This window comes from Pseudophryne corroboree, chromosome 2, assembly GCF_028390025.1.
Source record: "Pseudophryne corroboree isolate aPseCor3 chromosome 2, aPseCor3.hap2, whole genome shotgun sequence".
Classification (NCBI taxonomy): Eukaryota; Metazoa; Chordata; class Amphibia; order Anura; family Myobatrachidae; genus Pseudophryne; species Pseudophryne corroboree.
Window position 1 is genome coordinate 817,799,308 of NC_086445.1, and position 72,089 is coordinate 817,871,396.

Genomic DNA, 72,089 nt, shown 5'->3' on the forward strand with positions numbered 1-72,089 from the left:
TTTCCATGCTTGACCACAAGCCCTGGAAATTTCTTCCCTGTGTGACTGCTCCCCAGCCCCTCAGGCTGGCATCCGTGGTCACCAGGACCCAATCCTGAATGCCGAATCTGCGGCCCTCTAGGAGATGAGCACTCTGTAACCACCACAGGAGAGACACCCTTGTCCTTGGAGACAGGGTTATCCGCTGATGCATTTGAAGATGTGATCCGGACCATTTGTCCAGCAGATCCCACTGAAAAGTTCTTGCGTGGAATCTGCCGAATGGAATCGCTTCGTAAGAAGCCACCATCTTTCCCAGGACCCTTGTGCATTGATGTACTGACACTTGGCCTGGTCTTAGGAGGTTCCTGACTAGGTCGGATAACTCCCTGGCTTTCTCTTCCGGGAGAAACACCTTTTTCTGTACTGTGTCCAGAATCATTCCTAGGAACAGCAGACGTGTCGTCGGAATTAGCTGCGATTTTGGAATATTTAGAATCCATCCGTGCTGTCGTAGTACTACTTGAGATAGTGCTACTCCGACCTCTAACTGTTCTCTGGACCTTGCCCTTATCAGGAGATCGTCCAAGTAAGGGATAATTAAGACGCCTTTTCTTCGAAGAAGAATCATCATTTCGGCCATTACCTTGGTAAAGACCCGGGGTGCCGTGGACAATCCAAACGGCAGCGTCTGAAACTGATAGTGACAGTTCTGTACCACAAACCTGAGGTACCCTTGGTGAGAAGGGCAAATTGGGACATGGAGGTAAGCATCCTTGATGTCCAGAGACACCATATAGTCCCCTTCTTCCAGGTTCGCTATCACTGCTCTGAGTGACTCCATCTTGAACTTGAACCTTTTTATGTAAGTGTTCAAGGATTTCAGATTTAAAATGGGTCTCACCGAGCCGTCCGGCTTCGGTACCACAAACAGCGTGGAATAATACCCCTTTCCCTGTTGTAGGAGGGGTACCTTGATTATCACTTTCTGGGAATACAGCTTGTGAATGGCTTCCAATACCGCCTCCCTGTCGGGGGGAGACGTTGGTAAAGCAGACTTCAGGAACCGGCGAGGGGGAGACGTCTCGAATTCCAATTTGTACCCCTGAGATACTACCTGCAGGATCCAGGGGTCCACTTGCGAGTGAGCCCACTGCGCGCTGAAATTCTTGAGACGGGCCCCCACCGTCTTGCCTGAGTCCGCTTGTAAGGCCCCAGCGTCATGCTGAGGACTTGGCAGAAGCGGGGGAGGGCTTCTGTTCGTGGGAAGAGGCTGTCTGCTGCAGTCTTTTTCCCCTTCCTCTGCCCCTGGGCAGATATGAGTGGCCTTTTGCCCGCTTGCCCTTATGGGGACGAAAGGACTGAGCCTGAAAAGACGGTATCTTTTTCTGCTGTGAGGTGACTTGGGGTAAAAAGGTGGATTTCCCAGCCGTTGCCGTGGCCACCAGGTCCGATAGACCGACCCCAAATAACTCCTCCCCTTTATACGGCAATACTTCCATATGCCGTTTGGAATCCGCATCACCTGACCACTGTCGCGTCCATAACCCTCTTCTGGCAGAAATGGACATCGCACTTACTCTTGATGCCAGAGTGCAAATATCCCTCTGTGCATCACGCATATATAGAAATGCATCCTTTAAATGCTCTATAGTCAATAATATATTGTCCCTGTCCAGGGTATCAATATTTTCAGTCAGGGAATCCGACCAAGCCACCCCAGCACTGCACATCCAGGCTGAGGCGATTGCTGGTCGCAGTATAATACCAGTATGTGTGTATATACTTTTTAGGATATTTTCCAGCTTCCTATCAGCTGGTTCCTTGAGGGCGGCCGTATCAGGAGACGGTAACGCCACTTGTTTTGATAAGCGTGTGAGCGCCTTATCCACTTTAGGGGGTGTTTCCCAACGCACCCTAACCTCTGGCGGGAAAGGGTATAATGCCAATAATTTTTTAGAAATTAGCAGTTTTTTATCGGGGGAAACCCACGCTTCATCACACACCTCATTTAATTCATCTGATTCAGGAAAAACTACGGGTAGTTTTTTCACACCCCACATAATACCCTTTTTTGTGGTACTTGTAGTATCAGAAATGTTCAAAACCTCCTTCATTGCCGTGATCATGTAACGTGTGGCCCTACTGGAAAATACGTTTGTTTCCTCACCGTCGACACTGGAGTCAGTGTCCGTGTCAGTGTCTGTATCGACCTGAGGTAACGGGCGTTTTATAGCCCCTGACGGTGTTTGAGACGCCTGTACAGGTATTAACTGATTTGCCGGCTGTCTCATGTCGTCAACAGTCTTTTGTAAAGTGCGGACACTATCACGTAATTCTTTCCATAAGACCATCCAGTCAGGTGTCGACTCCCTAGGGGGTGACATCACTAACACAGGCAATTGCTCCGCCTCCACACCATTTTCCTCCTCATACATGTCGACACAGCGTACCAACACACAGCACACACACAGGGAATGCTCTGATAGAGGACAGGACCCCACTAGCCCTTTGGGGAGACAGAGGGAGAGTTTGCCAGCACACACCAGAGCGCTATATATATACAGGGATAACCTTATATAAGTGTTTTTCCCTAATATAGCTGCTGTATATATTAATATGCCAATTTAGTGCCCCCCCTCTCTTGTTTTACCCTGTTTCTGTAGTGCAGGACTGCAGGGGAGAGTCAGGGAGCCTTCCTCCAACGGAGCTGTGAGGAAAAAATGGCGCCAGTGTGCTGAGGAGATAGGCTCCGCCCCCTTCACTGCGGCCTTTCTCCTGCTTTTTAATGGAAAAATTGGCAGGGGTTAAATGCATCCATATAGCCCAGGAGCTATATGTGATGTATTTTTTGCCAAAAAAAGGTTTTTTATTGCGTCTCAGGGCGCCCCCCCCCCAGCGCCCTGCACCCTCAGTGACCGGAGTGTGAAGTGTGCTGAGAGCAATGGCGCACAGCTGCGGTGCTGTGCGCTACCTTATTGAAGACAGGACGTCTTCTGCCGCCGATTTTCCGGACCTCTTCACTCTTCTGGCTCTGTAAGGGGGCCGGCGGCGCGGCTCCGGGACCCATCCATGGCTGGGCCTGTGATCGTCCCTCTGGAGCTAATGTCCAGTAGCCTAAGAAGCCCAATCCACTCTGCACGCAGGTGAGTTCGCTTCTTCTCCCCTTAGTCCCTCGGGCAGTGAGCCTGTTGCCAGCAGGTCTCACTGAAAATAAAAAACCTACTTTAAACTTTTACACTAAGCAGCTCAGGAGAGCCCCTTAGTATGCACCCTTCTCGTTCGGGCACAAAAATCTAACTGAGGCTTGGAGGAGGGTCATGGGGGGAGGAGCCAGTGCACACCAGCTAGTCCTAAAGCTTTTACTTTTGTGCCCAGTCTCCTGCGGAGCCGCTATTCCCCATGGTCCTTTCGGAGTCCCCAGCATCCACTAGGACGTTAGAGAAAAGTCCTTTATTGGAATCCTACGTTTTGGGGCACAACCCCCGTCGTCAGGGACAGCATGACTAAAAATCAGTACACATATACAGATATTTATACCAACACCAATAAGCCAACAGTGGCCAAGTTACTCACTTGGTGACCACCGCCTGCGCCATCACCGGAGCCTGCGTCTGAACTCAGTGTCGTGGGATTCGTGATGCTATCGGTCTGAGCTACATCCTGTTAACGGTCACTAAGCAACAGTATAACAATAACAAATACAAATACAGAAGCAATGACACAAATTGTGGAGCGAAGACAGTATCAATTAATACAACATACAGAATATATATACATAGTAGTATTTAAGTAATGTATCATTCATTATACAGCGTAAAAAATACATAATATAATAGGTTTATCAGGCTATTAAGAAATTCAAATAAGCAAATACATAGATCAAAGACCATCCATCCATCCACTACAGGTTGAGTATCCCTGTATATAAAAGAGAAAATGTGTCCTTCTGTCTGTATTTCTATACAAATCCACAGTTTACAAGCGAAGATAGTGAAATTTTACATATGAGCGTATTAAAACATGGCGGAGGCAACTAAAAAAATTAGAAATACCTAGCACCGCTAGGGGGGGAGACAGCAGCACAGAGTATATCAGGAGACAGCATAACTCCGGAATTGCTGGAGCAATGTACTCAGAAATTAGTACACACATGCCTTACAATCTGGGAACAATCACTGTGGGGGTCAGACACCCCTAGCACCCCTAGGGGTGGGACAGCAGCACAGAGTATGTCAGCAGACAGCATAACTGTGGAAGGGCTGGAGCAATTTACAACAAACTTGGTACACATATTACTTACAATCTGGGAACAAACTCTGTGGGGGTTAGACACCCCTAGCACCCCTAGTGGTGGGACAGCAGCACAGAGTATTTCAGGAGAAAGCATAACTCCCGAATGCCTGGACCAATTTACAACAAACTTGGTACACATATGACTTGCAATCTGGGAACAAACACTGTGGGGGTAAGACACCCCTAGGGGTGAGGCAGCAGCACAGAGTTTTTCAGCAGACAGCATGACTTTGGAATGCCTGGAGATATTTACACCAAACTTGATACACAAATGACTTACACTCTGGGAACAAACACTGTGGGAGTAACACACCACTAGCACCCCTAGGGGTGGCCCAGCAGCACAGAGTATTTCAGGAGAGAGCATAACTCCCAAATGCCTGGACCTATTTACAACAAACTTGGTACACATATGACTTACAGGCTGGGAACAAACACTGTGGGGGTAAGACACCCCTAGCACCACTACGGGTGAGGCAGCAGCACAGAGTTTTTCAGCAGACCCCATAACTCTGGAATGCCTGGAACAATTTACACCAAACTTGCTACACAAATGACTTACACTCTGGGAACAAACACTGTGGGGGTAACACACCCCTAGCACCCCTAGGGGGGTGGACCAGCAGCACAGACTATATCAGGACATGCATGATATGTCAGTGACGACAGGTCTGCATGTGACAGGGCAAGTGACATGGTGTCAGGAGGGGAATACAGGTAGCACAAACCCACACACTGAGAGTTATATAGTGGAAGTAGCATGGTCCCCCAGCAGCACAGATTATATCAGGAGATACATAATGTGCTGCGCTATTTAAGAAACTGTGAAAAAATCGATAATTTCACAGGGGCACTGACATGATGGTTGGTTCTAAATTGGAGTGGGGTAAGGGACCTCTGATGTCACCAGGGGGTGGAGCCACATCGCAAGGGGGAGGAGCCATGGCCAAACAGGGTACCCGAAATGTACCCACACGGGCTCGCTTTGCTCGCCATGCTTCGGGTCACTAAAGGTAATAGTTGGTGGCGTGGATAGTAGTATAGTATAGTATCCCGCTGGCCTAGCTCCTCCCCCTTGTGTCATGGCTCCTCACCCTGATGTAAAAGGTCCCTTAGGCCACTTGAATCTAGCATCTACCCTGACATGATGTGAGGAGGGGATGGAGGCAGCAGAAAGCCACATTCTGAGGGTTCTATAGTGGGAAGAGCAGGGTACCTTGGGGGACCAAAATGGGGTCCGACCACAAGGCACAACACAAAGTGCGTCAGGGAAGCAAGATCATACCCTCCAACATCTTACACAGAAAAATCGGTACAAATCCGAAAAAGGGGCATGGCCACGTGTAAAGGGGGCGTGGCCACGTCCCTTTTCCTATACTTTCAATGGAAGTTTGGAGAGCCAAAAATCAGTACAGACCATAAAAAAAAGGTACTGTACCTATTAAAAAGGTACAGTTGGAGAGTATGCAAGATATGCCTTTATACTAGATTTCCAACCAACGTAAATTAACAAACAACTATCATTCTAATTTACCATCCTCATCCCGTAGCGAAGCACGGGTATTCAGCTATCTACAATGTTATTTATACTGTGCGTTTAATATTTACATTTGTTTTTGTAAACAGACATTCTTAAAATCCCGGGCAACGCAGTGTACTCTATCTATCTATCTATCTATCTATCTACAGTATGTACATGCATATGGAAACCCCTACGAGTAAATCCTGCGTTTTGCACGTACCTATAACATACCTCCCAACATTACCCTCTCCAGGAGGGACACAATGCTCTGCTTCTGGACTTTTCTCTTAATTAATGATTGCCGGCACCTGTGTTGAACAGGTTAATGGATTAGAAAGGTGTTTCACCACAGGTGATGGCAATCATAAATTAAAAGGGAAGTCCAGGAGCAGAGCATTCTGTCCCTCCCGGAGAGGCTCATATTGGGAGGTATGCTATCTATCCATAAAGGTAACATAGTCACAACCAATCTATAATGCACGATTGGGCTTTGCCCTCACACAACATGGTAATTCTTATTGTGCGTGCTACGTCATCACGTTACATTAATTTTCAATAACGCCTAGAAGACCTACTCTATCTCTATGGAAACTACGTTTATGCAACAGGAACAAGGCTTCTGAACCGGAAGCGATTCCCGGTACTGTAGCTCCTCCTACATCCCACAGTGCATAGCGACTCGTTGCTCTTCCAGGCTATATGTGTCGGTGAGGGCTGAGATCGCTGATTGTGGAGGTAGGTTTATGGCGACAGTATATAATGGAGGCCAGGGAGGGTTCCGTAGCTCGCTGTGATACTTTGTCCGGTTACTGTATGCGGGATCTTCTGCCGGCTGTAATCTGTGCAGCTACTTATCCGGGCTCCAGACCTGCTCATTCATGCACAAGTACAGCAGGGAGAATCAGCCCTAGTAGGGTCATCCTACACAGATGTCTGAATTGATGTGAATATGTAATATGTCATCACTATGCACTCTACTATATTAATAGTGTCCACTGTAGGATTTTGTTTAGGGTAAGGTGCTGATCACTGAGGAGGGAATGTATTCATTTTGAGGGGTACATTTTACATACGCGTGTGTGCAACACAAAGGGGATGGGGGCTAGCATGGAGGTGCTATGGCCTTGCAGCACACCCCATTTCCATCATTCTGGGGTGTGTATATGGGTTGGGTATAGAATCCCGGAGGTCAGAATATTGACCCTGGAATCCCGGTCGCCAGAATGCCAGCAGTGGGGCGAGCACGAGAAAGCACCTTGCAGGCTCTGCGATTCACCACAGGTTCTCTTCCCACTCTATGTTGTCGTGGGCATAGCTTTGGCGCAGCAGTAGGGAGCCCAGCTTTGGTATTCTGACCGCCGGGATAGTAACTACATCATCTATCTATCTATCTATCTATCTATCTATCTATCTATCTATCTATCTGACCCAGTGCCGTGCAAAACTGTCCTATGAATAACCAGAGACCATTCATTATGACCAGAAACAACATACTGCTCTAAGTATAGTCAACAGTAGCTGTGCATTGCAGGGCACTTCAGAGTATGCTGGCACTATGTTGGTGCACCCAGTCTACTAGGGTCATGTGATCCGCTGGCACACTGCTGCCTGCTTATGAGTCCTCACCTTGAGCTTTTCGTTTCCTGTACTAAGGTGTCATCGGTAATGACCTGGTGGCAGATAGGCCTCCGCTGTCGCTGCCCATCTCTATCCTTCATGGTCATTAACAAAAACCTGCACTCAATACGCTACATCCCACAAGGGCCCCAGATGCAGACACAGCCAGTGGGAGGAGCTTCATAGTGTGCCACAACCAATAGGAAAACCGCTGTCAACAACACCAGCCAATGGAAACACAGGCAACAGAGAGCTTGCTTGTGACTAACTTACCCTGGGTGGTCCGATACACACCGTTCTAAGGGGATCATTCCGACCTGATCGCTCGTTGCAGTTTATCGCAGCGCAGCAATTGGGTCGGAAAGCCAGACGGCCGAAGGCCGTCGCCTAGCGATCGCATCTGCCTAATTGACAGGCAGAGGCGGTCGCTGGGCGGGAGGGGTCTGGACGGCGGCGTTAATCCGCCGTTTAGGAGGCACGCTCCGGGCCAACGCAGGTGTGGCCGGACCGCTGAGGGGGGGGGGGGGGGGGGCGGGCCGCGGGGGCTGCGCGACGTCACACACAGCCACTGCGACCCGGGCAGCGAAGAGGTTCTCCCGGCCAGCTGCAGGAGCTGCGCTGGCCGGGAGTTACTCCTCAAATGCAAAACTATCGCTGCTGTGCGATGCTTTTGCATTTTTGCGGGGAAAGTGGGGGGGGGGGCGCAGCAGCTCTGACATGCGGGGCGGACTAGAACTGTGCTGGGTGCCCCCCCACATGTCTGAGTGCCTGATCGTAGCTGTGCTAAATTTGGCACAGCTACGATCAACTCGGAATGACTCCCTAAGTGCCATGGGAGGAGGGGGGGCTAGTTTTCCACTTGCTGAGGTCAGTGTGGCACTTCCATAAGGCAGGGTGCTAAAACAGCCTAGTGGGGACACTGATTAGTAAACAGAACATGGGGTACACTAGCCTTTTATTATGTATAACATTCTTCAGTATTTGGTCACACTCTGATATACGACCAGTCCTTCAGCCTCGTGCATTGAACCACCCGAGGCGTGCGTATATTTGAGCACAACTTCGCACCTAAGAGCAGTATATCTATCATTTAAAATGGCCCCAGTTTTGGTGAGTGAAACAGATACAGAATAGGAGGAAAAAATAGTTTTGAATAGTTTGTTTAGTTTGATTTATATTATTGAATAAACATGTAACTAGATAGCAGTGTAAGTGGATTTTTGTCACAAATGTGTGTCAGTGAGGCAGGGATCTGCTGGTGAGGCAGGGCTGGGCCTCTGGCGGTGAGGCAGGGCTGGGCCTCTGGCGGTGAGGCAGAAATGTGCCGCATTTCGGTGAGTAGTGTCTCTGTGAGTGATGCTATTGTTATACACTTGTTGAGTGATAATGCTTTGACTCTTTGGTGAGGTGTTGGTGACATTTGGAAGTAGTTATGCTGGGAGGAGTGCAGCCATTAGGAAATATTGTACAGTCATTTAAACTAGCGTGTCCAATCATGTTACTGTGTTTTCTGTCATTAGAACACACACACATCACTGCATCCCTGCGCGACCATAAAGGGGGTATGGCCAGGAGGGGGCCACGGCCTGGTCATTGTCACTCTTGGAGGTGTTCCCAGCATTTATGGACATGCTGGGCCGTGCCCTCACTGTGAATAGATGCCATACGCGGTGTTTGTTAACCGCAACTTTTCTCACCCGTGGGACACTGCGGCACACAGGTGGGGAAGGCACAGGGCTGACTACTTTACTTTATCAGGGCGCTGCTAAAAGGGCTGGATGTATTTTGTCTTTTAAAAATTGGGCAGTGCGCGGCGCCCTTCTAAAACAAAATGAACACTGATGCATGTTGTGGCACATTTATGTAAATCCTAACGTGTACAGTGTGTTTGGACTTTCTTCATTCATACAAAAACATTGTAAACCGGGCTAACAAAGAAACGTACTAGTTCCAATGTTAATTATAAGTTATATAACAATGGGCCTAATTCTGAGTTGATCGCAGCAGCAATTTTGTTAGCAATTGGGCAAAACCATGTGCACTGCAGGAGGGGCAGATATAATATGTGCAGAGAGTTAGATTTGGGTGGGGTGTGTTCAAACTGAAATCTAAATTGCAATGTAAAAATAATGCAGCCAGTATTTACCCTGCACAGAAACAAAATAACCCACCCAAATCTATCTCTCCCTGCACATGTTATATCTGCCCCCCCTGCAGTGCACATGGTTTTGCCCAATTGCTAACAAACTTGCTGCTGCGATCAACTCAGAATTACCCCCATAGTGCATAGCATGTTTAATTCCTATAGTTCAGGAATTCACTGATAGTACTTTAGCTGCTACTGCTATCACCGTGAACTGGTTGGAGTAAATGTTAAGTATAAATCTGCAGACTGGGATAATGGATTTGGGTAGTATTACAGAAAATATGACTGTTCATACTGTGTTTTATTTTTACATAGGACCTTTAATACTATGGCAGCCGCTACCATAGTGCATGATACATCTGAAGCTGTTGAACTATGTCCGGTGTATGGGCTGTATCTAAAGCCCATCCTAAAGATGATCATCAGTGTGGCACTCCCACAACTGAAGCAACCAGGAAAATCCATCTCTAATTGGGAAGTAATGGAGCGTCTTAAAGGAATGGTGAATAACCACCAGTTTTCTACTTTACGGATCTCCAAAAGCACCATGGACTTCATACGCTTTGAAGGGGAAGTAGAGAACAAGAGTTTGGTTAAGGCTTTCATAGTTTCTCTGGATGGTAAGAGTATAAAGCTGAGTGGCTTTTCCGATATTTTAAAAGTCAGAGCAGCCGAGTATAAAATAGATTTCCCCACAAGACATGATTGGGACTGTTTTTTCCGTGATGCTGGAGACATGAATGAAAATCTCCCAGGAGAGAGACCGGACACAATACATTTAGAAGGCCTTCCTTGCAAGTGGTTTGCTTCAAAAGATTCAGGCTCTGAGAAGCCTAGTGAAGAAGTCCTTGTGAAGGTCTTTAGCATGTTTGGAGAGATTAGGAATGTAGACATCCCTATGCTTGATCCTTACAGAGAAGAAATGACTGGTAGGAACTTCCATACATTCAGTTTTGGTGGCCACTTGAATTTTGAAGCTTATGTGCAATACAAAGAGTATGTTGGTTTTGTGAAGGCCATGAATGCACTGCGTGGCATGAAGCTGATGCACAAAGGAGACGATGGAAAAGCTGTGGCCTGTAACATAAAGGTGAGATATTTGGGGCTTTGGCTTTAGGTATTGACTTGTTTACACCATAGCACTGTTGTTCTTTGTTTGCATTACATTTCCCATTGGATTATGTTTCCTGTTGTACAAGGGTCCCAAGAGGTGTAAACCGCAAAGCTCATTTATGATCTATAAATAAGTTACCTTCTGGAGCTGTATTACAGATGCTTAATGATTACTTTGCATTTTGTCTGTAACTTTACTATTCAGTATCTGTAATATAATAGGTGATTCTCCGTGATGCACGGGACAGCTACACAAATTCAAACGACATACCTCTCCAAAATACCAAGATTTTAGTGGGTCTTAAGTTATAGGGTAAGGTATTGCTACTAAGCAATTAAGTTTTCTTATAACAACAATTTCTTAACAGGCCAGTTTAAGGGGTATATTCAGTTGAAGTCGGATTCATTCCGACATGCATTTGTCGGAATGGATCCGACAACCCCCATTCAAATCTCATGTAAATTCGACTTTTTCAAGTCGAATTGAGATGAGTGACCCAGAAGAGGAGAGGCCGCTCTCCCCCCTCTCCTCCTCTAGGTCCGCATCTCAGTCCAACATCTTTTGATGTCGGACTGAGATGGTCGAAAAGGGGGCCAAAACCTGACGGCTTTGGCCCCGTTTTCTATTCCGCCGATCCACGTGCTTTTCGACAAGTCGAATTCATCGACTTGTCGAAAATATTGAATAGGTCGAATCATGATTCGACCTTTAAAAAGTAGAAAACTGCAGTCTTTTCGACAGACGGCAGTTTTCGACTTCAATTGAATATACCCCTAAAAGGGAGAAGAAAAATATTAAAAGCATGTGATGCACTGGACTTTATGTTCACTTTCTGGAGAATCAACCGTAAGAGAAATGTTTAAATATTTTTGTATTTTTTTGTTTTATTTTACCTTTTCTCTGACGTCCTAGTGGATGCTGGGGACTCCGTCAGGACCATGGGGATTAGCGGCTCCGCAGGAGACAGGGCACAAAAATAAAGCTTTAGGATCAGGTGGTGTGCACTGGCTCCTCCCCCTATGACCCTCCTCCAAGCCTCAGTTAGGTTTTTGTGCCCGTCCGAGCAGGGTGCAATCTAGGTGGCTCTCCTAAAGAGCTGCTTAGAAAAAGTTTTTAGGTTTTTTATTTTACAGTGAGTCCTGCTGGCAACAGGCTCACTGCAACGAGGGACTTAGGGGAGAAGAAGTGAACTCACCTGCGTGCAGGATGGATTGGCTTCTTAGGCTACTGGACACCATTAGCTCCAGAGGGATCGAATACAGGCCCAGCCATGGAGTCCGGTCCCGGAGCCGCGCCGCCGACCCCCTTGCAGATGCCGAAAAGTGAAGAGGTCCAGAAACCGGCGGCAGAAGACTTTTCAGTCTTCATGAGGTAGCGCACAGCACTGCAGCTGTGCGCCATTGTTGTCACACACTTCACACCAGCGGTCACTGAGGGTGCAGGGCGCTGTGGGGGGCGCCCTGGGCAGCAATGAAATACCTATACTGGCTAAAAGATACATCACATATAGCCCCTGGGGCTATATGGATGTATTTAACCCCTGCCAGGTCTCAGAAAAACGGGAGAAGAAGCCCGCCGAAAAGGGGGCGGGGCCTATTCTCCTCAGCACACAGCGCCATTTTCCCTCACAGAAATGCTGGTGGGAAGGCTCCCAGGCTCTCCCCTGCACTGCACTACAGAAACAGGGTTAAAACAGAGAGGGTGGGCACTTATTTGGCGATATGATTATATATATTAAGATGCTATAAGGGAAAAACACTTATATAAAGGTTGTCCCTGTATAATTATAGCGTTTTGGTGTGTGCTGGCAAACTCTCCCTCTGTCTCTCCAAAGGGCTAGTGGGGTCCTGTCCTCTATCAGAGCATTCCCTGTGTGTGTGCTGTGTGTCGGTACGTGTGTGTCGACATGTATGAGGACGATGTTGGTGAGGAGGCGGAGCAATTGCCTGTAATGGTGATGTCACTCTCTAGGGAGTCGACACCGGAATGGATGGCTTATTTAAGGAATTACGTGATAATGTCAACACGCTGCAAGGTCGGTTGACGACATGAGACGGCCGGCAAACCAATTAGTACCTGTCCAGGCGTCTCAAACACCGTCAGGGGCGTTAAAAACATCTTTTTACCTCAGTCGGTCGACACAGACACGGACACTGACTCCAGTGTCGACGGTGAAGAAACAAACGTATTTTTCTTTTAGGGACACACGTTACTTGTTAAGGACAATGAAGGAGGTGTTACATATTTCTGATACTACAAGTACCACAAAAAAGGGTATTTTGTGGAGTGTGAAAAAACTACCTGTAGTTTTTCCTGAATCAGATAAATTAAATGAAGTGTGTGATGATGCGTGGGTTTCCCCCGATAGAAAATTATTGGCGGTATACCCTTTCCCGCCAGAAGTTAGGGCGCGTTGGGAAACACCCCTTAGGGTGGATAAGGCGCTCACACGATTATCAAAACAAGTGGCGGTACCGTCTCCAGATAGGGCCGCCCTCAAGGAGCCAGCTGATAGGAGGCTGGAAACTATCCTAAAAAGTATATACACACATACTGGTGTTATACTGCGACCAGCGATCGCCTCAGCCTGGATGTGCAGCGCTGGGGTGGCTTGGTCGGATTCCCTGACTGAAAATATTGATACCCTTGACAGGGACAGTATTTTATTGACTATAGAGCATTTAAAGGATGCATTTCTATATATGCGAGATGCACAGAGGGATATTTGCACTCTGGCATCAAGAGTAAGTGCGATGTCCATATCTGCCAGAAGTTGTTTATGGACACGACAGTGGTCAGGTGATGCAGATTCCAAACGGCACATGGAAGTATTGCCGTATAAAGGAGAAAAAGACAACGTCTTTTCAGCCTCAGTCCTTTCGTCCCCATAAGGGCAAGCGGGCAAAAGGCCAGTCATATCTGCCATGGGATAGAGGAAAGGGAAGAAGACTGCAGCAGGCAGCCCATTCCCAGGAACAGAAGCCCTCCACCGCTTCTGCCAAGTCCTCAGCATGACGCTGGGGCCGTACAAGCGGACTCAGGTGCGGTGGGGGGTCGTCTCAAGAGTTTCAGCACGCAGTGGGCTCACTCGCAAGTGGACCCCTGGATCCTACAAGTAGTATCCCAGGGGTACAGATTGGAAATTCGAGACGTCTCCTCCTCGCAAGTTCCTGAAGTCTGCTTTACCAACGTCTCCCTCCGACAGGGAGGCAGTAGTGGAAACAATTCACAAGCTGTATTCCCAGCAGGTGATAATCAAAGTACCCCTCCTACAACAAGGAAAGGGGTATTATTCCACACTATATTGTGGTACTGAAGCCAGGCGGCTCGGTGAGACCTATTCTAAATCTGAAATATTTGAACACTTACATACAAAGGTTCAAATCAAGATGGAGGCACTCAGAGCAGTGATAGCGAACTAGGAAAAAGGGGACTATATGGTGTCCCGGGACAGATGCTTACCTCCATGTCCCTATTTGCCCTTCTCACCAAGGGTACCTCAGGTTCGTGGTACAGAACTGTCACTATCAGTTTCAGACGCTGCCGGTTGGATTGTCCACGGCACCCCGGGTCCTTACCAAGGTAATGGCCGAAATGATGATTCTTCTTCAAAGAAAATGGACGATCTCCTGATAAGGGCAAGGTCCAGTGAACAGTTGGAGGTCGGAGTAGCACTATCTCAAGTAGTTCTACGACAGCACGGGTGGATTCTAAATATTCCAAAACCGCAGCTGTTTCCGACGACACGTCTGCTGTTCCTAGGGATGATTCTGGACACAGTCCAGAAAAAGGTGTTTCTCCCGGAGAAGAAAGCCAGGGAGTTATCCAAGCTAGTCAGGAACCTCCTAAAACCAGGAAAAGTGTCAGTGCATCATTGCACAAGGGTCCTGGGAAAAATGGTGGCTTCTTACGAAGCGATTCCATTCGGCAGATTTCACGCAAGAACTTTTCAGTGGGATCTGCTGGACAAATGGTCCGGATCGCATCTGCAGATGCATCAGCGGATAACCTTATCGCCACGGACAAGGGTGTCTCTTCTGTGGTGGTTGCAGAGTGCTCATCTGTTAGAGGGCCGCAGATTCGGCATACAGGACTGGGTCCTGGTGACCACGGATGCCAGTCTGAGAGGCTGGGGAGCGGTCACACAGGGAAGAAACTTCCAGGGAGTATGGTCAAGCCTGGAGATGTCTCTTCACATAAATATACTGGAGCTAAGAGCGATTTACAATGCTCTAAGCCTGGCAAAACCCCTGCTTCAGGGTCAGCCGGTGTTGATCCAGTCGGACAACATCACGGCAGTCGCCCACGTAAACAGACAGGGCGGCACAAGAAGCAGGAGAGCAATGGCAGAAGCTGCAAGGATTCTTCGCTGGGCGGAAGATCATGTGATAGCACTGTCAGCAGTGTTCATTCCGGGAGTGGACAACTGGGAAGCAGACTTCCTCAGCAGACACGATCTACACCCGGGAGAGTGGGGACTTCATCCAGAAGTCTTCCACATGATTGTGAACCGTTGGGAAAAACCAAAGGTGGATATGATGGCGTCTCGCCTCAACAAAAAACTGGACAGGTATTGCGCCAAGTCAAGAGACCCTCAGGCAATAGCTGTGGACGCTCTGGTAACACCGTGGGTGTTCCAGTCAGTGTATGTGTTTCCTCCTCTGCCTCTCATACCAAAAGTACTGAGAATTATACGGCAAAGGGGAGTAAGAACGATACTCGTGGCTCCGGATTGGCCAAGAAGAACTTGGTACCCGGAACTTCAGGAGATGCTCACGGAAGATCCGTGGCCTCTACCTCTAAGACGGGTCCTGCTTCAGCAGGGACCGTGTCTATTCCAAGACTTACCGCGGCTGCGTTTGACGGTATGGCGGTTGAACGCCGAATTCTAAGGGGAAGAGGTCATTCCTACACTGGTAAAAGCCAGGAAGGAGGTGACTGCACAACATTATCACCGCATTTGGAGAAAATATGTTGCGTGGTGTGAGGCCAGGAAGGCCCCCACGGAGGAATTTCAATTGGGTCGATTCCTACATTTCCTGCAAACAGGATTGTCTATGGGCCTCAAATTGGGGTCCATTAAGGTTCAAATTTCGGCCCTGTCGATTTTCTTCCAGAAAGAATTGGCTTCAGTTCCTGAAGTCCAGACTTTTGTAAAAGGAGTACTACATATACAGCCCCCGGTTGTGCCCCAGTGGCTCCGTGGGACCTTAATGTAGTTTTGGATTTTCTCAAATCCCATTGGTTTGAGCCACTCAAATCGGTGGATTTGAAATATCTTACATGGAAAGTAACCATGCTACTGGCCCTGGCTTCAGCCAGGAGAGTGTCAGAATTGGCGGCTTTATCGTATAAAAGCCCATATCTGATTTTCCATTCGGACAGGGCAGAACTGCGGACGCGTCCTCAGTTTCTGCCTAAGGTGGTGTCAGCGTTTCACCTGAACCAGCCTATTGTGGTGCCTGCGGCTACTAGCGATTTGGAGGATTCCAAGTTGCTGGACGTTGTCAGGGCATTGAAAATATATATTTCAAGGACGGCTGGAGTCAGAAAATCTGACTCGCTGTTTATACTGTATGCACCCAATAAGCTGGGTGCTCCTGCTTCTAAGCAGACGATTGCTCGTTGGATTTGTAGCACAATTCAACTTGCACATTCTGTGGCAGGCCTGCCACAGCCTAAATCTGTCTAGGCCCATTCCACAAGGAAGGTGGGCTCATCCTGGGCGGCTGCCCGAGGGGTCTCGGCATTACAACTCTGCCGAGCAGCTACGTGGTCGGGGGAGAACACGTTTGTAAAATTCTACAAATTTGATACCCTGGCTAAAGAGGACCTGGAGTTCTCTCATTCGGTGCTGCAGAGTCATCCGCACTCTCCCGCCCGTTTGGGAGCTTTGGTATAATCCCCATGGTCCTGACGGAGTCCCCAGCATCCACTAGGACGTCAGAGAAAATAAGATTTTACTTACCGATAAATCTATTTCTCGTAGTCCGTAGTGGATGCTGGGCGCCCATCCCAAGTGCGGATTGTCTGCAATACTTGTACATAGTTATTGTTACAAAAAAATCGGGTTGTTATTGTTGTGAGCCGTCTGTTCAGAGGCTCCTGCGTTTGTCATACTGTTAACTGGGTTCAGATCACAAGTTGTACGGTGTGATTGGTGTGGCTGGTATGAGTCTTACCCGGGATTCAAAATCCTTCCTTATTGTGTACGCTCGTCCGGGCACAGTATCCTAACTGAGGCTTGGAGGAGGGTCATAGGGGGAGGAGCCAGTGCACACCACCTGATCCTAAAGCTTTATTTTTGTGCCCTGTCTCCTGCGGAGCCGCTAATCCCCATGGTCCTGACGGAGTCCCCAGCATCCACTACGGACTACGAGAAATAGATTTATCGGTAAGTAAAATCTTATTTTTTAAATTATATCAAGAAAAATGTATGAAAAAAACCCAAAACCTTTCTCCAAAAATGTGTAACCTAGTAATGTATTTAAAATGTAAATCTAGTTTAAAAAAAAACTATAGCTAGGCCACATATAAGTATGTAATTTATTTTAGATATTTTGAGCTAATTAAAAAAAAAAAAAAAGTACTTATCAAATCCGCTGCTTCTTCATTCAGTTTCTGATACTTAATTTAAAGGGGCAGTTATATTCAATACAAAAGCAGGCAGGTAAATTTAGCCATTAATGTTTTTGTTTTGATACGTCTTTACTTCCTGAAAGAATCCTGTATGCAGATGATTGATTTTTATAAATGTCCGTGGTTGCTGCATGTCAGTTAAAACATTGAAAATAGATCATTCAATGTTTTTTTTTTAAAGCTATTCAAAATGCAACATAAGGACATCATAACTTATTTCCAATTCTTTACGTTTTATTGTTCAAATGCCTTGCAGAAAGTTTGCTTGACCTTCCTAATGCTGACATAAACCGATTTCCAGTGCAATTTACTAACCGTACTGGTGGTTAACATGCTATAATATGGTTCTGAATTATTTAAGTATGAATGCTAAAAAGATGGAGATTTGTGCATTTGAGGGAATTATATTAAGTACTGCTTTGAGTAGAATATGCAAACAGATTTTTCGCACAAAATGTTTACCTACAAGTATGTCTTTTGAGTGTGAGAGAAACTCACAGGGAACATACGACACATAGAGGGCCCTGGTGAAAGTTGAACCCATATACCCCTTAGTCATTTAAGGGCCTGGTTCAGAAATTGCCGAAAATGCCATCCTGCATGCAAGCATCATTGTATTTCCGTCCGATCTCCAGGAGGGACAACATGAGTAGAAGAGATGCCTTCTGCATGTAGCTGGGATCCCAGCGATGCGACTCAGCTGACCGACGGAAGCGGGGACTGCGAGGCCAGGAAGTCTCCTGGTTCTCCCCTCCCAGAAAATGGGGGCAACACGCCCCCGTTTCTGGGAACACTGGCCTCCCCCCACCCACTCAACGCGCTGGCAAGATCACAAGTCCCGTTCTGCGCATGCACAGAACAGACTTCGCACCACCTCATGTTCCCAATTATGCAGCAGCCAACCTGTGGTCAGGTCTGAATTAGGTTCTCGGTCATTAAAAGTAGTGTTTTATTAAAAGTTCTAGCAACATCTGAACTGAAAGATTAAAACAATGTTAACTTGTGACTAATAATTATTTTATTTCGAAGGTCTCTTTTGATACCACTAAGCATTTGAGTGAGGGGTCTATTAAAAAGCGTCAACTTGAACGTCACAAACTCCAAGAACTGGAGCAGCGACGAGAAGAGCAGAAGAGAAAGGAGAAAGAAGCTGAGGAGAGACAAAAAGAGGAGGAACGGTAAGAGGATCTCAGATTAATTCTATATTTTCTTTTTGCAGGATTGAACTAAAACTAAAGCTGGGCACACACTTGTCCAATCCTCGGCAGATCAGACTGGATCGGTATGGTATCCCGCCGCACGGTCAGTATACAGACGTTGGCATCCTGAGCGGTGGAACGCCGGCAGGGGGGCAAGCACAACAAAGCCCCTTGGGCTCGCACGCTGCGGGCTCGGTGGCGATCTGTACTCGTCACAGGTTCTATTCTCCCTCTATGGGTGTCGTGGACACTCATAGAGGGGGAATCACCTACCCTGCTGGTATACCGGTGGTGGTATGGTGCCCCAGTCAGGATACCACATACTGATGAGACTGTTTATACAATCATTCTGCAGACCTGCTTGCAGATTCTACATCCAGTCTTCGCTATACATTTGTCCCGACGCCATACCCTCCTCTGAGTCCCGCAGCAGTGGATGGTGAAGAGATCCCTCCGGATCCTGTACCATGGCCACGCTTATAGTGTGCTGGGCTGCTGGGTTTGAAGATCGGTCGCCTGCTCCGGTCTCGGCAGCCTAAACACTACAGTGTCGATCGTCTGGTCGGCGGTTGGGTCTCCTAGTTTTAAAGCAGGTTTAAAAACTGGGAGACCCAACATGCACACCAGGATCGTGTGTGCGTGTCGGTCGGCGAATGGTACACTTGGGCAATCCGGTCAGTCGAGGATTGGACAAGTGTGTATCCAGCTTAAGGGCTACTTTTCATAGTATACCTTGGTATAATAGGCACAGATCTGTTAGGCTTGTTATTGGCACAGTGAATATTGTTCCGCAATAAAGGAGGGTAGTAGTGCAGTGTTCTCCCCCTGATTATTATTTTTTTGACGGGCGGCAGGGGTTGCGGGGGTTTGCGCAGACCGAACTGAGGAACCCGGTGGCTGTGCGTCCTGAAATGTATCCTGCTCACCATCTGCAGGCTCTTGGTGTCCAATAAATACGCAAAAATCCTAGTAAGACGTTTTAGGTTTTAATTAAGTTAGATGCAAGGGGGGGGTGAGTTCTCTTTGTAACAGCATCGAAAAGCAGCTGACGGCCTTGCAACTCAACACCCTCGCGGCCCGTTCTTGTTCTGGATTCTTATATTTTTGTGCGAAGGCTGCAAACAAAAATCTGCATGTCCAGCAGTACCGTAAGTGCAACATATAGCGGAGTAGACTTAATTGAATTGTCAAAATACAGGGTATAATAACCTAGCTATATCGGGCGCTAATACAATGTAGCATATATTTAAGAAGCACCAAATATATTGGTTAGTGAATAGCAGCTGGATGCCTAGAGCAATAGAAATTAATCAAGTTTCAATGAAACCATAAAGGAGCGCTGATAATATATAGATTAAAAATTATTATTTAATATAATTTAATACAATAGAAACAATTATGCAAATGGCTAAAATGTATCCACAATACTTATAATAATGTATATAAATAATTCAACTGAGATCACTTTATATTTGAATGCAGTACTGCAGTCCATTAATATACATAATAATAATAATAATAATAATAATATTTTGACCTCTATGTAGACACACAGAGGTTTGTGAGAAAATTATGCATAAAGAAGTTCTTTTCAAAAACTGAACAATCCAAACATACTCCATTAGAACAATCCGACTTTCAACACAGCAATTTCAAACCCGTTTCAACTTTTTTCCCATCACATCGAGACTTGAAAAACTAGTAGAACAGGACATCAGAAAAATTACAGGAAAAGAAAAAAGATTCAACCTAACTAAGGAAGAAAAGCAGGCTCTGGAAGACCTAAAAAAAGATAAAACAATCATCATCAAGCCCGCAGATAAGGGTGGAAGCTTAGTGATCATGAACAAAATTGATTACGTTAAGGAAATAGACAACCTCCTCTCAAATGAGGGCACATACCTGAAGCTAACAACGGATCCAACAAAAGGGTATCAAGTGGAATTGGAGGAGTTGTTAAATGAAGGAGTATGATTTTCTACACGTTCAATTCCCAAAGATTCCAACCTTTTATGGATTGACAAAAATTCACAAAAATCCCACCCATCCCCCAGGGAGACCAATTGTCTCAGGAATAGGGTCTTTAACATCAAACCTATCCCAATATGTGGATTCCTTCCTTCAGGAGATAGTTGTCAATCAACAAAGTCATTTAAAAGATTCTATGCAAGTACTCCAATTATTGCAGACAATTGAATGGAAAGACAGCTACATCATTGGAACCAGTGACGTGAAGTCACTATACACGTGCATCCCACATGATATGGGGCTTGAGGCAACACGTCATTTCTTATCCACATTAACGAATATACCTAATGAACAGGTGAATTTCATCATGAGAAGCATAGACTTCATCCTACACAAAAACTATTTTTGGAATGATGGGATCTTCTTTAACCAGATCAAGTGGACCGCGATGGGTTCTTCAATGGCACCGAATTATGCCAACCTCGACGTTGCCAGATGGGAAGAAGAAAGCATCTGGAACAATAACCCATATAGAGAAAATCTTATTGTTTGGAAACGCTATATAGATGACTTGTTGTTCATTTGGAACGGAACAACTAATGACCTAAACAAATTCCTTGAATATATGAAGAACAACCCCTATGGCCTGAAATTTACCTCAGTTACCAGTACAGAAATGGTAGTTTACCTTGACTTGGAAATATACATATCAGAAAATAGAATACACACAAGGACCCATACCAAAACTGTCAGTAGCAACAACATGCTACCAACTCACAGCAATCATCATGCGAATTGGACTAAGAACATACCGGTAAGTCAATTTAGAAGGATAAAAAGAAATTGCTCACAACATGAGAACTTCATCACACAAACAGACCAACTAAAAACACAGTTCTTGGAAAAAGGTTACAGGGAAACAGATTTGAATCAAGAAATAGAGAAAATTTCTAAGTTAGAAAGGACTGAATTCATCCAATACAGACAAAAACAAGAAACAAAGGACTGGCATTCATCACTCAATATAGTAGTCAGCACAATCTCGTGGAATCTATTTTACAAAAACATTGGCACATACTTCATCTAGATACTCAGTTGAAGGACTTGATCCCGGAGAAACCAAGAATTATTTATAGGCGGGCAAAGAATTTAAAACAAGAACTAACCAGAAGTTGTGTACCATTGGAGGAGTCAAGAGAAATAAGAACAAGAAATGGAGGACATCATTTCTGCCTGAATTGCAATGCTTGCAAAATAATAAGAAACCCCTCCACCGCCCCGACAGATGAATTTATGTCTCAAATTACGAAAAAAATATATAAAATCAAAGATACCATCACCTGCAATACGGAGGGGGTTATTTACCTGCTGGAGTGCCCCTGTCCTAAGCAATACAGTATATTGGCCAGACAAAAAGAAAATTTAAAAATTAGAATAATGGAACACGTATATAACATAAGAAAAGGACTTCAATCACACAGTGTATCAAAACACTTTTCAGACCATCATGATAAAAACCCGAAAGGACTAAAATTCATAGGAATCCAGAAAATTCAACAGCATTGGAGAGGAGGAAATATTTCAGACACCCTCAAAAAGAAAGAAACAGAATGGATTTTCACTTTACAAACACTACAGCCGATGGGTTTAAATGTGGACATTGAACTTAATGTGTTCCTTAAATAAACATTTTCCTCTTTTTATCGTTATTTCCCAAAAAAAATTTTTGAAGAAAAAACACATATATTTCAATTTTAATGATCATTTTATACTCATTTTCACATATTCCCAACATAGAGTGCAATACCTGTGGGCCCACATTCTAGCCATGTGCATGCCGCTTTTTTAAAGTTTAACTTCCTGGGAAAATGCTCTGGAAAGTTGTTGTCAATAAAGTTTTTTTTTAGTATAAATTACCAAATGGGCTGAACCTGGGCTATCCATGATTAAGGGCAGTGCGCCTGAAACGCGTCGGAGGAAAGACTGGGAAACGGACTTCTAAAAGACCAAGCTTTCACTTTATTTGCTTTCTATCGTCAGCACGCAGCTGACCCTCTGGAAGCCGTTCTTGCAGCCGCTTTACAGATCGGGACAGCAAGGACTCACCGAGCGCCGCACAGCGCAAGTGAGCGGCGGCCGGAGAAGGGAACAAGTTGGAGCTGGGGAACCAGCCGGAGGAGGACGGACGTCACCACCTACAAGGCTTGGAGATCCCAGTAAATATACAAAAGGGCTGTAAACATCAGTATCTTTTGCTTTTAATTTACCTTTCTCTATCGTCCTAGTGGATGCTGGGGTTCCTGAAAGGACCATGGGGAATAGCGGCTCCGCAGGAGACAGGGCACAAAAGTAAATCTTTCCGATCAGGTGGTGTGCACTGGCTCCTCCCCCTATGACCCTCCTCCAAGCCAGTTAGATTTTTGTGCCCGGCCGAGAAGGGTGCAATCTAGTTGGCTCTCCTAAAGAGCTGCTTAGAAAAGTTTAGCTTAGGTTTTTTACTTTACAGTGAGTCCTGCTGGCAACAGGATCACTGCAACGAGGGACTTAGGGGAGAAGAAGTGAACTCACCTGCGTGCAGGATGGATTGGCTTCTTGGCTACTGGACATCAGCTCCAGAGGGACGATCACAGGTACAGCCTGGATGGTCACCGGAGCCTTGCCGCCGGCCCCCTTGCAGATGCTGAAGTAAGAAGAGGTCCAGAATCGGCGGCAGAAGACTCCTCAGTCTTCTAAAGGTAGCGCACAGCACTGCAGCTGTGCGCCATTTTCCTCTCAGCACACTTCACACGGCAGTCACTGAGGGTGCAGGGCGCTGGGAGGGGGGCGCCCTGGGAGGCAAATGAATACCTATTTTGGCTAAAAATACCTCACATATAGCCTCCGGAGGCTATATGGAGATATTTAACCCCTGCCAGAATCCGTTAAGAGCGGGAGACGAGGCCGCCGAAAAAGGGGCGGGGCCTATCTCCTCAGCACACAGCGCCATTTTCCCTCACAGAAAGGCTGGAGGGAAGGCTCCCAGGCTCTCCCCTGCACTGCACTACAGAAACAGGGTTAAAACAGAGAGGGGGGGCACTAATTTGGCGTTAGAAATATATAAAAAATGCTATAAGGGAAAACACTTATATAAGGTTGTCCCTATATAATTATAGCGTTTTTGGTGTGTGCTCGCAAACTCTCCCTCTGTCTCTCCAAAGGGCTAGTGGGTCCTGTCCTCTATCAGAGCATTCCCTGTGTGTGTGCTGTGTGTCGGTACGTGTGTGTCGACATGTAGGAGGACGATGTTGGTGAGGAGGCGGAGCAATTGCCTGTAATGGTGATGTCACTCTCTAGGGAGTCGACACCGGAATGGATGGCTTATTTAGGGAATTACGTGATAATGTCAACACGCTGCAAGGTCGGTTGACGACATGAGACGGCCGACAAACAATTAGTACCGGTCCAGACGTCTCAAAAACACCGTCAGGGGTTTTTAAAACGCCCGTTTACTTTAGTCGGTCGACACAGACACAGACAGGGACACTGAATCCAGTGTCGACGGTGAATAAACAAACGTATTCCTTATTAGGGCCACACGTTAAAGGCAATGAAGGAGGTGTTACATATTTCTGATACTACAAGTACCACAAAAGAGGGTATTATGTGGGATGTGAAAAAACTACCATAGTTTTTCCTGAATCAGATAAATTAAATAAAGTGTGTGATGATGCGTGGGTTCCCCCCGATAGAAAATTATGGGCGGTATACCCTTTCCCGCCAGAAGTTAGGGCGCGTTGGGAAACACCCCTTAGGGTGGATAAGGCGCTCACACGCTTATCAAAACAAGTGGCGGTACCGTCTATAGATAGGGCCGTCCTCAAGGACCAGCTGACAGGAGGCTGGAAAATATCATAAAAAGTATATACACACATACTGGTGTTATACTGCGACCAGCGATCGCCTCAGCCTGGATGTGCAGAGCTGGGGTGGCTTGGTCGGATTCCCTGACTAAAAATATTGATACCCTTGACAGGGACAGTATTTTATTGACTATAGAGCATTTAAAGGATGCATTGCTATATATGCGAGATGCACAGAGAGATATTTGCACTCTGGCATCAAGAGTAAATGCGATGTCCATAACTGCCAGAAGATGTTATGGACACGACAGTGGTCAGGTGATGCAGATTCCAAACGGCACAAAGGTGTATTGCCGTATAAAGGAAGAGGAGTTATTTGGGGTCGGTCCATCTGATCTGGTGGCCACGGCAACTGCTGGAAAATCCACCGTTTTTACCCTAAGTCACATCTCTGCAGAAAAAGACACCGTCTTTTCAGCCTCAGTCCTTTCGTCCCTATAAGATCATATCTGCCCAGGGATAGAGGAAAGGGAAGAAGACTGCAGCAGGCAGCCCATTCCCAGGAACAGAAGCGTTCCACCGCTTCTGACAAGTTCTCAGCATGGCGCTGAGACCGTACAGGACCCCTGGATCCTACAAGTAGTATCCCAGGGGTACAGATTGGAATGTCGAGACGTTTCCCCTTCGCAGGCTCCTGAAGTCTGCTTTACCAAGGTCTCCCTCCGACAAGGAGGCAGTATGGGAAAAAATTCACAAGCTGTATTCCCAGCAGGTGATAATTAAATTACCCCTCCTACTACAAGAAAAGGGGTATTATTCCACACTATATTGTGGTACTGAAGCCAGAAGGCTAGGTGAGACTTATTCTAAAAAAAAAAAATTTTTTGAACACTTACAAAGGTTCAAATCAAGATGGAGTCACTCAGAGCAGTGATAACGAACCGGGAAGAAGGGGACTATATAGTGTCCCGGGACATCAGGGATGCTTACCTCTATGTCCCAAAATTTGCCCTTCTCACTAAGGGTACCTCAGGTTCGTGGTGCAGAACTGTCACTATCAGTTTCAGACGCTGCCGTTTGGATTGTCCACGGCACCCCGGGTCTTTACCAAGGTAATGGCCGAAATGATGATTCTTCTTCGAAGAAAAGGCGTCTTAATTATCCCTTACTTGGACGATCTCCTGATAAGGGCATAGTCCAGGGAACAGTTGGAGGTCGGAGTAGCACTATCTAGGATACTGCTACAACAGCACGGGTGGATTCTAAATATTCCAAAATCGCAGCTGATCCCGACGACACGTCTGCTGTGCCTAGGGATGATTCTGGACACAGTCCAGAAAAAGGTGTTTCTCCCGGAAGAGAAAGCCAGGGAGTTATCCGAGCTAGTCAGGAACCTCCTAAAAACAGTGCATCATTGCACAAGGGTCCTGGTAAAAATGGTGGCTTCCTACAAAGCAATTCCATTCGGCAGATTTCACGCAAGAACTTTTCAGTGGGATCTGCTGGACAAATGGTCCGGATCGCATCTTCAGATGCATCAGCGGATAACCCTATATCCAAGGACAAGGGTGTCTCTCCTGTGGTGGTTATAGAGTGCTCATCTTCTAGAGGGCCGCAGATTCGGCATTCAGGATTGGATGCTGGTGACCACGGAGCCCAGCCCGAGAGGCTGGGGAGCAGTCACACAAGGAAAAAATTTCCAGGGAGTGTGATCAAGTCTGGAGACTTTTCTCCACATAAATATACTGGAGCTAAGGGTAAATTTATAATGCTCTAAGCTTAGCAAGACCTCTGCTTCAAGGTCAGCCGGTATTGATCCAGTGGGAAAAACATCACGGCAGTCGCCCACGTAAACAGACAGGGCGACACAAGAAGCAGGAGGGCAATGGCAAAAACTGCAAGGACTTTTCGCTGGGCGGAAAATCATGTGATAGCACTGTCAGCAGTGTTTCATCCCGGAAATGGAAACTGGGAAGCAGACTTCCTCAGCAGGCACGACCTCCACCCGGGAGAGTGGAAACTTCATCGGGAAGTTTTTTCCACATGATTGTAAACCGTTGGGAAATACCAAAGGCATGATGGCGTCCCGTCTGAACAAAAAACGGGACAGGTATTGCGCCAGGTCAAGAGACCCTCAGGCAATAGCTTTGGACGTTCTGGTAACACCGTGGGTGTACCAGTCGGTGTATGTGTTCCCTCCTCTGCTTCTCATACCTAAGGTGCTGAGAATTATAAGACGTAGAGGAGTAAGAACTATACTCATGGCTCCGGATTGGCCAAGAAGGACTTGGTACCCGGAACTTCAAGAGATGCTTACAGAGGTCTTATGGCCTCTGCCGCTAAGAAGGGACTTGCTTCAGCAAGTACCATGTCTGTTCCAAGACTTACCGCAGCTGCGTTTTGTCGGCATGGCGGTGGAAAGCCGGATCCTAAGGGAAAAAGGCATTCCGGAAGAGGTCATTCCTACCCTGGTCAAAGCCAGAAAGGAGGTGACCGCACAACATTATCACCACATGTGGCGAAAATATGTTGCGTGGTGTGAGGCCAGGAAGGCCCCACAAAGAAATTTCAACTCGGTCGTTTCCTGCATTTCCTGCAAACAGGAGTGTCTATGGGCCTCAAATTGGGGTCCATTAAGGTTCAAATTTCGGCCCTGTCGATTTTCTTCCAGAAAGAATTGGCTTCAGTTCCTGAAGTCCAGAAGTTTATCAAGGGAGTATTGCATATACAACCCCCTTTTGTGCCTCCAGTGGCACTGTGGGATCTCAACGTAGTTCTGGGATTCCTCAAATCACATTGGTTTAAAACCAGTCAAATCTGTGGATTTGAAGCATCTCACATGAAAAGTGACCATGCTCTTGGCCCTGGCCTGGACCAGGCGAGTGTCAAATTGGTGTTTTTTTCTCAAAAAAGCCCATATCTGTTGTCCATTCGGACAGGGCAGAGCTGCGGACTCGTCCCCAGTTCTCTCCCTAAGGTGGTGTCAGTGTTTCACCTGAACCAGCTTATTATGGTGCCTTGCACCTACTAGGGACTTGGAGGACTCCAAGTTACTAGATGTTGTCAGGGCCCTGAAAATATGTTCCAGGACGGCTGGAGTCAGGAAAACTGACTTGCTGTTATCCTGTATGCACCCAACAAACTGGGTGCTCTTGCTTCTAAGCAGACTATTGCTAGTTGGATGTGTAATACAATTCAGCTTGCACATTCTGTGGCAGGCCTGCCACAGCCAAAATATGTAAATGCCCATTCCACAAGGAAGGTGGGCTCATCTTGGGCGGCTGCCCGAGGGGTCTCGGCTTTACAACTTTGCCGAGCAGCTACTTGGTCAGGGGCAAACACGTTTGCTAAATTCTACAAATTTGATACCCTGGCTAAGGAGGACCTGGAGTTCTCTCATTCGGTGCTGCAGAGTCATCCGCACTCTCCCGCCCGTTTGGGAGCTTTGGTATAATCCCCATGGTCCTTTCAGGAACCCCAGCATCCACTAGGACGATAGAGAAAATAAGAATTTACTTACCGATAATTCTATTTCTCGGAGTCCGTAGTGGATGCTGGGCGCCCATCCCAAGTGCGGATTATCTGCAATACTTGTACATAGTTACAAAAATCGGGTTATTATTGTTGTGAGCCATCTTTTCAGAGGCTCCGCTGTTATCATACTGTTAACTGGGTTTAAATCACAAGTGGTACGGTGTGATTGGTGTGGCTGGTATGAGTCTTACCCGGGATTCAAAATTCCTCCCTTATTGTGTACGCTCGTCCGGGCACAGTACCTAACTGGCTTGGAGGAGGGTCATAGGGGGAGGAGCCAGTGCACACCACCTGATCGGAAAGCTTTACTTTTGTGCCCTGTCTCCTGCGGAGCCGCTATTCCCCATGGTCCTTTCAGGAACCCCAGCATCCACTACGGACTCCGAGAAATAGAATTATCGGTAAGTAAATTCTTATTTTTTTATTCACAGGTATTGCACTATTTTTTACACTGTCTCTTTGGTTACAATATAGCCATTTATCACATTCATTGTTGCATTTATTTATGATTCAAGCGCTTTGTTATACCCATTTACAAGCATTTCTACATACAGAACAGCTCAAGCACAATAATCCCAGGCTCAGCGCGGTTCTTTTAATATTTATATACATAATAAAGTGCAGGAGGTCCTCCAGAGTATGTATATGCACTAGAATGAGGGAGTCCCAACTTATTGTAGAAATAGTTTTATGCTAACTCCAGGTTCCTTAATTGAAAGGTGCTGTTCTCACCCATTTTTTTTATATATATCCGCTGATTCCAGTCAATAGTTTGTTGCAGCGGGTGCTGAGAGCGGCTAAGAAAATTACTTCCTAGCTGTATCAAAAGGAGATGCCGCAGGTTCTCAGTAGTCAGACCGCAGATGGGGCTTTACACGCACAGCGGTATGCAGTATGATTGAGGCATCTCGTTGAGCACAAGCAGGGGAGATTACTTTCAAGGAACCAGGATGGTAGAGTGTAGAAGGGGTCTCCTTTAGTGGACAGGCAGTACCCGCAGCTCTCAACGCATTTCTCCGCCACAAACAAACGGCGGTTTCCTCAGGAGATATAAATAACCAGTGGAAAGGTGAATGGATATTTAAACCGTTAGTATCCAATCGGCTTTAAACTGGTAGTATACACACCTGTGTAGTCACTCCGTTTCGTGTTTCAAGTTTTCTCATACGTCCTAGAGGATGCTGGGGACTCCGTAAGGACCATGGGGTATCGACGGGATCCACAGGAGACATGGGCACACTATAAGACTTTGAATGAGTGTGAACTGGCTCCTCCCTCTATGCCTCTCCTCCAGACCTCAGTTAGACTTTGTGCCCAGGAGTAACTGGACACGCACTAGGGGAGCTCTACTGAGTTTCTCTAAAAGACTTTGTTAGGTTTTTTATTTTCAGGGAGACCTGCTGGCTACAGGCTCCCTACATCGTTGGAGTGAGGGGAGAGAAGTCAGACCTACTTCTTCTTAGTCCAAGGGCTCTGCTTCTTAGGCTACTAGACACCATTAGCTCCAGAGGGTTCGATCACTTGGTTCGCCTAGCTGCTTGTTCCCGGAGCCGCGCCGTCAACCCCCTCACAGAAGCCAGAAGAAAGAAGTCGGGTGAGTATTGGAAGAAAAGAAGACTTCAGTAACTGAGGTACAGCGCAGCGGTCGCGCTGCGCTCCATGCTTCCACACACCAACGGCACTCACAGGGTGCAGGGCGCTGGGGGGGGGGGGAGCGCCCTGGGCAGCAAGTTACTGAAAGTTTTTACCGCTGGCATAAGTTCATATTCAGTGCCTGGGCACCGTTTACGATACCCCCGCCAGATAACGCTGCGCGCCATTGCTCCCACACGCCAACGGGTTTTACAAGGGTGCAGGGCGCTAGGGGGGAGCGCCCTGGCCAGCAATATATATACCTTTTTGAGGGTGTCAACAAGCCTATACAGTATGTAGACACTGTATAGGGACCCGCGATAGCATACATAAGGCTATATTATTAGCGGGCTGCAGCGCGCCGAGTAGGGGCGGGGCTTAGCCCTCACTTCAGGTTACAGCGCCGTTTTCTACATGTCCCCGCCAAAAGCAATGAAAACAGTGCAGACAGGAGGGGGCACAATGTTTAGTGCTATATAGCAGACAATATAGCACTATTTTTGACAAATGCTCATGTAATCTGTGTGTTATGAATAGATATATATATCTGTGTGTTCCCTGTCGGATACCAACTATAGCTCTAGTCGACGTGTCGACAGGAGTAAGTGCTCTGTCACTTATGGGATCACAGTCGGCATCGCCGACTGCTGTTGGTACTGGATTCTGTAGATGCAGTGTCAGCAGGTCGGTAATTGTATACTTGTCAAAAAGTAAACACTGTATGGGAGACATAGTAGTATGTGGGTGACTCTGTCGGCACCAACTGTTATTACTGGGTGTAAATTAACATGCGGTAACTACCTTATACCTGTCTATATAGATTGTAAGCTTGCGAGCAGGGCCTTCCTACCTCTATGACTGTTATCATCCAGTTTGTTATTGTTATTTCAAATTGTAAAGCGCAACGGAATTTCCTGCGCTATATAAGAAACTGTTAATAAATAAAAAATATATGTATGGTATGGTATGGTTCCATGGGCCTGTAGCTAGACCACAGACATGGTAGTATAGGTGGGGGAGTGTTGTTGTATTTATTTATGTATACTTCCCTCGGTCCCCTCGGAGTTGCAGGATGGTTATTTTGCCCGGTTACTACTCCCTGCTGTCGACGAATACTAGTTTTTATGTCGACCATAATGTTTCCTGGTAGATCCAGAACTGGGGCATTCAGTACATGGTCATACACATTCAGAACACATTAATGTCACTAGGGACCCGTTGGTTCCGGATAATCCGCTTGTATATGTATATGTGTGTGTGTGTATATGTATATATATATGTATGTAAAGGTAATTGTGTATTGCTTTATGTATTTTCATGTTATGATTTTTAATGAATGCTAAAATAATAGTATTCTTTCTCATGTTCTGGTCGCTCTGTTGGTAAAGCTCTAGGTCGGCCGTGACGAGTTGGTCTCGGATCCTCATAAGGAGTCCGAATGTTTATTCTATTCCCGCTGCAAATAGAATCCTGTGAAAGTCAACTCCTGGTTGACACGGGGTCCTGTCGCAAAGGATCCTACACAGGAAGCTAAGTGATATTTTATTCTTTACTTTGGAGTTATTTGCATTATATGCACATGGGGGAGTGTTTGTATTCGGAAAGGCATCCGATAGAATTACCCTATAGAGACAGGGGATGTGTCTTCTGTTGATCCTTTTCTATAACATGGCGGCAGGTTGCCGTGCGACTGCAGAAGAAATGCTGAGGCTGAATCCGAGATACTGGAGTGTTTCCCTGGGACGGTGTACCGCTGTTGGGGAGGCCTCAGTTTAGTCAATCTCGGCAGATGTAAGTCTAACTTCGTGAGTTAGATTCCCTCACAACGGTTGGTGACGCATCCGGTTGTGGGATGCAGTCATTTTAACCGGTGTGATACATTTCTTTTTTCCTTTTCAGTGCAAATTGTGGAAGGTGACAAGGTAAGAGTTCTGCAGCCTTGTTAGGTTCGCAGAAGCGGATGTTGTTTTCTGTTTCTACCACATCCACCGCGTGTTGCTGGGTCTATCTGGCTGGAGCCCACTCTGGTGGGAACTCGTCTACTATCTTTCAGTTAGTCCGATGGACTTGGACCTGTGGGTTTCTAATAAAATCCAAAAGGGGACATACTGGAGTTTACAGATGAGTCCCCTCACTGAGTTTTGAATAGATCTTAGCGATTCCCCTCTGGAAGGGGAGGTAGTACGCAACGCCATACCAGGGTTGTGTCAGGTTCAGGACATTGTCCTGCTGTCCATAAAAAAAAAAAAAAAAAAAATCAAAGTTTTCTACATACTAAGGGAGCTTCAGCACGTAAAGGTAGAGAAGGGGTTAAATGCGTTTGTTCTCCGCATTCGGCTTACCTGGGTGGATATCCAGGATTGTCTTTGCCATTTCACCGGAGTGATGGCAGTATGATGGGTTTCTTTCAATAGTAAGAGCCATTGTTAATCTGCACTGAGATGCTCTCCTGATTAAGGCGAGGTCAAGTAACAAGTGGTGCAAATCGTTGCTTCTCTCGGTCTGTTCTTCGACACAGGGAATGGCTCTGGTTCCCACCGACGCAGATGTCGGAGGTGGGGATCGGAGTAGATACTGAACGGTTGAGGTTCTTGTGTTTTCTTGTGGAAAGTGATCTGAGGATCCAGAGTCGGATCAGATTTGCAGTGACATTCCGTCAATATGTTCCGTTGATGATGAAGATGGGTGCGGCCTAAGAGGCATGTTCGGTGAGCAGGTCAAATGCCAGAGTGATTTTCACGGGACCAGTTGGAAATGTGGTCCGGGTCTCACCTACACATGCACCGGAATATAATCCTAATTGCCAGTATATCGCTCCTGTGGTGTCTGCACAGTTCTCACCTCCTAGAGGGACGAAGGTTCGCGATCCAGGATTGGATCCTGGTGTACATGCATGCAGATCTCCGAGGCTGGGGAGCAGTCTTTGCAAGGGAAGTATTTCCAGAGGAAAAGGTCAAGCTAGGAAGCTTGTCTGCAATAAGCTTTCTTGACTTAAGAGCTATTTTCAATGAACATATGCTTCGTGATCTGCCCGTGTTAATTCTGTCGGACGACTTGACAGCTGTGGTGTACGTAAGTTGCTAGGGTGGAACAAGGAGCAAAGGGAAAGACTGGTAAACGCTATATTAGCAGTCTTCGTTCCGGAAGTGAACGACGGAGAGAGAGTTTCCTCTGCACGGGAGAAATACAGTCGTCATCGAGAAGTTTTTTCACTGATGTGACAAGTCTTTGAGGAGTGCCTCAAGTGGACAGGTTGGCGTCTCGCCTCAACGAGAGATCTCAGGGATATTGTTCCGGGTCAGGGGACACTCAGGCTATAGCAGTGGACGTCCTCGGGACACCTTGGGTGTTTTCAGTCGGTCTATGTGTCCCCTCTGTTTTCACTATTCAGAAGGTGATAAACGTAAGAAGAACAAAGGTTCAGGTGATCCTCATTGTTCCGGTCTATCCAAGGAGCGCATGGTATCCAGTTCTTCAACATTTACTCATAGAAGATCCATGGCCTCTTCCTCTATGTGAGGAACTGTTACAGCAAGATCTGGGCGTGTATCAAGACTTACCGTGGCTGCGTTTGACGGTGTGGCGGTTGAACGCCATATCCTAGCCAGAAAGGGTATTTCCAGTGAAATCATTTTCATACTTCAGGCTAAAAAAGGAAGTAACGGCAAAGCCTTACCACCGTGTTTTGAGAAAATCTGCATCTTGGTGTGAATCCAAGAAGGCTACTACGGAAGTCTTTCAGCTGGGTCGTTCTTCTTCATTCTTTGCAAGCAGGTGTGGGTGCAGGCCTAAAGTTAGGCTCATTTAAGTGTGGTTTTGGCCTTATAAAATTTCTTTCAAGAAAGAATTGCCAACATTTCCGGAAGTTCGGACCTTCGTGAAAGGAGTACTGCACATCCAACCTCCATTTCTGCCCCGTTGGCACCGTGAGACCTTGTCGTGGTGTTGCTTTTTCTTGGGTCAAACTGTTTGGAACCTTTGTGAAAGGTTGTGTTAAAATCTCTCTCTTGGAAAGTGGTCATGCTATTGGCTTTGGCGTCCGCAAGGCGGGAGTCGGAAGTAGCGGCTTTGTCTCACAAGAGCCCTGTTTGATCTTCCATGTGGATAGAGAGGAATTGAGAACTCGGATAATAGTTCTGCCAAGAGTGGTTTCTGGGTTTCGCAGAAATCAGCCTATTTTGATGCCGGTGGTTACTTAGGCATTAGCTAATTCAAAGTCTCTCGATGTAGTCAGGGCTTTGAATATTTAGGTCGCCAATTTTGCTCAGATTGGGGAAACAGAGGCTCTGTTTGTCCGGTATGCTCCCAGCATGATTGGGGCGCCTGCGTCTATGCAGTCTGTTACACGCGGGATCTGTGGTACGATTCGGCGTGCTCGTTTCTACGGCTGGATTGCCGTTACTGAAGTCGGTGGAGACCCATTCTACTAGGAATAGGGGTTGTTCTGGGGCGGATGCCCGAGGAGTCTTGGTGGTTTAACTTTGCCGAGCGGCTACTTGGTCGGGTTCAAACACTTTTGCTATGCTCTACAAGTTTGATACCCTGGCTGATGGGGACCTTTTGTTTGCTCAATCGGTGCTGCTGAGTCGTCCGCACTCTCCCGCCCAGTCTGGAGCTTTGGTATAAACCCCATGGTCCTTACGGAGTCCCCAGCATCCTCTAGGACGTATGAGAAAATAGGATTTTAATACCTACCGGTAAATCCTTTTCTCTTAGTCCGTAGAGGATGCTGGGCGCCCGTCCCAGTGCGTACTGTGTCTGCAGTTATTGGTTATGGTTACACTCTTGTGGTGTTTCTTTTCTGTCAGGCTGTCGCTGACGTTGTTCATGCCATGGCATGCGGTGTCTTTTTGTTGGTTGTGTTGACACGCAGGTTGTGTTACATATTCTCTCAGCATGTAGCTGTGTATTGTTCATGCCGTTGGCTGGTATTCTATTGAATGCCACATTCTATGGTATGTTCGAGGTGTGAGCTGGTATGACACTCACCGTGTTTAAACAATAAATTCTTTCCTCGAAATGTCCGTCTCTCCTGGGCACAGTTTTCTAACTGAGGTCTGGAGGAGGGGCATCACACCCATTCAAAGTCTTATAGTGTGCCCATGTCTCCTGCGGATCCCGTCTATACCCCATGGTCCTTACGGAGTCCCCAGCATCCTCTACAGACTAGGAGAAAAGGATTTACCGGTAGGTATTAAAATCCTATTATTTCCACCACTCTCTAGATAAAACAATTTATACCCCTTTAATGGAATAGTCAGGATGATAAATATATAAACTATTATACTATATGCACTTTATTATGTATATTAATGGACTGCAGTACTGCATTCAAATATAAGTGATCTCAGTTGAATTGTTTATATACATTATTATAAGTATTGTGGATACATTTTAACCATTTGCATAATTGTTTCTATTGTGTCAAATTATATTAAATAATAATTTTAATCTATATATTATCAGCACTCCTTTATGGTTTCATTGAAACTTGATACATTTTAGTTGAATTGTCCCCTTAGCATTCAAAACATGTTTATTTTCTTAACCACTTCAGTGGCATGCCCGGAAATCTTCATTGATAGCCAGCGATGACAACGCTGGCAACCCTGAAAGATTTCTGGGCATACCACTGACTGATATTCCAGGGACAGCCGTGCAGTGTGCACGGCGCCTGGGAATTAGTATACTCCATTATGGAGTTTAGCCTGCACCCCCGGACTCCTACTGGCCGGGGGCGGGCTTAGCAGTAAAATGCATTATGCTGATTCCCGGGCACCGCAAGGCAGCTGGGAATCAGCGCTGGTGCCGGCGATGCCCGCTGGCGATCGTCAGACGATTTAACTCTCCCTGCCCCATCAATTGCCCCTCCTGCGCCTCCCCTCTTTAATTTAAAAACACCCCCCCCAGGGTGTGTTTTTAAATTAACAAACTTGCCACTGAAGGGGTTAATAGCGGAGGTAAAGTTTTTGCTGCAATAGAGTAACATGCAAACAAGTATTGAAGTTTGTTTTTTATACAGTATTAGGAAAAAATTATTTCTCTAACGTCCTAGAGGATGCTGGGGACTCCGTAAGGACCATGGGGAATAGACGGGCTCCGCAGGAGATAGGGCACTTTAAGAAAGCTTTGGATTCTGGGTGTGCACTGGCTCCTCCCTCTGTCCCTCCTCCAGACCTCAGTTTTACACTGTGCCCAGAGCGAGATGGGTGCACTGCAGGGAGCTCCCCGGAGTTCTCTGCCTAGGAAGCATTTTTGTTTAGATTTTTTCTACATTTTTAGAGGGAGCACTGCTGGCAACAGGCTCCCTGCATCGAGGGACTGAGGAGAGAGGGGCAGACCTTCTTAATTGATAGGCTCTGCTTCCTCGGCTACTGGACACCATTAGCTCCAGAGGGGGTGAACACAGGTTCTTACTGGGCGTCCTCCCCCAGAGCCGCGCCGCCGTTCTCCTCACAGAGCCAGAAGAAACGAAGTCAGAAGACGTCTCAGGCGGCAGAAGCCTTCAGAGCTTCACTGCGGTAACGCACAGCACTGCAGCTGTGCGTCATTGCTCCCATACACCTCACATACTCCGGTCACTGTAAGGGTGCAGGGCGCAGGGGGGGCGCCCTGGTAAGCAATATAACACCTTTCTTATGGCAAAAGACAATATACATGTACAGGTGGGCACTGTACATGTATATAAAAGAGCCCCCGCCATTTTTTTATACCTTTGAGCGGGACTGAAGCCGCCGCCGAGGGGGCGGGGCTTCTCCATCAGCACTCACCAGCGCCATTTTCTCTCCACAGCACCGCTGAGAGGAAGCTCCCCGGACTCTCCCCTGCTTACACACGGTGAAGGGGTGTTTAAAAGACAAGGGGGGGGCACATAATTGGCGGATAACTTATATTACAGTGCGGCTGGGGAAAAACATTTTATGTTGGTCTCCAGGGTCATTGCGCTGGGGTGTGTGCTGGCATACTCTCTCTCTCTGTCTCTCCAAAGGGCCTTAAAGGGGATACTGTCTTCAGAAAAGAGTTTCCCTGTGTGTGTGTGAAGTGTGTCGGTACGCGTGTGTCGACATGTTTGACGAGGAAGGCTCGCTTAATGTGGAGGAGGAGCGCTTGAATGTCATATCGCTGTCAGCAGCGCCGACACAGGAATGGATGGATATGCTGAATGTCTAAAATGCAAATGTCAATCTATTGCATAAAAGGTTAGACAAGGCTGAAGCCAGGGATCAGTCAGGTATCCAGACCATGCCTGTCCCTGTGGCGCCAGGACCTTCGGGGCCTCAGAAGCGCACCATATCCCAGATCGATGACACAGATACCGACACGGATACTGACTCTAGTGTCGACTATGAAGATGCAAAATTACAGCCGAAGGTGGCAAAAGGTATTCGGTACATGATTATTGCCATTAAAGAGGTTTTGCATATTACTGAGGAACCCCCTGTCCCTGACACGAGGGTACACATGTATAAAGGGAAAAAGCCTGAGGTCACCTTTCCGTCCTCATTTGAGCTGAGCGAATTGTGCGAAAAGGCTTGGGAATCTCCAGATAGGAGACCACAAGTTCCCAAAAGGATTCTTATGGCGTATCCTTTTCCACAAACGGATAGGATACAATGGGAATCTTCGCCTAAAGTAGACAAGGCGCTGACACGCTTATCCAAAAAGGTGGCACTGCCTTCGCAGGATACGGCTTCCCTCAAGGATCCTGCTGATCGCAGACAGGAAATTACCATGAAGCACATTTACACTCATTCCGGTACTATTGTTAGACCGGCTATGGCGTCGGCCTGGGTTTGTAGTGCTGTCGTGGCATGGGCAGATTCCTTATCTACGGAGCTTGACACCTTAGATAGGGATGCCATTTTAATGACCATAGAGCATATCAGGGAGGCTGCCTTGTATATGAGAGATGCTCAAAGAGACATTTGTTTACTAAGCTCCAGAATAAACGCTATGTCTATTTCTGCTAGGCGGCTCTTGTGGACCCGACAGTGGACGGGAGACGCCGATTCAAAGCGACACATGGAGTCCTTGCCTTACAAGGGGGAGGAGTTGTTTGGAGACGGCCTCTCGGACCTTGTCTCTACTGCTACGGCTGGTAAGTCAAATTTCTTACCTTATGTCCCCCCGCAGCATACAAAAAAGGCACCTCATTATCAAATGCAGTCCTTTCGTTCCAATAAGAGCAAGAAGGTACGGGGATCGTCCTTTGTTGCCAGAGGAAAAGGCAAGGGAAAAAGGCTGCACACAGAAGTCCTCTCCTGCATCTGCAAAGTCCGCCGCATGACGCTGGGGCTTCCCGGGGGGAGGCAGATCTAGTGGGGGCTCGTCTTCGGTGTTTCAGCCACGTCTGGGTTCGCTCGCAGGTGGATCCGGGGCATTAGAGATTGTTTCTCAGGGAGACAGGCTGGAATTCGAAGACTTGCCTCCTCGCCGGTTTTTCAAATCGGCTCTGCCGGCTTCCCCGTCAGAGAGGGAGCTAGTGTTGGCAGCAATCCAAAAATTGTATATTCAACAGGTGATTATCACAGTTCCTCATCTCCAGCAAGGAGAGGGATATTACTCAACCCTGTTTGTGGTCCCGAAACCAGACGGTTCGGTCAGACCCATTTTAAATCTAAAATCCCTGAACCTGTACTTGAAGAGGTTAAAGTTCAAAATGGAATCACTCAGGGCGGTCATCGCAAGCCTGGAGGGGGGGGGGGGATTGGATGGTGTCACTGGACATAAAGGATGCTTACCTTCATGTTCCGATATTCCCCCCCTCACCAGGTGTTCCTGAGATTTGCAGTGCAGGACTGTCACTACCAATTTCAGACGTTGCCGTTTGGGCTTTCCACGGCCCCGAGAATTTTCACCAAGGTAATGGCAGAAATGATGGTGCTCCTGCGCAGGTAGGGTGTCACAATTATCCCATACTTGGACGATCTCCTCATAAAGGCGAGATCTCGGGAGAAGTTGCTGCACAGCGTGTCTCTGTCCATGAAGACGTTGCAGTTACACGGCTGGATTCTCAATATACCGAAGTCCCAGCTAGTCCCTACAACGCGTCTGACCTTTTTTGGGCCTGATTCTGGACACAGACCAGAAAAAGGTTTTTCTTCCGATCGAAAAGGTTCAGGAGCTCATAGCCCTGGTCAGGAAACTATTAAAGCCAAAAAAAGGTTTCAGTGCATCATTGCACACGGGTTCTGGGGAAGATGGTAGCTTCATACGAGGCCATCCCCTTCGGCAGGTTCCATGCGAGGACTTTACAATGGGACCTCTTGGACAAGTGGTCAGGGTCCCATTTACAAATGCATCAATGGATCACCCTGTCTCCCAGGACCAGGGTATCTCCCCTGTGGTGGCTGCACAGTGCTCACCTACTAGAGGGTCGCAGATTCGGCATTCAGGACTGGGTCCTGGTGACCACTGACGCAAGCCTCCGAGGCTGGGGAGCAGTCACACTGGGAAGAAATTTCCAAGGTCTCTGGTCAAATCTCCACATCAACGTCCTGGAGTTGAGGGCCATATACAACACCCTGCGTCAAGCGGAGGAATTGCTTCGGGAAAAAACGGTTCTGATTCAGTCAGACAATGTCACGGTAGTGGCTCATGTAAACCGCCAAGGCGGAACGCGAAGCAGAGTGGCCATGGCAGAAGCGACCAGGATTCTACGCTGGGCGGAAGGCCATGTAAGCGCACTATCAGCAGTGTTCATCCCGGGGGTGGACAACTGGGAGGCGGATTTCCTCAGCAGGCACGACCTGCATCCGGGAGAGTGGGGACTTCATCAAGAAGTCTTCGCACAGATCACGGGTCGGTGGGGGCTGCCTCAAATAGACACGATGGCGTCCCGTCTCAACAAAAAGCTAAAGCGATATTGCGCCAGGTCAAGGGACCCTCAGGCGGTAGCGGTAGAAAGCTCTGGTGACACCTTGGGTGTTCAGAACGGTCTATGTGTTTCCTCCTCTTCATCTCATACCCAAGGTGTTGAGAATAATAAGAATAAGCAGGGTCAGAACAATCCTCATTGTTCCAGATTGGCCACAGAGGACTTGGTATCCGGAGCTGCAAGAGTTGCTCACAGAAGATCCGTGGCCTCTTCCTCTAAGGCAGGACCTGCTGCAGCAGGGGCCCTGTCTGTTCCAAGACTTACCGCGGCTGCGTTTGACGGCATGGTGGTTGAACGCCGGATCCTAGCGGAAAAAGGGATTCCGGAGGAGGTCATTCCTACCCTGATCAAGGCTAGGAAAGACGTGACGTCGAAACATTATCACCGTATATGGCGAAAATATGTTTCTTGGTGTGAGGCCAGAGCTGCTCCTACGGAGGAGTTCCAGTTGGGCCGTCTGCTTCACTTCCTTCAAACGGGAGTGAACTTGGGCATAAAATTAGGGTCCATAAAGGTTCAAATTTCGGCATTATCCATTTTCTTTCAAAGAGAATTGGCTTCTCTTCCTGAAGTACAGACTTTTGTGAAGGGAGTGCTGCATATTCAGCCTCCCTTTGTACCTCCGGTGGCACCTTGGGACCTAAACGTGGTATTAAGTTTCCTCAAGTCACCTTGGTTTGAACCACTCAAAACAGTGGAGTTGAAATACCTCACTTGGAAAGTGGTCATGTTGTTGGCCTTCGCTTCTGCAAGGCGGGTTTCGGAATTGGCGGCTTTATCATATAAAAGCCCATACCTGATTTTTCACGTGGATAGGGCAGAGTTGAGGACTCGTCCTCCATTTCTGCCCAAGGTGGTCTCATCTTTTCATATGAACCAACCTATTGTCGTGCCTGTGGCTACACGGGACTTGGAGGATTCCGAGTCCCTGGATGTGGTCCGGGCTTTGAAGATTTATGTGACCAGAACAGCTAGGATCAGGAAGACCGAAGCTTTGTTTGTTCTGTATGCGGCCAACAAGGTTGGCGCTCCTGCTTCAAAGCAGACTATTGCTCGCTGGATCTGTAACACGATTCAGCAGGCGCATTCTTCGGCAGGATTGCCATTGCCTAAATTGGTTAAGGCCCATTCCACTAGGAAGGTGGGCTCCTCTTGGGCGGGGGTCTCTGCACTACAACTGGGCTCCTCTTGACCCGGGGGGTCTCGGCACTACAACTGTGCCGAGCTGCTACTTGGTCGGGGTCAAACACCTTTGCAAAGTTCTATAAGTTTGATACCCTGGCTGAGGAGGACCTCCTGTTTGCTCAATCGGTGCTGCAGAGTCATCCGCACTCTCCCGCCCGTTTGGGAGTTTTGGTATAATCCCCATGGTCCTTACGGAGTCCCCAGCATCCTCTAAAACGTTAGAGAAAATAAGATTTTACTTACCGGTAAATCTATTTCTCGTAGTCCGTAGAGGATGCTGGGCGCCCGTCCCAAGTGCGGACTTCTTCTGCAAGACTTGTATATAGTTATTGCTTACATAAGGGTTATGTTATAGTTTGATCGGGTTTGAACCGAGGCTATGTTATTGTTCATACTGTTAACTGGGTAGTTTATCACAAGTTATACGGTGTGATTGGTGTGGCTGGTATGAATCTTGCCCTTAGATTTACAAAAATCCTTTCCTCGTACTGTTCATCTCCTCTGGGCACAGTTTCTGTAACTGAGGTCTGGAGGAGGGACATAGAGGGAGGAGCCAGTGCACACCAAGAATCCAAAGCTTTCTTAAAGTGCCCTATCTCCTGCGGAGCCCGTCTATTCCCCATGGTCCTTACGGAGTCCCCAGCATCCTCTACGGACTGCGAGAAATAGATTTACCGGTAAGTAAAATCTTATTTTTACATTTTTTTTTTTTTTTTATAAATTTTTTATTGACAGATGGTTACAGAATATAGTAACAGATAACATCACAAATGTATCCAGTGCAAAACAGCTTGACAATACATATAAATTATGGTGTTTCGCCATATTTTAACATCCTTAGATATGTATTTAGAACAATCAATTATGCAAAGATGAACGTGATATTATAAAGTCATATCATATTCTATGGAAGTTATGTGAAGACAGGTATATAGATGAAGATCAGAGTCAGAAAGGAGCAGTAGAGTTAAGCGTCTCTAGTAGGTACCATCTGGTATCTTGAATTATTTTTACATTTTGTTGTGTAGAAAATGTACATTGCAGTGTTTTTACAGGTGTTAATACATCTATGAATTGAATGCATTTGTGGTTAAATGATAGTGCTTAGAAAATAATTTTCCTTATATATTTTGTGTACTTACTTTCAGCATTACAGTTTTCTTGATAGTAAAATGTCAAACATAAAGACCAGTCATTATAGTTGCTTTATTATAATTATGTTTCTGTAACGTGGAGTTTGTCTTTTTAAAGTAAACAAAAAGAGCTGGAAGAGATTGAAAAAGAAAAAAAACGAAAAGAAAAGATTAAAAGGAAGGAAGAGAAGCAGCGGGAACGGGAGGCTCGCAAGAACAAGAAAAAAATGCAAAAGCTGCAGGCAGAGGAGCAAAAGAGGTTACAGGAGAAAATCAGATATGAAGAGAGAAAGCTTTTACTGGCCCAGAGGAATCTGCAGTCCATCAGATTAATTGTAGAGCTTCTAAGTAGAGTAAAGGTGAGATATTACTTTTTGTTTTGTATAATGGAATCACAGTTAATTTTGATTTAGTGTTTGAGACGATTATATATGAATCTGCCCAGTGCTATGTACAAAGCTGTTCATTAAATATCATTTCTAATAATTTGTGTACACCAAAAGGGTTGTCTTTTGTTCATTAGTTGATTATTTTATTTCAGAAAAAAATAGGGACAAGACAGCACTGATAGGAGAATTAGATGCAGATACATTTTACTATTAATGAGACATATTTATAAAAACACAATCATATAATCGCATCTAAACACCGACTGGCATTGCAAAACACTTGAACATACACAAAAAATTAGCATAATCTCTGAGGAAGCTGCTGACCCCTAGAGGAAGCTGAGAAACGCGTCAGAAGCCCCGAATGCACGCTGCACAAGCCGGCTTTGTCTCACTAACTGTGAGGAGGACACTATCCCTGAATGGCTGTCTCTCCAGGTTACCTAAAAATGGGAACCCACAAGGGATGCAGAGACATCAGGCCCTCTCCAGTGGTTAAGTGAGTGGGTTGCAACCCAAGACCTATTTAACCGATATTATATGTCCTGTCCAGGACTAAGAACTGCTGCAAAGTAGTGCATGTCTGTGCACACTCAGTGCATTGAATCCTCCCAATAAGAGACTATCTTCATTAGCCCCAGACTGGTAAATATTGGAGGAGTCTGTCTATTTGTGGACGTTTGAATGACTGCACAGCCATTGATAGAGAGGGAAAGAGAAATTATGCTCCTTTTATAATAGCTGTTGCTGTTAATCCATTTTTGTGCACAGTAATTGCTAATTTTATGTTCAAGTGTCTTGCAATGCCGGCCAGTGTTTATATGTGATTGTATGATTGTGTTTTTATAAATATGTCTCATTAATAGTAAAAATTATCTGCATCTAATTATCAGTACTGTTTTGTCCCTATTTTTTCGGAGTTTGTTTGATACCAGGGAGGAGTATAGCCCTTGGTTAGACAGCAGCAGATTGGAGACTGGATGTCAATTAAGATTTGGTAGGACTAATTATGAATTTTATGTAATAAGAGAAGAGAGTCTCTCCCCCACACACACATTTTTATTTTGCCCACTTTCTCGAAGGCGCAAAATCTTTTTTTTTTTTTCTCTAATGTCCTAGGATATACTGGGAAGTAGTAGTATCATGGGGTATAGATCGGGTCCATTGGAGCCTGGCACTTGAAGAAATCTTCAGTGTGTGCTGACTCCTCCCCTCTATGCCCCTCCTGCAGACCCAGTTTAGAAAAAAGTGCTGAAGGAGCCGGGTGCATTCTCTGGAGCTCCAGAGAGTTTTCTTCAGAAATTTGTTTTAGTTTGTTATTTTCAGGCAGCACTGGCTGGCATCAGTCTGTCTGCGTCGTGGGACTTAGGGGGAGGATACTGAACCAACCTCTTATAGGGTTAATGGTCCAGATTCCCGCTGACAGGACAAAGCTCCTGAGGTGATGTTTCGCATACCCCCAGGGTGTGCATGCACACCGACGTCATGTTGCCACCCCTAACAGATGCTGAAAACACGGGGGGTAATTCCAAGTTGATCGCTGCAGGAAATTTTTTAGCAGTTGGGCAAAACCATGTGCACGGCAGGGGGGGCAGATATAACATTTGCAGAGAGAGTTAGATTTGGGTGGGTTATTTTGTTTCTGTGCAGGGTAAATACTGGCTGCTTTATTTTTACACTGCAATTTAGATTGCAGATTGAACTCACCACACCCAAATCTATCTCTCTCGGCACATGTTATATCTGCCCCCCCTGCAGTGCACATGGTTTTGCCCAACTGCTAAAAAATTTCCTGCTGCGATCAACTTGGAATTACCCCCACGGTGCGGTAAGTACAGACATTGGGACCCAGGTTAGCGGGTACCCGGTGACAGTGGTGGCAAAAGGGCACGGCAGGCAGCTGCGGTGCCCGCTGTGGACACCCACACTGGCGCTAGTACAGGAAAGGGGTTTTAACCCTTTTTCCTGCAATTTTGACACGAATGCCAGTATAATATACATGTGAGGGGACCGAGCGCCATTACGGGGGTGGGGCTTCCCTGAGAGTGGAACCAGCGGTGATGAGGCCCATTTCCTGCTGCTTTAGCTTACTGATAGCCCACAGGGAAGCGCTGCTCCTACACAGATCCTCCAGAGTCACTTTATACGGTAACAGGGGGATTTATAGAAAGGGGAGGGGGGGGCATTTCTAGTATCAGAAAGCCAGTAACCTTATCTAAGGCTCTGGTTTATACTCAGCAAAGCGCTGCTTTATCAGTGAGGCATTGTGTGCTGGTCTCATCCCTCTCTATATCACTCCATACAGGCTGTCTGGAGTTCTGTGTTCATATTACTGTGTTTTTCACTATTTCTGTATTATTTCACTTACTGTGTGTGCGTGTTTATCAGCATGTCTGGTAAAAAGGCTGTGTGTACATCCTGCAACTCAAAGTTTTCCCCTTCTCCAGGGGGATCTCTACTGTGTAATCAATGTTCTCTCCCTTTTCAGGGAAGCAGTATACAGGAACCAGAGTGGCTAGAATCATTTAAAGGAATGATATGTAATATTAATTCTGAACTGGCTACTGCCGGACAGGAAAGGCAAATGCTAAATAAATCTGTGGATGATTTTTTAGTCAATGCTGCTGACCACAGACAGGCTTCACAGCTTCCCCTGCTGGTCTCACATAAACGCACACTCCCACATGTACTCCAATCTGACTCTGAAAATTACTTGCCAGATTTGGATGAAGGTGAAGTGGAAGTAGAGGGTGATAATACTCTGTCTCGGGGGTTGGAAGCCCTGATTTATTCTATTAGAGAAGTCCTCAATATACCAGATAAAGAGACAGAACCTGAGGAAGAGTTGTTTTTTAATGTGAAACCAAAATCTACTGCAACATTCCCTGTCTCCAAGGAATTAAACACACGTTTTAAAGAGGTGTGGGTTCATCCTGACAAGAAATTTCAAACCCCTAAGCGGTTGCTAAATACCTTCCCTTTCCCCCCTGAGGATAGGAAGGTATGGGAGAACCCTCCAATTGTGGATACCTCAGTGTCCAGGTTGTCACGTAAGATTGTGCTATCTCTCTAAAAGACCCTGCTTGCCGTAAAATTGAGACTACACTCAAATCCATTTACACCACAGTGGCAGTCGCACAGAGGCCCACTATTGCTTGTGGGTGGATCACAATGTTCATGGTTAAGTGGTCTGGTAATATCATTGAGGGGTTTGACACTTTGCCTCAGGATGAGATCCTGACGCTACTGTAACATATCCAGGATGCTGCTAACTTCATGAATCAAGGAGATAGGTCTCATTAATGCCTGATCCATGGCTATGTCGATCTCAGCACGCAGGGCTCTGTGGCTGCGACAATGGACAACGGATGCTGATTCCAAAAAAAGGTGTGGAAAATGTTCTCTTTACAGGAAATGCCCTGTTTGGGGAGGAATTAAATAAGTGGATTATTCAAGCTACGGCAGGTAAGTCCACCTATCTGCCGTCTGCTGCACTTCCGGCTAGACGCCCTTACCCGGGTCCCTCTCTACAGTCCTTTCGTGTGGCCAGGTTTAGAAGCAGGGCCAGGGGTGCCTCAAATGCGGCCAGAGGAAACGGAGGTAAATCTCGCAGACCAGCGACTGCTGGATCACTGGACCAGTCCTCAGGTTCTTCCTCCACAAATCCTTCCACGTGACGGTTGGCCCCAGCTGCAGGGGGACTTTCACGTGGGTGCTCGACTGCAATATTTCGCTCATATATGGGTGGAGTCCTGCCGGGACCCTTGGGTGAGGGATCTCATTTCCCAAGGGTACCTGTTGGAATTTCAAGCACTCCTTCCTCACAGATTCTTCAGGTCAGGCTTACCAGCTTCACCTGTAGCAAAAGTTACCTTGCAGGACGCAATTCAAAAACTTCTACACACACAGGTGATTGTTCCAGTCCCCCCTCTGCTCAGAAGCAAGCGGTTTTATTCAAGCCTATTTGAGGTACCGAAACCGGACAGTTCAGTGCGGCCAATCTTGAACCTCAAATCTCTGATCCCGTATGTACAGGTATTCAAGTTCAAGATGGAATCTCTCAAAGCAGTGGTTTCTGGCCAGGAGGAAGGGGAATTCCTGGTATCCCTGGATATCAATGATTCAAATCTGCACATCCCGATATGGCCCTCGCATCAGGCTTTTCTCAGATTCGCAATGCAGGACCGCCACTTCCAGTTCCAGGCCTTGCCCTTTGGCCTGTCCACGGCACCAAGGCTGTTCACAAAAGTTATGGCAGAAATGATGCTGTAGCTACGCATGATGGGTGTGAACATAGTCCCTTACTTGGACGATCTCCTTGTTAAGGCGGTGTCTAGGGAGCTTCTGTCACAAGCATCAGCTTGACTACACGTCTTCTTACGGACCACGGGTGTATCCTCAATTTCCAAAAATCACACCTGGAACCGTTACAGAGGCTTCAGTTCCTAGGGATGATACTGGACACTGTATCTCAAAGTTTTCCTTCCTATGGACAAAGCCTTGACAATTCAGGCTATGGTCCGCTCTGTGCTCAGACCACGCAGGATCTCGGTGCACCTTTGCATCCGACTACTGGGCAAAATGGTGGCCTCCTACGAGGCAATCCAATACGGCTGGATCTTTTGGACAAGTCGTCGGGGTCCCACCTGCACATGCACCAGAGGATATCCCTATCGCCGAAAGCAAGGTTCTCCTTGTTATGGTGGCTACTAGTCTCTCACCTTGTGGAGGGCCGGAGTTTCGGTATCCAGTCTTGGACTCTGACGACGGATACGAGCCTCCGTGGTTGGTGGGCTGTGACCCAGGGGGCACAGTTCCAAGGGAGGTGGTCGAGTCAGGAGTCTTCTCTTCCGATAAATGTTCTGGAACTCAGGGCGATTTACTATGCCCTTCTACAGATATCCAATCTCCTCCAACATCAAGCCATACAGGTATAGTCAGTCAACACCACAGCGGTGGCGTACATAAATCGACAGGGCGGAACAAAAAGCAGGGCCGCAATACGAGAAGTCTCAAGGATACTCCTCTGGGCAGAAGCCAATGCAAGGGCCATATCGGCCTTATTCATTCCGGGGGTGAACAACTGGGAAGCAGACTTCCTCAGCAGGCATGACCTTCATCCAGAGAATGGGGCCTTCACCCTCAGGTGTTTCAGCAGCTGGTTCAACGATGGGTCTGCCCACTTATAGACATAATGACTTCTCGTCTCAACAAGAAGCTCTGTAGCTACTGTTCCAGGATGAGGGATCCGCAGACTGCAGCGGTGGACGCTCTGATGGCGACGTGCACCTACCAGTCTGTCTATCTGTTCCCTCTGATTCCTCTCGTTCTCAGAATTCTAAAAAGACTCAAAAGAGAGAGAGAGTTCAAGCAATTCTAATTGTCCCAGATTGGCCTCGATGGGCCTGGTATGCGGACCTCCTGACAGTGTCTCTCAAGGAGCCCTGGCCTCTACCGCTTCAAAAGGATCTTCTTCAGCAATGGCCATTCGACTATCCAGACTTACTGCGGCTAAGTTTGACGGCTTGGAAGTTGAGAGGGAGATTCTAGCCAGAAAAGGTCTTCCTTCCAGAGTCATCTCGACTAAGGTCCAAGCCCGAAAGGTGGTCACGTTGAAGCATTACCACCATATCTGGAAGAAATATCTTACTTGGTGTGAGAGTAGAAAATATTCTACGGGGGATTTTCAACTTGGCCGTGTTCTGCTCTTCCTGCAAGCATGCGTGGATATGGGCCTAAGGTTAGGCTCCATCAAGGTTAAGATTTCGGCCCCATCTATTTTCTTCCAGAGACAGCTGGCTGTAATTCTTGAGGTACAATCGTTCCTGTAGGGCAGGCATTCCCAACCGCGGTCCTCAAGGCACACCAACAGTTAAGGTTTTAGTGATATCCAGGCTGCAGCACAGATGGTTAAATCAAAATAACTGAGCTACTAATTAAGTCATCTGTGCTGAAGCCTGGATATCACTAAAACCTGCACTGTTGGTGTGCCTCGAGGACCGTGGTTGGGAAAGCCTGCTGTAGGGTGTCCTTCCCATTCAGCCACCCTTCGTCCCTCCCATGGCTCCATGGGATCTCACGGTGGTCCTGACCTTTCTCCAGTTGGACTGGTTTGAACCTTTACACAGGGTGGACTTGAAATATCTTACTTGCAAGACAGTCATGTTGCTGGCTTTGGCCTCTGCTAGGCGTGTGTCAGAATTGGGGGCCTTATCCTGTAAGAGCCCTTATTTGATATTTCACGAGACTAGGGCGCAGAGCTCAGGACTCGCACGCAGTTTTTGCCGAAAGTGGTATCGGCTTTTCACATTAATCAACCGATAGTGGTTCCGGTATCGTCGGACACTTCGGTTGCTCCAAGGTCCTTGGACGTGGTTCGGGCTTTGAGGATTTACGTCAACAGGACTGCTCATCACAGGAAGTCTTGACTTGCTTTTTGTCCTTCTAAGATGCTACCAAGATTGGATGTCCTGCTTCTAAGCAGTCCATTGCCCGTTGGCTCAGGCTTACTATCCAACAGGCTTATTCTTCGGCAGCGTTGCCTCTGCCGAGTTCTATTCAGGCCCACTCCACTAGGGTGGTGGGTTCCTCCTGGGTGGCTTATTTTATTTGCCCGTCATATCTTATGAGTGCTCTTCCTATATTGACTTTATGTAAACTCTGAGACTTTAAGGAGAATGAGTGGGTTTCCTAATGTAACCCAAAGCATTGAAACAAGACAGTATAACTGGCGCTGAGACTGTTACTACTATAGATTAGAACTTCGAGTTGACACTTCTGCCATGTAAAACCAGTCCACTTTTCCCATAAAAGGGAGCCAAACTTAATAAGATTGTGTAAGGTAGTGTCAGTACTTAAAGATGTATGTGGTCAAACACCCTCTTACCCACACATGAAATCAATGATCAAATGATTTTATTAAATTACATCATAATATAACTCACTATTTTCATGGATAAACCACATTTAAAATAACAAAAATCATTTTCACTATGGCAGACAATCTGTTAGACGAATAATTTTAAAAAATACAAATTTGAAAATAAATCAAAAACACAGTATAGCAAATTGAAAATCAGGCACAAACGTAAATGAAAAATAAAATTCTCTGTTTAAAACTGCAGTGCATTTCCCAGCACCTGGCTGCTTTCTCAGGCAATGTTGAATTAATTTGTGTGTACAACATTTGTACACTTGTGTCTACTATAAAAAGTGTTGTGATGCAATCAGTTGCGTCTTTTCCTCATTTTACTGGTTTCATTGTGCTTCATCTTCGGCTTTGTACATGTTTGTGGTGAAAGTCCAAGCCTAGCTTCTCTGGTAAACTGTGAGCAGCTTTTCGGTGCATCTGCGATGCGGAAAAGATGCTAACTTTAAAGAGCCATACAGACCTATATCTTGCGCTGTATGGCGTATGGAAACTCAGTAAGTCACATCTGTATATAACTGGTACTGGGTGGCAGTAAAGCATGGGGAACCTACTTTGATAAATGACTGTAATCAAAATAGTTTACGCAATAGATTAGTTAGTCAGAATGGTAGGCTCTGTGTCTGCCAGTTGTTCCAAGGCATACAATAAATGGTTTAAATAAATCTAGTAAAACTTCTTGTGGAGAAAGAAGTAGCAGACCAAGTTGTAAAGACTTTCGGGTTGATGCGTAACTTACATTCTGTATACCTGGTCGTCTTTTCTAATATAAAATCTGAGAGAATACAGATAAGCAGCACTCAGCGGTCTGGTAAATGAGAGACGACATACACATCCATGCTCTTCAACGTTTTGGGTTTATTTCAACCTGTCAGCAGGATACAAAACGGTAAAACGGAACAATTCTTACCTTAAATAAGCTCACTGTGATCTGGACACTGGATACCTCCCAGCTTCCGTCTCAGTGTGTGTCAGGAACTACGTCTGTTGCCACTGCAACCCGGCATGCTTCTCACCAAGTATAGCAAACAGTGAAAAAATAATGCAGTATTATTATTGCGCTGTTTCAATTTAGAGTTTGCAAAAAAGTTACTTATTAGAAGTAAAGTGTCAGGTTTGTAGAAGTGTATAAATCTTCCAGCAACTTTGGTCAACCAGTGAGCGAGTGAGTTATTATAGGGAGGATGAGGAGCTTGGTTGGATTAACATACTGACTTCACATATCAAGGCACAACAAATGGATTGTTATCTTGTTAAGGCAAACGTGTAATAGTACAGATATCTGAAATATACAGTATATTGTATGCATTTTTCTAATAAACACTTCTTGGTTCCCTGCAAAGTTAACTGGCACCAACATTTCCTAAACCAGTTTTATTGATTATTATTACTATTATTATAGTTGGAAGTAAAACTAGCGAATGTCTGTTAGTACCACTAAACCTAAATAAGTTGCCTTCCAGAAATATACACATCACTCACATAAAAGTGCAATACTGTAATCTTTCTCATTATATTTTTAGCTGGATCAGCCTTTCCATGTGGGATAGATGCGGACTTCAGATTTAGTGGTTGTTTAATAAAAAATAAATAAATGGATAGATGGCTTCTAATGAAATTTGTTTTTATTATCCTCATTTACATTGTGTATTATACGGAGTCCTTCAGGTTAGCTTAATCAATGTTTTGTGGCTTTTTTTTATTTTTTTATTTTAAGGCTGTGAAGATTCGGGAACAGGAGGAAAAGGAAGCCGATAGACTTCACCTCCTCCAGTTAGAAGAGAGAAGAAAACAACAGGAGGCTGAACTCAGACGTGTTGAGGAGGAAAAGCAGCGTACGTTGAGCTTACACCGTAAAGAGAGAGAGTTGAGAGAAAAGCTGGTGAGTAGCCTTCTCAACAGAAACTTGTGCTCTGCACCTCCGATCAAAGCGGATCCTGAAGCACAGCTATGCTACCCTATCCAACACAGCGAAAATTTCCCTTGTGACTCTTCACTGAACTATGTCACCTCTACCTCAATGCAGACATTAGAGTATGAGACACTCAGGCCTCACATTCACTATGCAAACTCTGCTCTTCATGTGGCAAATGGGTTCTGTTTGGAAGACTCCCCGCTCCAGAAGCATAAACAGATTAATATAATTAACCCAGGAAAACCCCTGTACTCCCTTACCAGCATTCTTGGCAATACTATCCTGCATCACAATACAATGGGTAATGATCCACGATTGAAGGAAGTTGAAACCCTCCAAAACGAAGCTGAACTTGATGGTACTATTGGGCAACTTATAAGTAGGAAACACCCTGGCACTCAGGACAAAGAACACAAGCCTAAGACCAAACACAAAAGGGACTCTAGTAGAGAGACGGATGAACACAAAAAAGTAAAGAAGTCACACAAGAAGCATTCCTCTAGGGATCACAGCCAACACAGAAGAAGCAATAGCTCAGGAAGTAGCAAACGTAAAAGTCGAGAACTAAAAAGCAGGCGCACTCATAAAGACAAGTATCACCGAAGATCACATAGCAGAGAGCGGAATTCTTGGAGTAGCTGAAGTCGCTATATGTACTGCAGCATGTTTAAAGTGGGTCAGACTTGAAGCTTTCAGTCTACTGCGCAAGCTGTACATACAGGCAACTTTCTTTTAGGTTTTTAAATGGTCCAATTCAGTCCCATGAAAATTTGAACAAGAATAGTTCAATTACAGTTTTGTAAAAACTTACCTAAAAGATAATTTCCTAGTGGCTTCTGTTTTAGGGACCATATAGGGTTGCAAAAAAGTTGCAGGTCTAAGTAATAAAGTATATTTATTTTTCAATTTTTGGTTGAAACCATTTATTCTCTGGTCTGTTGTTTTTATTAACACGTAACATGCCATTAAATGGTGTATGAAAGAATATTTTTTTATTGTGTGTGTGTGATAGGTGTGTTTTGTGTATATGTAAGTATTTTGAATTTGCTTTAATCTAATCCCAGATGGCGGTTTTGTAGATCTATTATAGGATAACATAATACACAATAATTAAGGTTAAGAGGCAACTTCAATTACCGCAGTGTTTACCGCACTTAAAGCTCCGGATATAACGCTATTTCGACATTTACTTTGTTACATGCATTTTTGGAAGCCTGTACAGTGGAGGATGCATTTTTGTTGGCCCGAGAAGTGTGTCTGTGATGTTTTTATTTATTTTTTGTTCCTTGTATGAGAATAGGTTGAATGTTGGTTCATTTTTCACAATGATTGCCTGTGTATGTCAGAGATATAATTTTAAAAGTCAAACCTGTGTTTTATACTATTAAAACTTGAAATGAGTAAAGCTAGTAAACAGAAATGATTAGTGACTTCTTTCATCTTTTGTAACCTTTCTCTTCAACCATGTGAGTTCTATCAGCATCACATCACCAGGCATTGGTTGGGTAAATGCTATGGCATTATATTGTAATACACAGGGGTGCTGAAACTCGTAATATAAAACATTTTGTACCACAATTGACTTTTCATTAGACCTACAGTACAATAGGACATCTAGTCCTTTAGTATTTACTGTATTCTATCTGTATGGCCAGCAGAGGGTGGTGGTGTTTTACTATTTAAAATGATAAAGTAGCAGTAACATTTTAGTAACATTGAAAGACATGAAGAAATACACTTTCTCTATGATTTGCATATGTTTACCAGTTTCTACTAATAGAATCAGTGTTTCGGTATAACATTCAATTAGAAAGTAAAACACAAAATAAATTTGTTTCTGGATTGTTTTAATACCACTTACTGAAGGTCATGTCCAGTAGCAACTTGCAAGACTGGGTATAGAAGTGCTATATCTGTACTCTGACCACTATCTATCACAATAATAACCTCCTTGGTGGAGAAGTCATTGGCAAATAAAAGTATTGAATCATTTTTAATAGACAAACCAAATAGATTGTCAAGCCATTGAAAGCAGGGTCAGTAATCTTGAAATAATTGGGCAGAGCCACCGAGAATGGAAGAATCTGCTCAGAGCTTATCTACATCTTAAACATAAGCTAATAGTAATAGGATAAATCTACCTAATTTGGCCATAGGAAAAATACACCTGTGCAACACACTACTATTAAGTATTGTGATATCAGCCAGCATCCCTCAAAGGTAGGTTATCTTTCAAACCTTGGTCATGTACCTCTCCCACATGCCATACAAAGAGCCCCATTTATTACTGAGTGATAAGGAGCTATCACTCATTTCTCTGACGTCCTAGTGGATGCTGGGAACTCCGAAAGGACCATGGGGAATAGCGGCTCCGCAGGAGACTGGGCACAAAAGTAAAAGCTTTAGGACTACCTGGTGTGCACTGGCTCCTCCCCCTATGACCCTCCTCCAAGCCTCAGTTAGATTTTTGTGCCCGAACGAGAAGGGTGCTCACTAGGTGGCTCTCCTGAGCTGCTTAGTAAAAAAAAGTTTAAGTATAGGTTTTTTATTTTCAGTGAATCCTGCTGGCAACAGGTTCACTGCACCGAGGGACTAAGGGGAGAAGAAGCGAACTCACCTGCGTGCAGAGTGGATTGGGCTTCTTAGGCTACTGGACATTAGCTCCAGAGGGACGATCACAGGCCCAGCCATGGATGGGTCCCAGAGCCGCGCCGCCGGCCCCCTTACAGAGCCAGAAGACTGAAGAGGTCCGGAAAATCGGCGGCAGAAGACGTCCTGTCTTCAATAAGGTAGCGCACAGCACCGCAGCTGTGCGCCATTGCTCTCAGCACACTTCACACTCCGGTCACTGAGGGTGCAGGGCGCTGGGGGGGGGGCGCCCTGAGACGCAATAAAAACACCTTATATGGCAAAAAAAATACATCACATATAGCTCCTGGGCTATATGGATGCATTTAACCCCTGCCAATTTTTCCTTAAGCGGGAGAAAGGCCGCCAAGAAGGGGGCGGAGCCTATCTCCTCAGCACACTGGCGCCATTTTTCCTCACAGCTCCGTTGGAGGGAAGCTCCCTGACTCTCCCCTGCAGTCCTGCACTACAGAAACAGGGTAAAACAAGAGAGGGGGGGCACTAATTTGGCAGATAAATCTATACAGCAGCTATATAAGGGAAAAACACTTATATAAGGTTATCCCTGTATATATATATAGCGCTCTGGTGTGTGCTGGCAAACTCTCCCTCTGTCTCCCCAAAGGGCTAGTGGGGTCCTGTCCTCTATCAGAGCATTCCCTGTGTGTGTGCTGTGTGTCGGTACGTTGTGTCGACATGTATGAGGAGGAAAATGGTATGGAGGCGGAGCAATTGCCTGTAATAGTGATGTCACCCCCTAGGGAGTCGACACCTGACTGGATGGTCTTATGGAAGGAATTACGTGATAGTGTCGGCACTTTACAAAAGACTGTTGACGACATGAGACAGCCGGCAAATCAGTTATTACCTGTACAGGCGTCTCAAACACCGTCGGGGGCTCTAAAGCGCCCGTTACCTCAGATGGTCGACACAGACACGGACACTGACTCCAGTGTCGACGGTGAGGAAACAAACGTATTTTCCAGTAGGGCCACACGTTACATGATCACGGCAATGAAGGAGGTTTTGAACATTTCTGATACTACAAGTACCACAAAAAAGGGTATTATGTGGGGTGTGAAAAAACTACCCGGAGTTTTTCCTGAATCAGATGAATTAAGTGAGGTGTGTGATGAAGCGTGGGTTTCCCCCGATAAAAAACTGCTAATTTCTAAAAAATTATTGGCATTATACCCTTTCCCGCCAGAGGTTAGGGCGCGTTGGGAAACACCCCCTAGGGTAGATAAGGCGCTCACACGCTTATCAAAACAAGTGGCGTTACCGTCTCCTGATACGGCCGCCCTCAAGGAACCAGCTGATAGGAAGCTGGAAATATCCTAAAAAGTATATACACACATACTGGTATTATACTGCGACCAGCAATCGCCTCAGCCTGGATGTGCAGTGCTGGGGTGGCTTGGTCGGATTCCCTGACTGAAAATATTGATACCCTGGACAGGGACAGTATATTATTGACTATAGAGCATTTAAAGGATGCATTTCTATATATGCGAGATGCACAGAGGGATATTTGCACTCTGGCATCAAGAGTAAGTGCGCTGTCCATTTCTGCCAGAAGAGGGTTATGGACGCGACAGTGGTCAGGTGATGCGGATTCCAAACGGCATATGGAAGTATTGCCGTATAAAGGGGAGGAGTTATTTGGGGTCGGTCTATCGGACCTGGTGGCCACGGCAACGGCTGGGAAATCCACCTTTTTACCCCAGGTCACCTCTCAGCAGAAAAAGACACCGTCTTTTCAGGCTCAGTCCTTTCGTCCCCATAAGGGCAAGCGGGCAAAAGGCCATTCATATCTGCCCCGGGGCAGAGGAAGGGGAAAAAGACTGCAGCAGGCAGCCTCTTCCCAGGAACAGAAGCCCTCCCCCGCTTCTGCCAAGTCCTCAGCATGACGCTGGGGCCTTACAAGCGGACTCAGGCACGGTGGGGGCCCGTCTCAAGAATTTCAGCGAGCAGTGGGCTCACTCGCAAGTGGACCCCTGGATCCTGCAGGTAGTATCTCAGGGGTACAAATTGGAATTCGAGACGTCTCCCCCTCGCCGGTTCCTGAAGTCTGCTTTACCAACGTCTCCCTCCGACAGGGAGGCGGTATTGGAAGCCATTCACAAGCTGTATTCCCAGCAGGTGATAATCAAGGTACCCCTCCTACAACAGGGAAAGGGGTATTATTCCACGCTGTTTGTGGTGCCGAAGCCGGACGGCACGGTGAGACCTATTTTAAATCTGAAATCCTTGAACACTTACATACAAAGGTTCAAATTCAAGATGGAGTCACTCAGAGCAGTGATAGCGAACCTGGAAGAAGGGGACTATATTGTGTCTCTGGACATCAAGGATGCTTACCTCCATGTCCCAATTTGCCCTTCTCACCAAGGGTACCTCAGGTTTGTGGTACAGAACTGTCATTATCAGTTTCAAACGCTGCCGTTTGGATTGTCCACGGCACCCCGGGTCTTTACCAAGGTAATGGCCGAAATGATGATTCTTCTTCGAAGAAAAGGTGTCTTAATTATCCCTTACTTGGACGATCTCCTGATAAGGGCAAGGTCCAGGGAACAGTTAGAGGTCGGAGTAGCACTATCTCAAGTAGTACTACGACAGCACGAGTGGATTCTAAATATTCCAAAATCGCAGCTGATTCCGACGACACGTCTGCTGTTCCTAGGGATAATTCTGGACACAGTCCAGAAAAAGGTGTTTCTCCCGGAGGAGAAAGCCAGGGAGTTATCCGAGCTAGTCAGGAACCTCCTAAAACCAGGCCAAGTGTCAGTGCATCAATGCACAAGGGTCCTGGGAAAAATGGTGGCTTCTTACGAAGCGATTCCATTCGGCAGATTCCACGCAAGAACTTTTCAGTGGGATCTGCTGGACAAATGGTCCGGATCGCATCTTCAGATGCATCAGCGGATAACCCTGTCTCCAAGGACAAGGGTGTCTCTCCTGTGGTGGTTGCAGAGTGCTCATCTTCTAGAGGGCCGCAGATTCGGCATTCAGGACTGGGTCCTGGTGACCACGGATGCCAGCCTGAGAGGCTGGGGAGCAGTCACACAGGGAAGAAATTTCCAGGGCTTGTGGTCAAGCATGGAAACGTCATTTCACATAAATAACCTGGAACTAAGGGCCATTTACAATGCCCTAAGTCAAGCAAGGCCTCTGCTTCAGGGTCCGCCGGTGTTGATCCAGTCGGACAACATCACGACAGTCGCCCACGTAAACAGACAGGGCGGCACAAGAAGCAGGAGGGCAATGACGGAAGTTGCAAGGATTCTTCGCTGGGTGGAAAATCATGTGATAGCACTGTCAGCAGTGTTCATTCCGGGAGTGGACAACTGGGAAGCAGACTTCCTCAGCAGACACGACCTCCACCCGGGGGAGTGGGGACTTCACCCAGAAGTCTTCCACATGATTGTGAACCGTTGGGAAAAACCAAAGGTGGACATGATGGCGTCCCGCCTCAACAAAAAAACTAGACAGATATTGCGCCAGGTCAAGGGACCCTCAGGCAATAGCTGTGGACGCTCTGGTAACACCGTGGGTGTACCAGTCAGTGTATGTGTTCCCTCCTCTGCCTCTCATACCCAAGGTACTGAGAATCATAAGAAAGAGAGGAGTAAGAACTATACTCGTGGCTCCGGATTGGCCAAGAAGGACTTGGTACCCGGAACTTCAAGAGATGCTCACGGAGGACCCGTGGCCTCTACCTCTAAGAAAGGACCTGCTCCAGCAGGGACCCTGTCTGTTCCAAGACTTACCGCGGCTGCGTTTGACGGCATGGCGGTTGAACGCCGGATCCTGAAGAAAAAAGGCATTCCGGATGAAGTCATCCCTACCCTGATCAAAGCCAGGAAGGATGTAACTGTGCAACATTATCACCGTATTTGGCGTAAATATGTTGCGTGGTGTGAGGCCAGGAAGGCCCCTACAGAGGAATTACAACTGGGTCGTTTCCTGCATTTCCTGCAAACAGGACTGTCTATGGGCCTAAAATTAGGGTCCATTAAGGTTCAAATTTCGGCCCTGTCGATTTTTCTTCCAGAAAGAACTAGCTTCAGTTCCTGAAGTTCAGACGTTTGTCAAGGGGGTATTACATATACAGCCTCCTTTTGTGCCTCCAGTGGCACCTTGGGATCTCAATGTAGTTTTGGGGTTCCTAAAATCACATTGGTTTGAACCACTCACCACTGTGGACTTAAAATATCTCACATGGAAAGTGGTAATGCTGTTAGCCCTGGCTTCAGCCAGGCGTGTCTCAGAATTGGCGGCTTTATCCTATAAAGCCCTTACCTAATTTTTCATACGGACAGGGCAGAATTGAGGACTCGTCCTCAATTTCTCCCTAAGGTGGTTTCAGCGTTTCACTTAAACCAGCCTATTGTGGTACCTGCGGCTACTAGGGACTTGGAGGATTCCAAGTTGCTGGACGTAGTCAGGGCCCTGAAAATATATGTTTCCAGGACGGCTGGAGTAAGAAAATCTGACTCGCTGTTTATCCTGTATGCACCCAACAAGCTGGGTGCTCCTGCTTCTAAGCAGACTATTGCTCGTTGGATTTGTAGTACAATTCAGCTTGCACATTCTGTGGCAGGCCTGCCACAGCCAAAATCTGTAAAAGCCCATTCCACAAGGAAAGTGGGCTCATCTTGGGCGGCTGCCCGAGGGGTCTCGGCTTTACAACTTTGCCGAGCAGCTACTTGGTCAGGGGCAAACACGTTTGCTAAATTCTACAAATTTGATACCCTGGCTGAGGAGGACCTGGAGTTCTCTCATTCGGTGCTGCAGAGTCATCCGCACTCTCCCGCCCGTTTGGGAGCTTTGGTATAATCCCCATGGTCCTTTCGGAGTTCCCAGCATCCACTAGGACGTCAGAGAAAATAAGAATTTACTTACCGATAATTCTATTTCTCATAGTCCGTAGTGGATGCTGGGCGCCCATCCCAAGTGCGGATTGTCTGCAATACTTGTACATAGTTATTGTTACAAAAATCGGGTTATTATTGTTGTGAGCCATCTTTTCAGAGGCTCCTCTGTTATCATGCTGTTAACTGGGTTCAGATCACAAGTTGTACGGTGTGATTGGTGTGGCTGGTATGAGTCTTACCCGGGATTCAAAATCCTTCCTTATTGTGTACGCTCGTCCGGGCACAGTATCCTAACTGAGGCTTGGAGGAGGGTCATAGGGGGAGGAGCCAGTGCACACCAGGTAGTCCTAAAGCTTTTACTTTTGTGCCCAGTCTCCTGCGGAGCCGCTATTCCCCATGGTCCTTTCGGAGTTCCCAGCATCCACTACGGACTATGAGAAATAGAATTATCGGTAAGTAAATTCTTATTTTTCACATATAGGACACACTTCCCTTTGCGCTTCTTACAACAATTTCAACAGTGATTATAGAGAAGGGCTCCACTTAGCTTAAAGCCGATGCTTCCAATCACTATAAAAAGGTCTTCACAAGAAATATGTCTTGCACATGAATGTTATAACATATGTCCAGATGGTGGTACATGTAAGAAAACACAAAGATGATCTAATGCAATATGTTCACCAAATGTGTATCTCATATAGACATTCTCTATTATTCCAATAAGGAGAAATTGATCCAATGGACATAAAAACAAAAATTTAATAAAAGAAGCACAATAAAAAAAATGTCTGTTTCTTCATAAAAGGACAATATACATTCTCTGATGTTACAATCCAAACTTATGAGGGTGGCTTCCTACCTGAATCCAGATTAATGAAGTGCACATAGGAGAGTCTATAGATGTAACGTATCCCCGGGGAAGAATCCACTCCAAAGATGGGCGCCCCGTTTCCTCCTCGTCTTGTCAGTCAGCCGCTTCACCCCCTTTTCTCAACCAACGCGTTTCGATCAGTTCACTGATCTTTGTCAAGGCATATCACTCATTACCTATTGAATATGCAGCTGCTGTTATTTATGAAAACAGAGCGTTGTTTTTCAGATGACAGGCAGCAACGCTAGACCTTTTTCTTGTGCCTATGTAAATGTATGTGTTTCATATTTAACAAGCGTTTATTCTAACTTACTGCTCATTGTGTTTCTTGAAATTCACAAGGGTCCTGCTTCTTTTATCTCGCTCTGATGAGCGCTAAGGTCCCAGCAAGGAGGTGCTGTACTCGGGTCCTTGCCCACAATGCACTACTGGACCCTCTTCTCTGACCCTTTCCTCTTACTCTCGGCTCCTTCCCTTCTGCTCTCTGGAGTCCACACTGATCCTTTTCAGTCACTGGTGACCTGAAAAAAAACAGTTGGTTGCTTCATTCACAATACCACTCACCGGCTAATAGGTTTGTGTTAAATACAAGTAGAAGAAAGACCTGCTACATTTCCCATAATGAACAAGGGTCATACTGTCCTCCTTAATAACAAGTTTATACTGGCTACAAAGTTTTTTTTAATTTAGATTCCTACAATTTCTGACATGTCCTCCTTGTTGATGCTGGATGAAGCTACATAAAAAAATATATATATTTCTGGATTGTGGGCTAATTCATGGGTGCAAAATAATCGTTATGGTAGACTTACCGTTGATAACTTTATTTCTCCTAAGTCCACAGGATAACATTGGAATATGAGGTAGCTACAGCGGAACGGCACCAAATGATCAAAGCTTTTGGCCTCCCAGATTGCAACGGGCCCGTCCCTATATCCCCGCCTCCTGGCTCAGGCAAATCAGTTATTTTCCAAAGCTCAAGGCTGGTGCATCATAGAGAGCCCTAATCAGGTGAGAAGAACACCCATGCACACCCTTCCGTACAAGAAGGAAGATGTTAATGAGTGAAAGGATCCTCAAATCAGGTGCGTCAGGATGGGATCCTGTGGACTTAGGAGAAATAGTTATCAACGGTAAGTATACCATAACGATTATTTCTCCTGCAGGGTCCACAGTTTAGCCACAGGATAACATTGGGATGTCCCAAAGCAATTTAGTGGTGGGGACGCTCCTGGTTAGACTGGAGAATCCTTCTCCCGAATTTGGCGTCCTGAGAGGCAAAGGTATCAAAGGCATAATGTCTAATGAATGTGTTAATAGAAGACCATGTGGCTGCCTTACATATCTGTTCTGCTGAAGCACCGCGTTGTGCTGCCCATGACGGACCTACATCACGAGTAGAGTGAGTAGAGACATTAGCCGGAATAGGGAGATCAGCTTGAGAATGTTTCTGAAATCGACATTCGAAGCCACCTTGCCAGTGTCTACTTGTCAGCAGGCCATCCTCTCTTGTGAAATCCGTAGGGAACAAAGAGAGTGTCTGTCTGTTTTTCTGATTGCACTGGTACGATCCACATAGATCCTTAAAGCACGGACTACGTCCAACGATGCATCTCCCGCAGAAAGTTCTGGCCCTTGGAAGGCCATGACTACAATTTCTTCGTTAAGGTGGAATTTAGACCACCTTCGGAAGATACCCGGATTTGGTTATGAGAATCTCGCTATCTGGATAAAAAATTAGAACAGGAGGGCGACATAACAATGCCCCTAAATCTGAAACTCTTCTAGCTTGAATCAAGGGCCTTTAGGACTAAATTTAAGTCCCAAGGCACTGTAGGAGCAACAAAAGGAGGTTGAATGTGCAGCATTCCCTGGAAAAAAGCACACATCCTGTAGGTTAGCAATTTTATTTTAGAACCATACAGTCAATGCTGACACTTGCACTCTTAAGGAAGCCACCCTTAGACCTTTGCCCGTTCCCGCCTGAAGGAATGCTAGGACTCTGGAAACTCTGAAAGACCTAAGGTCAAATTTCCGGTCACTGCACCATTGAATATAGACTTGCCATATTCGGTAATAAATACAAGCTGAGGAAGATTTCCTTGCTCTGAGCGTTGTTTGAATTATTTGTTGTAAGAATCCTCTTGCTTTCAGGATGGAAGTCTCAAGAGCCACGCCGTCAAAGACATGCGATACAGGTGCTTGTGATAGCAAGGACCCTGAGACAGTAGATCTGGACGTTGAGGGAGTAAGAATGGAACATCCATTGACAGCCTCTGCAGATCTGTATACCGATGTCTTCTGGGCCAAGCCAGAGCTATTAGTATCACGGCGCCCCTTCCTTGTTTTGCCTTTCGCATTACCCTCGGTAACAGGGCGATTGGTGGAAACACATAGGCCAGATGAAAGTCCCATCTCACTGACAGGGCAGCCACAAAGATCGCTTTGGGATCCTTTTGTTCTTGACCCGTATGTGAGAACTTTGTTGTTCTGACGGGACGCCATGAGAATCTATCTCTGGTAAGCCCCACTTGTCTACCAGATCTTGGAAGACCTCGAGGCGTAAAGCCCATTCATTTGCATGAATCGCGTGTCAACTGAGAAAATCCGCTTCCCAGTATAGGACTCCCAGAATGAACACTGCGGACAAGGCTAGATGATGAAGTTCTGCCCACTTTAATGTGTGACTTACCTCCTTCATTGCATTTTGGCTGCGAGTTCCTCCCTCATGGTTGAGGTATGCTACTGCCATTGCATAGTCCGGATTTGGACTGGTTTCCCCTGAAGGATGTCCTTTGCCTGATTAAGTGCCATATATATGGCCCGAAGTTCCAATATATTTATTGGCAGGCAACTTTCTTCCTTGGTCCACTGCCCCTGGAAGCAACTCCTTCCTGACGCCACTCCCCGGCCCTGAAGGCTGGCATCCATTGTCAGAATTTCCCAATATGATATCCAAAAGGGTCTCCCTTTTGTCCTGATGGGATGTTTGTAGCCACCAAGCTAATTACCTCCTTACTTCCAGTAAGTAAGCATCCTTGATATCCAGGGATACCATAAAATCCTCCGGCTCCATGTCCAAAATAGTGGAACATGAAACAGAGGCACCCAAATGTACTTGTTCAGCACTTTGAGATTGCGTATGTGCCGGAACGACCCATTTAGCTTCTGGACTAGAAACAGGTTGGAATAAAATCCTTGTCCTCGTTGCGCAGGAGGAAATGGAATTATCACTCCGGACTGAAGCAACTTCTGAACTATCTCTTGCAAAGCCCTGGCCTTCGTTTCCACTGAAAATAGGTTGGTCCAAAAAAACCTTTGAGGAGGGTGTTTCTTGAAAGTAAAGGCATAACCGTGAGATACCGCTTCTTGCACCCAGGCATTTGTGGTGGACTGCTGCCAGATCTGCGCAAAATGAAGAAGTCCGCCTCCCACCCTGGGGTCCCCCAGGTGGAGGCCCGCACCATGATTTGGAAGACTGCCCCCTGGTAGCCCAATGCTTTTTAGTCTTACCAGACTTGTCAGATTGAGACTGTTTGCCATAACCCTTTCCTTTTGCTTTTCCTTAAGTCCGAAAGGGCTGAAAAGCTGGAATCTAGGTTTAGATTTGTATGTGGAAGGAAACTTCACTTTCTTGTAGTCTGCTTCTGACTCCAAAATACTGTTTAATTCTTTACCAAAAAGAATATTTCCAGTAAAAGGCAAAGACTCCAGAACCTTCTTGGATTCTGAGTCGGCTTTCCATGTACGTAGCCAAACCGCTCTGCGAGCTGCTACTACTAAGGCTGATGTCTGAGAGGCAGTTGTACCCATATCCAAGTCTGCTTCCTCCTTAAAAATAGCAGCCTGTTTGATATGTGCAATATGGGATTTTTGCTCTCTAGATGCCATTGAAAGCTCATCCTCCAATGCATCGGCCCTGGCTGCCACTGCTTTTGCCATCCAGGCTGAAGCCATGGCTGGTCTTATGATTGCCCCAGACAAGGAGAAAATGTTTTTTAGAAAACCATCTATTTTCTCTTTCGTCCTAGAGGATACTGGGGTCCACATTAGTACCAGAGGTATAGATGGGTCCTCTAGAAGCCTTGGGCACTTTAAGAAATTAATAGTGGGCAGTGGCTCCTCCCTCTCTGCCCCTCCTACCAGACTCCATTTAGAAAATGTGCCCGGAGGAGCCGCTCACGCTTAGGGAAGCTCCTGAAGAGTTTTCTGCATTTATTTATAGTACCATGGGTTATAGACTGGTCCCTTAGGAGCCATGGACACTTTAAGAGTAGTGTGGGCTGGCCTATTCCATCTATGCTCCTCCTACCAGACTCCATTTAGAAAATGTGCCCGGAGGAGCCGGTCACAGCTAGGGGAGCTCCTTGGAATTTTTCTAGTTTTATTATTTTTCTAAGAGTGTTAGGTACAGGGAGGCTGCTGGCAACAGCCTCTCTGCTTCGTGGGACTTGGGAAGGGGGCGGGGGGGATAGTAGGAACCAATTCTAGAAGTTAATGTTCTCTATCTCCGCTGACGGGACACTGAGCCCCTGAGGGTGTTGATCGCAAGCCCACGAGGCGACCGCTCACTTCTGCAGTATGGCCGCAACCCCCTAACAGAGCCAGAAGATAGAAGAGTGGTGAGTATGACGCCGGCGGCCCGGGAAGCAGGTCGCTGGCGGCACAAGGGTGGGAGTGCAGCTCTGACAGGCTGCGCTCCGGAAGGCTCAGCGGCACTTGGTGTACGGTGTTGTGAGGGGCGCCCTGGGCCAGCTCAACATACCCTACACTGGTCACATATGCTAACGGGCTAATCACACTGTTAGCAGCGCAAAACCTCAGGCCAGTATAATCTCAAGTTTTCTCCCTGCAGATCACACTGAAGAGACGCTGACGGAGAGCGCTGCCCTCCACATAACTCCAACATACCTCTGCGGTACCAGGGTGTTATAGATAGGGGGGTGAGTTTTATAATCATTGTTTATTCCTATTAAGGTTATTCAGTCAGCGCCGGCTGTTTAGTGTATTAACTGCCTACTGGGGCGCTTTGTGGCTGGCTCCATATACTCTGTGACTCTGAAGGTACTCTGGGGGAAACTGTGTCTGCATTTTCGTGTGTGTGTTTTATATATCTCGCATAAGCATGTCTAGGAACTCTGTATCTTGTGCTACAGAGTGTGTATCTTCCCCAGAGGAGTCTATTCCATGTACTCAGGACTGTAATATACTGTCTCAGCCTTCTTTTTCCGAACCCCCATGAGTGGATTCTCTTAGGGGAATGATATCCCAGATTTCATCTCGGATGGCTCAAAATGAGGCTGAAACACAGGTTTTAAGAAAGTCTGTTGAGGTTTTGTCGTATTCAGCTCCCACTAACTCATCAAAAAACCCAATTATATACCCGAAGAAACGTGCTCTTGCCCAGATAATGCAAGCTGACATGGATACCAACTCTGATACAGGGGACGGTGATGGGGATATGCAAGGGGGAGATGCATCCCTTGCTAAGGGGGTGCAACTCATGATTGAGGCTATTAGGGACATTTTACACATTACTAATAAGGTACCTGAGCAGGTAGAGGAGGCTTACTTCACAGACAATAAGAAAACCTCCATTCCCTGCATCTAAGGAATTAAACGCATTGTTTGAAAATTCCTGGGAAAACCCAGAGAAAAAGTTCCAGATCACAAAAAGGGTTCTCATTGCTTTTCCTTTCCCTGAGGAGGACAGGAAAAAGTGGGAAATCCCACCGGTAGTAGACGCTTCTGTATCTAGGTTGTCTAAAAAGGTGGTTTTACCTGTACCTGGGTCCCCCGCTTTAAAAGAGCTGGCGGACCGCAAGATTGAGACTACGCTCACATCACTATACACAGCTACTGGCGTAGCTTTAAGACCCACTATTGCTTGTGCGTGGATTTCTAAAGCCATAGTAAAGTGGTCAGGCACATTACAAGAGGAATTAGATACTATGGATAGAAGTGACATTGAATTGTTTTTACGTCACATACGGGATTCTGCAGGTTTCATGGTGGAGGCCTTGAAGGACCTTGGCCATCTTAATGCGAGGGCTTCTTCCATGGCTGTCTCTGCACACAGGGGACTCTGGCTGCCCCAATGGTCTGCGGATGCAGAATCCAAGATAAGTGTGGAGAACCTACCCTTCACAGGTCAGGCTCTGTTTGCGGAAGCATTAGATGTGTTGATCTCCACGGCAACTGCGGGTAAGTCAACCTTTCTTCCCGCAGCAACACTGCCGACTAGTATTGTCTACAATGCAGTCCTTTCAGACCGCGAAAGTTAAAAAGTCCAAACTCCCTTCCACTTTCTTTAGAGGAGGTTGGGGAAATCCAGAAAACCTGCACCAACAGGTTCCCATGAACAAACCGGGTTCTGCTTCCTCAAAATCATCGGCATGACAGTGGACCTCCCAGCCTGGAGATCGGGCAGGTGGGAGCAAGGCTAAGATATTTCAGTCACGTCTGGGCGTCATCATGCCTGGACCCATGGGTACAAGATATTGTTACCCAGGGGTACGGACTGGAGTTTCAAGAACTCACACCTCACAGATTCTTCAAATCAGTCTTACCAGCTTCGCTGACAAAGTGCTATCCTACAGGAAGCCATTCAAAAATTGCTAAAGTCAAATGTCATTGTTCCAGTTCCACCTCACCTAACAAACAAGGGTTATTACTCAAATCTGTTTGTGGTACCAAAACCGGATAGTCCGGTCAGGCCGATATTGAACCTAGAGTAATTGAACCCTTATTTGAGGAAATTCAAGATGGAGTCTCTGAGAGCAGTGATCTCAGTTCTGGAGGAGGGGGAATTTCTAGTATACCTAGATATCAAGGATGCGTACCTTCACATTCCGATCTGGCCGCCTTACCAGGCTTATCTAAGATTTGCGCTGCTGGACTTTCACTATCAATTCCAAGCACTGCCATTTGGCCTCTCCAAGGCACCGAGGGTGTTCACCAATGTCATGGCGGAGATGATGCTACTCCTCCGCAAGCAGGGTGTGAACATAATTCCTTATCTGGACAATCTGCTGATAAAAGCGTCTTCCAGGGAGAAGCTGTTACAGAGCATTGCTCTCTCAACTACTCCAGGATCATGGATGGATCCTGAATCTTCCTAAGTCACATTTGGAGCCGACAAGGAGACTGTCCTTCCTGGGGATGATCCTCGACACGGAAGAACAGAGGGCGTTTCTGCCAGCGGAGAAAGCGTTGATGATACAAACAATGGTCCGGGATGTCCTGAAGCCAGCCCGGGTATCGGTTCATCAGTGCGTTCGCCATCTGGGGAAGATGGTTGCCTCTTACGAGGCTCTACAGTACGTAAGATTTCATGCATGGTCTTTACAACTGGATCTCCTGGACAAATGGTTGGGATCTCATCTTCACATGCACCAGAGGATACGTTTGTCGCCGAAATCCAGAATTTCGCTCCTCTGGTGGCTGCAAACTTCTCACCTACTAGAGGGCTGCAAGTTCAAGATTCAGAATTGTATCCTTCTAATCACGGATGGAAGTCTCAGAGGTTGGGGAGCAGTCACCCAGGGGGAAAACTTCCAAGGAATGTGGTCAAGTCTGGAATCCATCCTTCCGATAAACTGATAAAGCTGATTACCTTACAGGACAGAAAAAGCTATACCTTTTACACAAAAAATCCTAGCCGCTGCAGCTGCTGGATGTGATCCTTAACCTACGTACTTTTTACCCAGTTAGCGTACACAGGCCCGTCCCATGTACGCACCTTGCGTACACACGCCGCGATGGACGTACAAAGTACACGCACTCCAACATGCTGTAAGCACAATGCAGCTACCATGTGGCTGAAATACACCTTAAACCTTAGCAGGAAAGGGACACGAGACCAATTGTATTTAAATATGTTGGGGTCCGACCCACCAACAGTTATTTACTAGCAGGGGGTTACAATAGTAATACAATTCACAATAAGAGATACAGGCTACAATCAATAATACATACGTTTGTTCGTAAGCGCCACCCGGTCCTAGGTCAATCAAGATAGATGACTTTCAGAGAATGTGTGGTCAGCCAGGCAGCTTGGCTTTTTATACATTTGTCCATTTCATGATACAATAGAAACTGTAATCTCTTCACCCATAGGTCACAGGACTGGTCATTTACAGTACAGGAGGGGTCATAGGTCGGTTTGAATAGGTGGGCGATGCCTGGCTCAGGTGCACTTGCAGATGATCTTCATCTTCAAATATGAAAGCACGGTAAATACAGTGTAATAATATTCTGTTCCTGCACATATCTGTGCGCAGGAGCGTGCTATCTTCTACAAACTGCTACCGGAATATTGCTCTTAAAATACTGTACAACTGGATACCAAACACCACCTCCTAACCTAATTCTGTCCCCCCATATCCTGTAAAGGCGAATTCCTTTGTTATTGTACCTTTCAAGCAAGTGTAACTCGCTGGTGTGGTGCATGTAGGCTATGTGGATTAAATATGAAATGTGTCTTTGTGGCTTTTCCATGCGAATACAAATGCTACTGTAATTACTCATACCACGCGCTAATACGCACTACCGCGTGAGCGGTTATGCGCAACTTGCGGGCATGTGCACGAACGGCAGAACAAGTACGCGCACGGAGGCCATCTGTGTGGTGTTTGTACTTGGTGCGTATGGCTGCAATATTTTCGACTTCGACAAAACATTCTGGAACTAAGGGCCGTGTACAACGGTCTTCTACAAGCGGCACATCTTCTAAAAGATCAGGCCATTGAGATTGTCGGACAATGTAATGACGGTTGCCTACATAAACCGACAGGGCGGAACGAAGAGCAGAGCTGCAATGTCAGAGGTAACAAGAATCCTCCTCTGGGCTGAAAAGCACTCAGTGACGCTGTCAGCAGTCTTCATTCCGGGAGTGGACAACTGGGTAGCGGACTTCCTCAGCAGACACGATCTCCATACAGGAGAGTGGGGCCACCACCCGGAGGTGTTCGCGGAGGTGTTAAGTCAGTTGGGTGTACCTCACATAGACATGATTGCCTTCCGCCTCAAAGAATTTTTTGGAGGTACTGTTCCAGGTCGAGAGACCCACAGGCAGTGGCGGTGGACGCCCTGGTGACTCCGTGGGTGTTCAAGTCCGTGTATGTGTTCCCTCCACTTCCACTCATCCCAAGGATTCTCAAAATAATCAAAAGAAAAAGAGTTAAGGGGATCCTCGTTGCTCCAGACTGGCCAAGAAGGGCTTGGTAAGCAGATCTTCTGGAGTTACTGCTAGAAGATCCAAGGACTCTTCTTCTTCGAGAGGACCTTCTGCAAAGGGGCCGTTCGCTTATCAAGACTTACCACGGCTACGTTTGACGGCAAGGAGGTTGAATGCCAGATCTTAGCTCAGAAGGTCATTCCGAACAAAGTTATTCCTACCCTGATACAGGCTAGGAAAGTAGTAACATCAAAACATTACCATAGGATTTGGGAAAAAGTTTGTGTCTTGGTGTGAATCCAAGAAGTTATCTACGGTGGAGTTTCAACTTGGACGGTTTCTCCTCTTCCTGCAAGCAGGTGTGCATGTGGGTCTGCGCCTGGGCTCCATAAAAGTCCAGATTTCGGCCTTGTCCATTTTCTTCCAAAAACAATTGGCTGCCCTCCCTGAGGTTCAGACTTTCTTGAAAGGGGTTTTGCACATCCAACCTCCCTTTATGCCTCCTACGGCACCTTGTGATCTTAATGTGGTGCTGCAGTTCCTGCAATGGGATTGGTTCGAGCCTTTACAGGAGGTTGAGGTCAAGTTTCTTACCTGGAAGACTGTCACACTGTTGGCATTTGCATCTGTAAGACGTGTGTCAGAATTGGGGGCATTGTCCTGCAAGAGCTCCTACTTGATTTTCCATGAAGATAGAGCTGAGCTCAGGACGCGTCAGAAATTTCTTCCGAAGGTTGTCGGCTTTTCATATCAACCAACCTATTGTGGTGCCAGTGGCTACTGACTCCTCAATTACTTCAAAATCCTTGGATGTTGTGAGGGCTTTGAAGATTTCTGTGAAGAGAACTTCTCGTCACAGAAAGTCGGATGCTCTCTTTGTACTTTATGATCCCAACAAGATTGGGTGTCCTGCTTCTAAGCAGACAGTTTCTCTCTGGATCAGGTTTACTATCCAGCATGCTTATTCTTCGGCAGGCTTGCTGTGTCCAAAATCTGTTAAGGCCCACTCTACTCGTAAAGTGGGTTCTTCCTGGGTGGCTGCTCGGGGTGTCTCGGCTTTACAGCTTTACCGAGCAGCTACTTAGAGTCTTACGTGTTTGCCAAGTTCGATACTTTGGCCTCTGAGGACCTAAAGTTTGGTCAATCGGTTCTGCTAGAACCTCTGCGCTCTCCCTCCCGTACTGGGAGCTTTAGTACATCCGCATGGTACTAATGTGGATCCCAGCATCCTCTAGGACGTAAGAGAAAATAGGATTTTAATCACCTGCCGGTAAATCCTTTTCTGCTGCGGGGTAGACTGGGCTCCACAAGACTGGACAATGGGGTGTAGAGTAGGATCTTTATCCGAGGCACCAACAGACTCAAATCTTTGACTGTTCCCAGAATGCACAGCGCCGCCTCCTATATCACCCCACCTCCCAGAACAGGAGCTCAGTTTGTCAGTTGGTGCTGCAGTAAGCAGGCACTTAACAGAGGGGCTGCTCCAAGCAGCCCTGAGAAAAGCTTTTTATGAGGTAAAAAGTGAAGACTTCAAGGGCAGCAGCGGTGGTAAATGTTTTGTGACATTCACTGCTGCAGCTCCAGCTCTCCCCAGCGACGCTGTACACTCCCGAGCCCTGGTTGCCGGCTACCTACAGCGTTGGCTCCGGTTTTCTTCATGTTAGACACACACGGCTGGGGCTCTCCAGGATCGCGCTTCAGGAGGTGGTAAGTGGGTCCCACTCGCGGGACCCGGTCTTTATCGTGATCCGGTGCGGTCAGTGGGAGGCGCGCTGGCGGTGGACACTGGCAGTACAGGCGATCCCACTAGATCACCAGGGCATGGGCGCAGGTCGGATTTTCTCTCTAAACCACTTCTTATATTACCCACAGTACCCGGTGGTTTTGCCAGCAAGGGGGATAAGGCTTAGACCTGATGCCCCTCCCCCAGCCCCAGGGTGCCATTTCCCGCAAATGTTCCCGCCCTGGAGCTGCATAGCTGTCTTTTCCTCACTCCCTGTCAGTGTCTGCGGCGCCATTATCCCTCAGCTCACTGTTCCTGGGACTGCTTGGGCAAATCCCCCTATGTAAAGCCGCCTGGTTGTCAGCGCTGTGCCTTTACATGACACTTAAGTATTCTACCTGCCTTTTTAGATAGTGATAGTTAAGAAAGAGTGCATTTAGTCAGGGTTTTATAGTACAATTACCCTGTGATATACATCCAGTTCTTACTGTGTACTGTTATATCTACTGTTATATAGCTGTGTAAGCTAGTCCAGTGCAGTATTATTGTCTGTAATAACCTCTGCATTGTACAAACTGTGATCTTCTGTGTGTGCATTTGATAGCGGAGTGTTGTCCATCTGGTGTCTTTCACTCAACTTGCTATCCCTATATTCTATAACCTGAGGGGGCTTGGTGCGTCAGGTGTTATCTAATACAGGATTTTCACAAAGATATACTGTATTACGTATTTTTCTCTGTGATTTAGTCACCATATCTCTCCTTTATCTCTGCAGGGACTACACTGCGCAGGGGTTTGGGTTTGGGATATTGTGCTGCTGATAATTGTACTGTTGACTCATACTGCAAGTTATATCATGTCTGTTTCTGAGGGTAATAGTTCTGGGGCGGAACACACTGCTGGTGTTGCTGAAGCCACAGGCACATATGAGGAGAATATAGCAGCTGTGGGCTCTGGTTCTGGGGGCTCCTTGTCCCCCAGTGGGACTGTGGCAACGGAGGCACATAGTGACCCACCGTGGGCCACTTTTTCCACGCTACTGCATACGCTAGTTCATAAACTAACACCCCCTATGGTACCCCCAATGCCGGTACAACCGTATGTGGGCCCTGCTGCTAACCCGCCGTGGGCGGACGATTTATCTGCTCAATTAAAGAAGTTGAACCAGTCCTTGACTACTAAAAAGTCTGACCAACGCTAGCCTAAGTCCAAAAGGTCCTCTAAGCGAGCGCTCGTCTCCTCACAATCCACTGCTGTCACTGACACCTCGTCTGATGAGGATGGCACTTACACTGACCACAGGTTATGACTCAGATACGGCTGATGGGGAGGGTAGTTCACATGTGGATGTTCCTGACCTTTTGAAGGCTATTAAATTAATTCTGCAGATTACGGATGATCCCGAGCCATCCGTGCCTCCTAAGAAACCAGATAGGTTCAAGCGTCAGAAGGTGGTTAGGTTTTACCTCACTCTGATCACCTAGTGGATATACGTCAGGAACCCTGGGAAAACCCGGGTACGAAGTTTGTGCCTCAAAAGAAGATGCTGGCTCGCTATCCCCTCGTACCAGAGCTGTCTAAGAATTGGGAAACACCTCCTCCAGTGGACTCACATGTGGTTAGGATGGTGGTTTCCGCAGCTCTACCTATCACTACCGTCACGTCTCTGAAAGAGCCTACGGATAAACGTGTGGAGGGTTGTCTAAAAGTGATTTACACCCTCACGGGTGCTGCACAAAGGCCTACTATTGCAGCTTCATGGGCTGCTGAGGCTATTGAAGCATGGGCCTTGGAGTTATAAACTGAAATCTCCTCTGACCATGCTAGACAATGCTTGTCATATTTCTCTAACGTCCTAAGTGGATGCTGGGGACTCCGTCAGGACCATGGGGTTTAGCGG

At 46.5% G+C, this 72,089-nt stretch overlaps 1 protein-coding gene across 1 annotated transcript; it reads left to right on the top strand.

The window, feature by feature from the left end:
* The first annotated feature begins 6,382 nt into the window (after nucleotides 1-6,382).
* Nucleotides 6,383-51,838, top strand: AKAP17A (A-kinase anchoring protein 17A). The gene is made up of 5 exons (XM_063955687.1): nucleotides 6,383-6,532; nucleotides 9,876-10,650; nucleotides 18,343-18,491; nucleotides 41,799-42,039; nucleotides 50,715-51,838. The coding sequence occupies exons 2-5, from the start codon at nucleotides 9,889-9,891 to the stop codon at nucleotides 51,552-51,554; spliced, it is 1,992 nt and encodes a 663-aa protein (XP_063811757.1). The 5' UTR covers nucleotides 6,383-6,532; nucleotides 9,876-9,888; the 3' UTR covers nucleotides 51,555-51,838.
* Nucleotides 51,839-72,089: the final 20,251 nt, after the last annotated feature.

Bases quoted from the DNA above. Each gene is read 5' to 3' on its own strand.
- AKAP17A (XM_063955687.1), top strand. From the start codon at position 9,889: ATGGCAGCCGCTACCATAGTGCATGATACATCTGAAGCTGTTGAACTA. The intron at 10,651-18,342 runs GTGAGATATTTG...TTTATTTCGAAG, and splicing joins CTGTGGCCTGTAACATAAAG to GTCTCTTTTGATACCACTAA. The intron at 42,040-50,714 runs GTGAGATATTAC...TTTTATTTTAAG, and splicing joins AGCTTCTAAGTAGAGTAAAG to GCTGTGAAGATTCGGGAACA.